General features: G+C 35.5%; 9 protein-coding genes across 19 annotated transcripts; 6 read left to right on the top strand and 3 right to left on the bottom strand.

Moving 5' to 3' along the window:
* Window positions 1-1,565: 1,565 nt before the first annotated feature.
* On the top strand, window positions 1,566-6,098 carry LOC18037309 (phosphatidylinositol 4-phosphate 5-kinase 2). The gene is made up of 8 exons (XM_006426377.2): window positions 1,566-2,837; window positions 2,976-3,140; window positions 3,313-3,478; window positions 3,699-3,809; window positions 3,902-4,095; window positions 4,250-4,383; window positions 4,473-4,554; window positions 5,461-6,098. The coding sequence occupies exons 1-8, from the start codon at window positions 1,861-1,863 to the stop codon at window positions 5,771-5,773; spliced, it is 2,142 nt and encodes a 713-aa protein (XP_006426440.2). The 5' UTR covers window positions 1,566-1,860; the 3' UTR covers window positions 5,774-6,098.
* A 4,372-nt stretch (window positions 6,099-10,470) lies between these two features.
* Window positions 10,471-15,818, top strand: LOC18037372. Of its 2 annotated transcripts, XM_006426375.2 has the most exons (8): window positions 10,471-10,828; window positions 11,265-11,356; window positions 12,381-12,528; window positions 12,871-13,002; window positions 13,133-13,282; window positions 13,467-15,119; window positions 15,211-15,374; window positions 15,490-15,818. In XM_006426375.2, the coding sequence occupies exons 1-8, from the start codon at window positions 10,727-10,729 to the stop codon at window positions 15,629-15,631; spliced, it is 2,583 nt and encodes an 860-aa protein (XP_006426438.1). In that variant the 5' UTR covers window positions 10,471-10,726; the 3' UTR covers window positions 15,632-15,818. The 2 variants fall into 2 exon arrangements, with proteins under 2 accessions (XP_006426438.1, XP_006426439.1); XM_006426376.2 differs by lacking the exon at window positions 11,265-11,356.
* A 1,280-nt stretch (window positions 15,819-17,098) lies between these two features.
* Window positions 17,099-28,989, top strand: LOC18036624 (translation factor GUF1 homolog, chloroplastic). Of its 2 annotated transcripts, XM_006426374.2 has the most exons (22): window positions 17,100-17,419; window positions 17,517-17,693; window positions 18,429-18,515; window positions 18,672-18,728; window positions 18,989-19,054; window positions 19,719-19,781; window positions 20,476-20,520; window positions 20,659-20,759; window positions 21,181-21,277; window positions 21,577-21,648; window positions 22,152-22,306; window positions 22,410-22,467; window positions 23,221-23,301; window positions 23,396-23,482; window positions 24,378-24,449; window positions 24,568-24,702; window positions 24,837-24,910; window positions 25,604-25,691; window positions 26,377-26,454; window positions 27,055-27,130; window positions 28,117-28,157; window positions 28,836-28,989. In XM_006426374.2, exons 1-22 carry the CDS (start codon window positions 17,183-17,185, stop codon window positions 28,929-28,931), a joined length of 2,043 nt encoding a protein of 680 aa, XP_006426437.1. In that variant the 5' UTR covers window positions 17,100-17,182; the 3' UTR covers window positions 28,932-28,989. The 2 variants fall into 2 exon arrangements, with proteins under 2 accessions (XP_024036764.1, XP_006426437.1); XM_024180996.1 differs by lacking the exons at window positions 20,476-20,520; window positions 20,659-20,759 and having other exon boundaries at window positions 17,099-17,419; window positions 19,719-19,813.
* Window positions 28,990-29,813: 824 nt separating this feature from the next.
* LOC18037241 lies at window positions 29,814-36,401 on the bottom strand. 3 transcript variants are annotated; one of them, XM_006426373.2, is made up of 13 exons: window positions 36,053-36,401; window positions 35,671-35,955; window positions 34,679-35,001; window positions 34,467-34,559; window positions 34,274-34,364; window positions 33,462-33,555; window positions 32,519-32,616; window positions 32,197-32,266; window positions 31,518-31,621; window positions 31,216-31,332; window positions 30,937-31,013; window positions 30,761-30,805; window positions 29,814-30,639 (listed from the first exon to the last, which is right to left on the bottom strand). In XM_006426373.2, exons 2-13 carry the CDS (start codon window positions 35,923-35,925, stop codon window positions 30,132-30,134), a joined length of 1,875 nt encoding a protein of 624 aa, XP_006426436.1. In that variant the 5' UTR covers window positions 35,926-35,955; window positions 36,053-36,401; the 3' UTR covers window positions 29,814-30,131. The 3 variants fall into 3 exon arrangements, with proteins under 3 accessions (XP_006426436.1, XP_024036050.1, XP_024036051.1); XM_024180282.1 differs by having other exon boundaries at window positions 36,188-36,401; XM_024180283.1 differs by lacking the exon at window positions 36,053-36,401 and having other exon boundaries at window positions 34,679-35,032; window positions 35,671-35,759.
* A 1,539-nt stretch (window positions 36,402-37,940) lies between these two features.
* Window positions 37,941-42,384, top strand: LOC18036144 (probable magnesium transporter NIPA7). 5 transcript variants are annotated; one of them, XM_006426371.2, is made up of 9 exons: window positions 37,941-38,503; window positions 38,607-38,663; window positions 38,750-38,840; window positions 38,943-39,103; window positions 39,209-39,336; window positions 39,497-39,634; window positions 41,155-41,247; window positions 41,351-41,468; window positions 41,875-42,384. In XM_006426371.2, exons 1-9 carry the CDS (start codon window positions 38,383-38,385, stop codon window positions 41,997-41,999), a joined length of 1,032 nt encoding a protein of 343 aa, XP_006426434.1. In that variant the 5' UTR covers window positions 37,941-38,382; the 3' UTR covers window positions 42,000-42,384. The 5 variants fall into 5 exon arrangements, with proteins under 5 accessions (XP_006426434.1, XP_024036094.1, XP_024036095.1 ...); XM_024180326.1 differs by lacking the exon at window positions 41,155-41,247; XM_024180327.1 differs by lacking the exons at window positions 41,351-41,468; window positions 41,875-42,384 and having other exon boundaries at window positions 41,068-41,241.
* Window positions 42,385-49,746: 7,362 nt separating this feature from the next.
* Window positions 49,747-52,184, top strand: LOC18036813 (ammonium transporter 3 member 1). Its single transcript, XM_006426370.2, has 3 exons — window positions 49,747-50,415; window positions 50,528-50,813; window positions 51,652-52,184. Exons 1-3 carry the CDS (start codon window positions 49,747-49,749, stop codon window positions 52,182-52,184), a joined length of 1,488 nt encoding a protein of 495 aa, XP_006426433.1.
* Window positions 52,185-53,410: 1,226 nt separating this feature from the next.
* Window positions 53,411-59,707, top strand: LOC18037038 (DDT domain-containing protein DDB_G0282237). Of its 2 annotated transcripts, XM_024180048.1 has the most exons (11): window positions 53,411-53,579; window positions 54,365-54,516; window positions 54,785-54,957; window positions 55,834-56,252; window positions 56,352-56,412; window positions 56,627-56,967; window positions 57,144-57,568; window positions 58,119-58,281; window positions 58,379-58,540; window positions 58,614-58,702; window positions 59,272-59,707. In XM_024180048.1, the coding sequence occupies exons 2-11, from the start codon at window positions 54,404-54,406 to the stop codon at window positions 59,420-59,422; spliced, it is 2,097 nt and encodes a 698-aa protein (XP_024035816.1). In that variant the 5' UTR covers window positions 53,411-53,579; window positions 54,365-54,403; the 3' UTR covers window positions 59,423-59,707. The 2 variants fall into 2 exon arrangements, with proteins under 2 accessions (XP_024035816.1, XP_024035817.1); XM_024180049.1 differs by lacking the exons at window positions 53,411-53,579; window positions 54,365-54,516 and having other exon boundaries at window positions 54,878-54,957; window positions 55,823-56,252.
* Window positions 59,708-59,990: 283 nt separating this feature from the next.
* LOC18036592 (alcohol dehydrogenase) lies at window positions 59,991-64,052 on the bottom strand. Of its 2 annotated transcripts, XM_024180050.1 has the most exons (9): window positions 63,583-64,052; window positions 63,341-63,476; window positions 63,177-63,246; window positions 62,950-63,043; window positions 62,385-62,598; window positions 62,053-62,194; window positions 61,188-61,358; window positions 60,194-60,350; window positions 59,991-60,153 (listed from the first exon to the last, which is right to left on the bottom strand). In XM_024180050.1, exons 1-9 carry the CDS (start codon window positions 63,878-63,880, stop codon window positions 60,119-60,121), a joined length of 1,317 nt encoding a protein of 438 aa, XP_024035818.1. In that variant the 5' UTR covers window positions 63,881-64,052; the 3' UTR covers window positions 59,991-60,118. The 2 variants fall into 2 exon arrangements, with proteins under 2 accessions (XP_024035818.1, XP_006426431.1); XM_006426368.2 differs by having other exon boundaries at window positions 59,991-60,350.
* A 104-nt stretch (window positions 64,053-64,156) lies between these two features.
* On the bottom strand, window positions 64,157-67,078 carry LOC18035864 (AAA-ATPase At3g50940). The gene is made up of 3 exons (XM_006426365.2): window positions 66,027-67,078; window positions 65,004-65,345; window positions 64,157-64,873 (listed from the first exon to the last, which is right to left on the bottom strand). Exons 1-3 carry the CDS (start codon window positions 66,936-66,938, stop codon window positions 64,325-64,327), a joined length of 1,803 nt encoding a protein of 600 aa, XP_006426428.1. The 5' UTR covers window positions 66,939-67,078; the 3' UTR covers window positions 64,157-64,324.
* Window positions 67,079-67,550: the final 472 nt, after the last annotated feature.

Here is a 67,550-nt window from a genome sequence, read left to right as displayed (position 1 = left end):
TTATATATTTTTTTAAATACAAATATTTTTTAAACTGAATTCTACTTAAAAGTTATATTTTGTTTCACTAATTCATTTCCGTTTGCACATAATTAAGATAACCAACAAAAAATTGAATAAATATAACATTATAATTTTATCCTAAATAAATGTAAAAAAAAATCGGATTTAATATTGTAGTTTCAGTTTTCATCTTTCTCCAAAAAAATTAATTCCTCTGAGCTGATTGTTCCCCAATCTATATGAGGGAACGGCCTTTTAATTTATTCACAAATGTTTTCACTTAACATCCTTCAGTGTTTTCTTCAGTTTCTAGGATTTCTATGAAATTACATGCCACACACCACCAAAGCTGTCGCCGTAAACCACAACCCTCCGATAACATTCACGGCCAAAATCGTCATCATGCAAATCCCTCCTGTCAACGACGACGTCAAGAACACCATCCCCACAGTACCCATGAAGCAAAACTACCACATCACCACATTGCCGATAATTGTCAAGCAATAAACCGCCGGCCCTTTGTCATAAACCATCCGTCCCTCTCTTTTCATCTCCGAATACCCGCAATCTGAAGCCATCTCGACGGTGGACAATGCCGTGGCGACAATCTCCATCACCATTGAGTAGCAGTAAACTTTCTTGTAAATCATCTCTATGACTGCCAATTGCGAAGTGAATAACAAGCCAGCACCATGTAACATATTCAAGATTCTCAATTTGTTGCATAGGTCCAAAAGCTCGATGTATTTGAACAGGTAGCGAGGGAGGAAGATTGGTGGGAGGAGTAGAGGAAAGCCGGGCATTGAACCAAAGTGGAAGAAAATGTAACCCTTTGCTGTGTTGGATAAATGAAAATTTTACACTGATGATGTGATCAAGATTATAACGGCACGTAACGAAAGTAGACTGATGAAAGAAAATATAATTTCAGGTGAAATTTAATAAAAAAAAAAAATTTTTTAAAAAAATATAAAAAAACAGGTGGTCCATATATAATTATTCAAAAAGAAATTATATGCATTAAACTGCTAAGTGCAAAACAAAATATCAGACTTAACAGTAAAAAAAGGATTGATTATCTTAGAATCAAATCTAATATAAATACTTTGGGGAATGAGAGCAAGAAAATATCAGATTGTCGTGATGAGCAATTCTCCGCTGATTCACCTGATCAAGCGTTAGCGCGGTTGCCCGCGAGAATAGGAAACTCTGGAGAGTCAGACTTGAAAAGTTTGGTATGGTTTCTTCGTGGTGGGCGTGGGTGGCATGTCCTTACAAATTTGAAAAAAATTTAAAACTAAAAAAAATAAAAAAAAACTGCTGGTTTTGGGATATTTTTGTATTCTTCTTTCTGGCAATGCATCGCCAGGATCAAGCAAGATCAGCCGTACCGAACAATGTATGGTCAGCTCAGCTGGGAATACAGCCGTAATAGCGACAGAGATTTGACAAATCAAAACAAAGGAACAAAGAGACTAAGGGCATTTCAGTCATTGAAAAAGAGTTCACAAAGAAATAACAAAGGAAGGAAAGAAAGAAAAGCAACAAGCACGAAAATAAAGCCGGCCCATAGACACCACCCCCAACAACACATTACGCACACTCTCTCTCTCTCTCTCTCTCTTTAGCACTTTCTTCTGTTTGTAGGATTCCATTTACCTTCCTCCCTCCCTCCCTCCCTCCCACCACCACCTTTCACTCCATTATTCAAAGCAAACACCCCCCCAAAAAAAAACACCAGCATTCACTTCTAATAATGCTGCCTCGTGTTCGTTTTCCGGTGATCATGATGAATTCGTAAGTTTAATATAATACAAGAATCCCCGCACAGAACAGAACAGAACAAAACAAAACAAAATGCAAGAGACTGTTCAACTGATAGTCCCACCACCAACACAAGCACAGCAGCACCAACACCAACACCAGCACCAGCACCAGCACCAGCACCCGAAACCCAACTCCAGGCGCGTAACCCCCACGCGCGACACCGGTGGCGGTGTCGTGGTGGAGAAGATCCTCCCCAACGGCGACCTCTACACCGGCGCCGTTTCCGGCAATGCGCCTCACGGGGTTGGCAAGTACGTGTGGTCCGACCGTTGCATGTACGAGGGCGAATGGAGAAAAGGCAGAGCTTCCGGCAAGGGCAAGTTCTCGTGGCCATCTGGTGCCACGTACGAGGGTGGCTTCAAGTCCGGTCGCATGGACGGTGAAGGTACCTTCGTTGGCGTTGAGGGGGACACTTACAGAGGTTCCTGGAGCAACGACCGTAAGCATGGCTACGGCGAGAAGCGTTACGCTAATGGGGATGTGTATCGGGGTTCATGGAGGTTCAATTTGATGGATGGTTACGGGAAATATGCATGGAGTGACGGGAATGTGTACGAGGGCGAGTGGAAAAACGGGGTGATTTTTGGTAAAGGAACGTTGAGTTGGAATAATGGGAATAGATATGAAGGTTGTTGGGATAATGGGCTGCCTAAAGGTAAAGGCGTGTTTACATGGTCAAATCATGAGAATATGAAGAACGATGAAAGAGACAATTTTGAGGTAATGGGTGCTCGAAAGAGGTCATCCTCGGCTGATCCCGCTCGTCCTCGTATATATATATGGGAATTGGATGGCGAGGCCGGTGATATCACTTGTGATATTGTTGATAAAGCTGAGGCTGCGTCAATGTTGTACAAGAACCAGTTCGGTGGACCTCCAAATGGAATTGGGCAGTTTCAGAAAAGTCCTTGCAGCTCCGCTGATGGTGAGGTTAAGAAACCTGGTCATACCATTTCCAAGGGTCATAAGAACTATGATTTGATGCTTAATCTCCAACTGGGTATCCGGTAAATTTTCTTCTTTGTTCCTTTTTTTCGTTTTAATTTGTGTTTCTTTGGTCTTCTTCTTCTTCTTTTTTTAAAAAATTATTATTATTACTACTACTCCTACTGCAACGACAATGATGATTCATGTTTTGTTGGTAGGCATTCTGTTGGTAAACATGCTTCTGTAATGCGAGAACTTAGGCAGAGTGATTTTGAGCCAAAGGAGAAGTTTTGGACGAGGTTCCCACCAGAGGGATCAAAGTTTACTCCTCCACATCAGTCAATGGACTTTAGATGGAAGGATTATTGTCCTATGGTGTTCAGGTAGTTGTCAAATATCAATGCACAGCTGAGTTTGGAATTTGGTAGTTTTTTGTTTTATTGTCTTTCATCTGCTTGTTTCTTATGTGTTTATTAATTATTAGAATATCATGTGTTGATATATACGTGGGAATTTTCTAAATTTATGGTGGTGGCTACTTTGTTTGCTATTTAGACATTTGAGGGAATTGTTTGCAATAGATCCAGCGGATTACATGCTAGCTATTTGTGGAGATGATGCACTTAGGGAACTTTCTTCACCTGGAAAGAGTGGAAGCTTCTTTTACCTAACTCAGGATGATCGTTTTATGATAAAAACCGTGAAGAAATCTGAAGTCAAGGTTAGTTGTCAATCCCTCTTAACTAAATTCATTAAACTAACTCATAATGGAAAATGTGCCAAAAAAGAGGTTAAAATTGGAAAAGTAAATGTCACTCTAATAGCTGTTGGGAATAAGATTGTGGTATTTAATCTAGTTTCTGGCATTTACATTTCAAGTGTAATGCATATCTTTCATTGCGTGGTCGATTGACTCATCAGGGATTGCTAACCATGTTCAGGTGCTTATTAGGATGCTCCCAAGTTACTACCAGCATGTTTGTCAGTACAAAAATACCTTGGTAACAAAGTTCTTTGGTGTACATTGCGTTAAACCAGTGGGAGGTCAAAAGGTATAATTTGATAGTAAAAATTTGGAATTTAAAGGCATTATTTAAGAGATTGTTTGTTAAATTTGATTAATATTTGCTATGAATGAAACCAGACTCGGTTTATTGTGATGGGCAATCTGTTCTGTTCGGAGTACCGTATTCACAGGCGATTTGACCTGAAAGGCTCTTCTTATGGCCGCATAACTGACAAGCCTGAGGAGGAAATTGATGAGACAACTACGTTAAAGGACCTTGATCTTGATTTTGTATTTCGCCTGGATCGCTCATGGTTTCAAGAACTTATCCGGTAAAATTCAGATAGTTGTGATGTCATTTTCTTTTGTTACATTAATTCAGACGAATGACTCTCTCTCTCTCTTCCACACATAAACCTTTGCACACTCCCCCAACCCTCTGATGCTATTTTGCCTTGATCATAACTGATTTCCTATCCTCTTCAGACAAATAGATAGAGATTGCGAGTTCTTGGAAGCAGAAAGAATAATGGATTACAGTCTTTTGATTGGTCTTCACTTTCGTGATGATTACTCGGGTGATGAGATGAAGATGTCGCCAAATGATAAGCACTGTCTTGGTAAATTATTATGGCCCTTAAGACTTTTAATATGATTAAGTTTTAGTACATTACTATTAGAACATAAATATGTTGTATGCTTTGATCAGACAAAAGAGATTCGGATATTGTTGGTACATTTATGCGAGGATATCACTTGCTGCCAGATATGGACTGGGTTATGGAAGGCCGGTATGTGGTTTACTTTTCATAAATGTCCATTATTCTATTAATTGTAAAAGCAATGAGTTCCTCACAGCTTAAAACAAAAATTGGGTGAGAGATGAAGATTGTAAACTGCATCATATTTCCATTTGTAGACTATGGATTTTACCAGTGAAAATGTTGGTGGGAATCGGGTGATCCAACATTAAAGTAATCATACTTAATATTTGTTGCTTTGAAATTCTCACAATCTGGGGCCTTGCTGGTCATCTTCTATACCTATGTGCCTATGCTACATGTACATCTTTGTTGCTGGTGGACCCAGGGTTTAGTTTAGACAAATAGAAATCTATGAGTGCATCAAACAAATATCAACTTTCATGTGGACATAGCCAAGAGAATGCGATCAGAGTTCTCCAAAAAATGAACCAATTTTTTGTGGTTGCATGATTTGTTTTTTTCTTAAAATAATTTCCTTCTCCCACATCATAGTTTAGATGCTCATTTCTTCCTTTGAAGGTCAATCATTGAAAATTGGATTGAAAATTGCTCAAGAGTTATGGAAAAATTGTGGGTGATTCTGTTGACAATAGGTTCATGTGGGGTATTCTTGTTTTTTTTAGAGAGCTGTCTGTTTGGTCTAGTTCCGTTCACTGATTGAACATTTGAAAAATGTTTTTATTGTTAACAATCTGAAGTATTAAATGAAGTTTTATGTGGTTAAATTAATGGTTTATATATTTAACACTCATAACTGCCTTTGACTAGAGATGATATATTAGTAAAGTTCAAGACCTGAGTTCCAAAGTTGCAGCTGTATTTATATAATGATTATGCATATGATTTTGAACGATGGATTTGTTTTGGGTGATAATTTTTACTGAATTCAGGATTTGTGTAATAATTTTTTGTCTTCACCTTCTAATATTGCAGGGGGCCACACCTTCGGTTAGGGGCAAACACGCCAGCACGAGCACAGCGGGTATCGAAGATTGAAATAGATCAGTTTATGGGAAGTGGAAGCAACCATTCAACCCCTTCCCAGAGTGGTGGTGAGGTATTTGACGTGGTCCTGTATTTCGGTATCATAGACATTCTCCAGGATTATGATATTAGCAAAAAGCTGGAACATGCGTACAAGTCCTTACAAGTGGATCCCTCTTCCATCTCAGCAGTGGATCCTAAGCTATACTCTAAAAGATTCCGGGATTTCATACACAGAATCTTTAGAGAGGACAAGAGATGAAGGAAATGGCTATTATAGGTTGAAGAATTGAAGGGTGTATAGGCATTTGTGTGTTTATTTAAGAGAGAGAGAGAGAGACAATTCTGTGTGCTAATCGGCAATGACTATGATTTTGTGACAAAGGAATTGCAGGGTATGGTGTTACGCAATTTTGTACGTCTTAGACAAATGGTGGGACAGCGCAAAACGTTGAATCTCTGGAGCAGATAATAGTGAAATGAGAAATTGGAAAATGGGGGTGGGGGGGATGGAATAATAACCACTAACCAACTGTACAGTCAAAAGAAAATGGGGATAATGTAATTGGGGTTGAATGAATTATGATTTTGACCTTTTTATTTATTTATTTATTTTCCTTTATATGACATGCTGCTTTAAAAATTATGAAAAGATGGTTATAGCCTGGTGAGCAAGGAAAGAAAGAAAGAAAAGTGACACCCCATCACGGTGGATTCAAATGGGATTGTGATGCTTTTGCAGCGAGTAAACATGAAAAGAAGAGAAAAGCACATAAAAGATGTGGGGGGCTGTTCCCCTTAGGCTCGGCTCTTGGTTCTTTCTTTGTCTCTCTCTCTCTCTCTGTTGAAAGTTTGAAAAAGCGCAGGAACAATAATGCAATTGTGTTTGTGTAAGCAGCCTCTTTCTTTTTGCTGCTTCTTTTGAACTATACCAAGAAGAAAAGAAGCAGCAGCCAGTATAAGCAACTGCACAAACAAGGAAAATTTGATGATTGATATCTCACCCTGTGGGTGTGGGGGACGGACGGATGCCTAGGAAAATGTTTTTGAGAGGGACATGCTGCAACGCTTTTTCAACTATTTGCTAATTCAATAATTGCCTAAATTATGATGTTAACATACGGAGGCCAGGGCTTCATTATTAAATCGCGAAATTTATTTAGAAATTATTCATCAATTCAGCTGACACTGTCTCATGCTGTCTCTTGACTCTCTGTGAAACAAGCATTTTAAGACAACACTCCGGCACGTTGTTCTCTGAGAAAACAACAAATGGAGAAAAAGAAAATGGTTGTGGCATTTTATATGGGATCAAAATACGAGTAGAGACGACAGTATACGTGAGTCGTGTAATTATGTCCCGTTGCATCTTTTTATATATTTAGTTCATAGTCGGCCGGATCATGCAAAATGAAAAATACTATTTTAAACAAATTTTAAAAATGAGCGAAAACAAATATTGTTTCTTTTAATATATTATATATAAAAGTAAAAAATTGACAATGAGGTGATTAAGACCTATATATATATATATATTTTACTTTTATATATTATAAATTAAAAGAAACTATTTGTTTTCGATCATTTTTTAATTTGTTTAAAATAGTATTTACACACACACATATATATATAGGAAATGAGGTCACAAGTGAGCTCATTTCCGGAACCTGAAAGCTAGTTTTCGTGTATATACATATTCGTAGCAAGTCGTAAATTGTTGAAAAAAAAAAAGTGTCAAATTAAGATTTACATGGGAACCCCTTAGATTCTGTTTTTGGGGCAGTCGATGTTATTCTTTTGCCCTTTTTATTCAATACACTCCACTCTATTGCTTGGGAACTTACAGAACTGAGCCCAAAGGGAATGGCACAGTCCTACATGATCCGGGTTTGACTAAACCGGCCCACACAATTTGAAAATATAAGGTTACAAGCTGAGCATGGGTTAGTGATCAAGGCCCCAACCCACGCATTTAATTGCAATACTCTTAAACATTCAAATGAATCCAAGTATCCAACCGCCTGTCTGGGTCCGGGCATTCGGTATGGCTCGGACAATAAAAACCAAATGAATCAAATATTATAAACCGACCTTTTTTAGTTCAATAGCGATATGCTCACAAATATGCGCACAAAGGTTTTGTGCAACCTTTAAAAGGCTCCTCGTAATTCCACAAGACACACGCACCAAACAAGACACACGCACCAAACAAGACACACGCACATTACGTTTCGTTCTCCTTTCACTGCAACTGTGCAACAGCTCGTTTTTTTTTGGAAAGATGATTTAATGAATATTTGAACTTGGAATTTCTCTCAAAGAATATTTTGTTTGATTTATTTATGGTTCATTGAAGTTGATGTTGTTGATATTACAAAAGTGGGTTGTTTGCAGCCACTGCAAGAGTATTGTTAGTCTATGCGATTTTTGTCAAGTTGAATGAAATCTGAGAAAACCCAGTTGCTTGGTCTGTTCATGTGGCTTAGAGATTTGTGAGTGATTATGCAGTGCATTTGCAACATGGTTTTGCAGCTGAAAATGGTTTGGTTGAGGTTCCCTGTCCATTGAAATTAGTTCAAACTTTTTCTTGTAAACCGAAAGCTATACACAATTTAATGCAAAGTTACAAATAACATAAAATAATATTTCAACCATAAACATAATTTTCATTGCAAATAGATGAAACTGAGATCGAGAGATTGAGGGAGAGATTGAGGCAGATCAGAACCGAGACAGTGAGGGAAATGGAGCCACCGAGAATGAGGGTGATCGGAGGCGGAGCCGAGAGAGTGTGGCAAAACAGATCCAGCGAGAATGAGGGAGTACAGAGCCGAGAGCGAGGGAGAATGGTGTCTAGAGAATGAGGAAGCTTCTGGGTTTTTGTTGCAGTGAAAGGAGGTAGTGGTTTTTTGTTGTAGTGAAAGGAGGCATACGCGAGTGGGAGGAGCTCGGAAGAGTGTGTGTGTTGTTGTGCACATACGAAGAGCCTTTTAAAGGTGCACAAAACGCACCGTTTTGTGCAAACGTTTGTGTGCGAATGTGTGAGAACATCATTTTCCTTTTTAGTTTGAACCGAATCGAGAATCTGATCAGTTCATAATAACATAAAAATTATTGATACAATAATATTTATTTATTAAAATTATTTTATTTAGTACTTTTGTGTAAAACATGAATAATTAGTTGTTACAATTGAGTTGCACTGAAAAAATGATCAAATTAAGGTGATTAATCTTAAATTAGTTTATAAAAAAAAGGAAATATTAAATATTAAACTAAATAATGTAAAATCGAACCAAATTGAACTATTCGATTCTGTTCAGTTCAACAATTCAATTCTCATTCAGTTCTAATTTTTTTGGAACCAATTGATTCTGGTTTGGTTCCGTTTTGGGCCCCAACCGAATGGGATATTGACCAGCCCTAGCATCACTCGAATTGGTGTCATGATTGAAAATTGAATGGATGTTGCGTGGCTAAAATTTTTAAAGGCCCAAACAAATTGTACGTAAATTTGTGATGAATAATAAAGTCTTTAATTAGCTCCAGCTAATACTTAATTTCCACTCATAATTAAGGGCGGACATTCAGTTCGGTTTGTATAGTAAAAGTCAAATGGTTAATAAATCTCTAAACCAATTGGTTTTTGTTTGACTAAAAAACCAAACAATTTTGATAAAAAAAATTAGAAAATTTTTTTAAATTAAAACTTAAAAATAGATTTTATAACATACGAGTGATTATTCATGTGATAGTATGACTTTATTTTAATTTGTTTAACCGTTGATACTTGGATCACTTTGAGAAATAATGTATGTATGGTGGACGTGGATGTGCACGTGTGTTGATAATTTTATGTTAAAAGACATGTTGAAGAATCATAAAGTGGTGAATGTTTTGGCAATGGAACTTTAAAATTTCATTTGTATGTGATTTTGTGTTATTGCTTTCTTGTTTTATTTATTATTGTAGATTTATAATTTATAGTGGATTTCTAAACTGTCATGTAAGTTTGTTTAGTGTTGAACTTTATTAAGTTAATTTATTTGACTTTGTTATGTTAATTTGTAGACTCAAGATTGTTATTGTAATAACACTATATTTTTATTATGTTTTTTTTAAAAAATTAAATATACATGATAAAATTATTCGAATCAAACAAAATAAAACCAATTCAAACTATGGAATTGAACCGAATGGAACTAAATTGATTTGGTTCGGTTTGATCCTATTATAGTTTCTATTACTTGATCCGGTTTTGGGCGGGAACCGAACTAAATGGGATAAATGCCCGGCCCTACGAGCAAAGTTCGTTTTACCCCGAGTTTGGTGAACTGAAATCCGTCATTTCTCTCTCCTATTGGTGCTGTTGAAACACGCCCCTTTTCCCTTACGAGATTGAGACATAATGCCACGCGTACAAGAGAAGCCGCATCTTAAAACGACATGAGCTGCCACACCGACGACAAATGTTTGAAAATTGTAATTAACCTTCGATATTTAAAAACCTCGAAGTGTATAGTATTGATAGCTGTTAACCTCCGTTACGACTGAGTAGGGTGAGATATTAATTGAAGCACGACGACGAAGTCAACAAGAATGGGCAGGGGCCGCAGGGCTCTCCTTGATTTGAGTGGCCACCCCAATTTTTTAATTCGAATGGTCATAAGAACAAATGGATGAATCGAGGCGAAATGTGATTTGTGTCAGTGAATGGAGAGAGCGAAGGAAATTTGGCGACCGGCAGATGTTATCTGGTTAACGTCCTTGTAACGTGTCTATCCTGCAATCTAGTAAAATTTTTTTTAATAATAAACAAAGCATATAATATTATAACATATCTGTGACTAATCTATCTCCCGTAGGAAAGCTTGTGTCTTAAAATACTCGAAACTAAATGCCAACGCCAGAGTCTAGGAAACAGACAAGACAGTCGACAGACAGTAGTAATGACTGAATAGTGTAATTAATAATAATAATAATATTAATAATAATAAGTGGAGTAAAGCATGGAGAGAGGGCGAACATAAAAGTTAAAAATGAAAAATGGAAACGCGCAGAAAGTGCACTGCAGGATCCACGGCACCACTTGCTAGCAGCTCCGTCTCTTTTTGCTTTTTGTTTTTTTTTTCTTTTTTCGTTTTATTTTGGCTCACGTTGATTCCATAAACTCACCGGAGGAGTTTCGTCTGTTTTGTTTGTTTTTGGCGGGAAAATGGTAATAATGGAAGAAGGCCACTCCTCCTCCTCCTCTTCTTCTTCTTCTCCGTTTGCGGCTGAATCCAACTTTCGTGAGCTCGATGACGCCTTCTTGCAGGTCCATCTAATCTCTCTTTCTCTGTTCTCAACTTTCTTTTTTCTTTTTTTAATTTAAATTTAATCTGTTGAATGTATTAACTTAGTCACTGTTTGCTCAAGTTTATTTCTTTATTTATATTGAATTGTTTATCGTGATTTAGTGAGTTTGATACTCGCTAAATACTGTTACATACTCTAGTTATTAAAAAAAAAAAATCTAAACTGGTAGCATAAAATCAATTAAATATTTTCCTCTCTATTACTAGATGAATATTCCTTTTATAGATTCAAAGATTACGTGGTATTTCCGCTCTCATGTGAGAAAATGATTTTCCGGCAAAGATGTATGATTAATTGTTTGATTATGAATTCGTAAGCCTTGAGACGGACGTTAGTTTAGTGTGTTCATTTCTTTTATATTTAAGTAAATATTATTTCCCTTTTCCTACTTACAGACTCAAGCAAGAATATGGCTAGGAGAGGTCCTCCAGACAAGATTAGATGACAACGTGAATATGTCTGATTTATTAGCTGATGGAGAGTTGCTGTAGGTTCTCTTCTTTTGATTTTTTTTTTTTTGGAATATTATCATTTTATTACTAAAGTTATTCTGGCATATCATATCAGTACTATGGTTTGCCGAAAAGTGTATTTTATTACCAAACGTTTGTGCCGTTATCAATTCACTATTATTCCGTTAAGAAAGTTAAAAATTTATTGATGTCTTGATGATGTCATAAGGGGATGAAAGACATTTCCAGTTATAATAACATTAAAGACATTTCAGGTTGAAGCCTAAACGCTGCGTTTTAGGGAAATAATTAAAGATTAAAGAATTAGTAAATTAAATCCTAAAATCGTTATTGTTGACTTCTTCTTTTTTAATGCTTAAATTACAAAGGGTAATATTAATAGTCTTTTAAACTCTTAAGGGTAAAATCGACTTTTAATTTAATTTCGGTTAAACATTAAAGTTTTCTTAACGGAATAGTAGTGAATTGATAACGGCGCAAACGTTTGGTAGTAAAATACGCTTTTCGGCAAACCATGAAACTGACATGATGTGTCAGAATAATTTTGGTAGTAAAATCATTTTTTTTTTTCTCCTTATGGATTATGGATTTGGCTTGTTCTTAAGCCATTTAACTTATCTTTTATTTATTGTTCGTTGCCGTATCATGCATGACCTGCTGTGTTCTGATTCAATCTTTGTGCTAATTCTGAACAATCTTAATTTGTTAAGAGCACAAGTGCCAAAGGTTTTCATGACCATAGTAAACACTTCTTTATAGTACTACTGTACCAGTATTACTGGCGTTATTCTCAAAGAATTTCTATTGATGATATATAGTGATACTCTGTAAAATTGAGAAGATATGTAAAATAAAAGGGAAATTTGGATTTAAAAGAAGAATTCTGCACTGAAATCTGAATTAAGGATGCGGAAAAGAAGTATTTAAAGAAAAATGAAGTAATTCGTTCAAAACATCAATACTTGTTTTTGTTGCTTTTCTTAAAACTTTCTTTAAGCAATTTCTCTGCTGTTTTTTCTGGTTTTGTTTCATTTGCAGCTTTGAAATATCAGGAGAAGTATGGAGAATGTTGTTGGCGAGGTATAAGGAACTAAGACACATAGAAGCATACAAGTATGAGCTATTTGCCCCTAGGAAGAGTAGCAGGAGCTACATGCCTTATTCTAATGTGGATTCATTTTTGAAGGTAAGCTTCGCCATCTTGCCTGTCCTTTCATGTGGGGATTTGGAGTATAGCACGTTATGGTCCAACCTCAACGCAATTCTCTGGAAAGGACAGTGTGCACATTGGTGCTCTATATACCGTGCAAAACCACAATCAATAGTTTGAAATCCAAGAATTCACAAACTTAGCTTTGCATTAATGGTGTTCAGTCCAAATTTTGGATTGTTTGATTATCATTAGAGGGCTAAAAGTCTAAAACCAGTCATTCCAAGACTCAAAAGGAATAAATTGGTTATGGCACTCCTAACATATATATATTTGGTTGTATACAACTAACGATTGTTTTGTTTCTTCTAAATCCAGATTTGCAAAATCCTGGGATTAACTGGAATTGATCTTTTCTCGCCATCTGATGTTGTTGAGAAAAAAAATACTCGAAAAGTTTGTATGTGTATACGATCCCTTTCAAAGAAAGCAAGGTCAAGGCAATTAAATGTAAGATTTGTAGAATCACTCTATCCATTTGCCTCAGAAGCATGTATTCTTACACATGCATCACTACATATGAAGATTGTTCTCTAGTCAATTTGAAATACAAGCTGAGTACTGACAAGTTTTGTCACAGGTTCCAGATTTTGATAAGGTCACTTGTACGGTTGCTATGCCTACAGATAATGTTGGATGCATCCGGAGAAGGTTGGAGCAGTCGCAACGCAGATTTTTGAGTAATGCTAATCTCAACTCAGACCGAGTTTTAACGGCAGATCTCAAGAAGGTAAAGAGTTTTAGCTTTTTCCTTAAATCGAAGAAGTTTTTTTTTTTACTTCTCTTGGTGTCTGCTTTAAGGGAACGACTATTTTTGAGTTCAGCATCTAAGATTGGTTGTAAGAGATTTTATTTTTGTTTTCTTTGTGAATCTGCTTTATTGTGTTTCTGACATTTTACATCATCCTTTGTAGAAAAACTCTGTTGCGGCCTCTAACAAAAAGTTTGATACATGCTCTGAAGAGTCTGTTGATGATTCAGACTGCAATTCTATGATTCAAGCCGATGGCTCCACAACAACTTGCTCTTATGGTGCTTTATCCCAGATAAATTCTAATTTAATAGATTCTCCTGGAGTGTCTTCAGTGGTTGAAAAATATGCTCCAACTCAGCAGTTTTCTCCATCAGAAAAATATGGTCATCATATGGAATTTCTGTTTTCGAATGAATCATCTGAATCTTCTTGCTTACTGCTTGGGGAAGATGATTATCAGCAGGATGGTGTTTCATCTTCTTCGCATGTTGATTCGTTGATCCATTTAAGTGGTAGGACTTCTCCTGCGAGAACTATCAAGCATAGAAATGAAACTGGTGTAACGTACTTTAGTGATCTTGACCTGGAAAATGATGTTTTAGAGGGTTGTACGGGTGGCAGCACACAAGAAAGGAGTGATCTTACCGATCAGTTATCAATTTCAGATATGATTTTCCAGGAAACTGGTACCAGCAGCCCTATTCAGCTTGATGGAAATGACAGTTGTTCTGGAGAATACAGAAGTCCCAGTTCTCATGGGTCAAATTCAACACCGAGGACCATCGAAAATGGATTTCGAAGCAAGCATTTTGACATAAATGATGTGGAAGTATCTTCAGCTGTTGGAATTAAGCCTATTTCAGATGTACTGGAATTGGATTTTGATGATCAACTAGATGCACCATATGATATCAAAGTAGTTTCGTCACCTGAATTTCTAGATTGCAGGGCTCACCTTATGAATAATAATGTGTCCCAGAACATGTTCAAGTATAAGACACTAGCGCATCATTCAACATCTATCACTGACAAGCCAGCTATTGACACGGAAGTAAACAACGTTGGCTCCTCTACCAAGCATTTCCTATCATTTTCAGGTGCTCATTCATGTTCCACAAACAATCCAGATTACAATGTTTCAAATGACGAAAGGACCTGCATGTCTGTAGAATCAAAGGTGGAAAATGATGAGGGCAAATGGTCTCAAATAGAATCAAATGCTTTGAAAGACGAACATTGCAATCAATGCTTAGAGCTGCTGTCGGGTCAGTCTTATTCGCTGCTTGACTTTCATCTGTGGGATCAGAAAGGCAAATGTGCAGTTGGTATGATAGCTGATGACAATTATGGAAATAATAGTCATGGAACTTCGCCCCAGTCTGTTTCACAAGAGGGTTTACACGTGGAGAATGCTTCTTGTAATCTGGCTAAACCTATGGCAGATACCTTAGTGCCGGACATGAAATCAAATTTTTCTAACTGTGACAAAGAGGTATGTAATGCTACAATTTCAGAATCAGATCAGCCAGCACCTAAGAGCGCAGATGAAGAGTGTGCTTCCCAGCATTGGGATAGAATGATTCAAAGTAACACTGACCAAAATAGAAGTAGACTAGATACAGTCTCCGAAAATCATCCTTTAGTCCACCAGGATGCTGCCTGTCCTCCCGACACAATTGAATCAATACTTGATGAAGATTCCTGCTCAACGACTGAATGTCTAGAAAAATTGGGTCGTTGCAGTTCTCAAGTGTGCATAGATAACAAAAATGATTCTTGCTGTGCAAGAGATACATGTGACACGCAGAACCAGGTTTGTTGCTTCATTTAATATTTTGGCTTTGGGTCTCTTTTCAGAACTCGTGATCTGAATTGCTTTTGGGCTTATATATCCTGTTGAACAGGATAACCAAGAACATGAAGAGGTGAATATTCTTCAAGATGAAAATCCTGATAGAACAGATGATCTGAGTGCAGCTACACACAAGCCTTATGGAAGGATAGTGCTGAAGTCTGTTGTAAGGGGAACTGCAGTTTTTGGTGCGCTGTTTCTTTTCCTTCAACTCAGGTTTGATCTTATATTTGTTTCTTGAGATTAATCTAAGACAAATTAGCTCACCAAGTAAGCAGTTCACATTTTATATGGTATCTTATCCTTTCATTTATCAATTCTTGCTTGACAGGAAAACATGGAGAGATGAATCAAAAAGGGAACCTAGCAAGACAAAAGAGGAAAATGGTGTGAAGCTCTCAAGGCAGAAGCAGCATAAAGAAAGCGGAGTAAATGGGGTCTATCCAGCTAGTAAGCTTGGATTTGGTGTTTAGATTTTAGCAAAAGATGATGTATACAATGGGGGCTAGTTAGTCTACTATTAAGTTTATTACTGAAAGTACATTTTGAATTTAAAAGGATAAATCAAGGAAAAAAGCCTTAAGTAAGAGCAACTCTTGTAGCTTTGAGAAAATAGTGAAAGTTCACTTCTAAGGATGAAATTGACTAAGCTGAATGATGCTTGCCACCTTCATGATATCATTTCTTAAATACTTTCCCGAAATTATTTACGGTCTACAAAAATAAAACTAATCTAATAACCATTAATTTCCAGATTAATTCAATATAATGGGATAATTACGCATTTTCTTTCTTCAAATTCGAACCAATTTAAACCGAATTTAAAAATGAATCGATCGATTGATTCAGTTCTGATTCCTGAACCATTCATCTTGTTTTAAAGGAGTTGTAACTATTAGTATTCGGTAAATCCAAGTGACGGAACAAACAGCAAGAGAATAAAAGCACGGACCTTAGGTCAACAATGAAGCTAAATACAATGAGGCCTAGGCCCATAAAAATAGGCCCACTTCTTTTTCGGGTTACTGGGTTTTCCTTTTCATTTAATTGTGGCTAAAATAAAAAGCAAGGACAGGTACCAATTGGGTAATTTTTTCGAGACCTCCCTCTAAAGTTTAGCATATTAATACTGTGATAGAAAGTATTAACGTAATTATAGAAAATCTCCCTTGACGTTAGTATGAGAATATGTATAACGTCATAATAAAAGGGTAAAAATCATAAAAACTCTTTTAAAATTTATAGAACATTAAAATGAAGTTGAATTAAGTCTAAGAATACATTAATATTCTAACATCACTCAATTAGGCAGCTTAATTCTTTAACCATTGGAGAAAAGTAAAATTAAATTTTCATTAGATCACGTTAACATGCTACTCGTTTCTGACACCAAATCCACAAGCTACAATATAGCCATTTTTAATTTTTTGCTCTTGAGAAAGCACCAAAAGATCAACACTTTGAATTGCAATTTGTGGTGGCCCAAACTTTCACCGATAATCGGATCAACCACGAATCCATGATTGGTATTGGAGTGAATACGTAGTTAGTTTCCAAATCACAGCTTACATTTGAAGGTTTAGTGATTTTAAACATGTTATTGATTTTTTTTTTTTGGCTAGGACTTAATTGATTATATTTGAAAATAGGTTTGTTCAATTTGATGAATATGCTACTGCATGTTGTTCTTTTGAGTGATAAAGTATAAATGGAAGTGTGATTTTACTTAATGTTTGGGGTATGTTAGAAATGATGGATTTTTTATTACCCAATAGTCCATCAGTTTTATCTAATAATTAAATATTTTGAAGCAAGGGTATTATCGAAATTTTGACAATCTATTAACAGTTAAGATAATAGAATACTAATATCAGGAAAGGTCTTTATAATTACAGTGATACTTTCCATCATGGTGTTAATACGCTAAACTTGAGGGGAGGTCCCATAAAAATTACCCGGTACCAATTTAAAGGCGCGCTTCAGAGAAAAACCAGTAGCTTTGCGTAGCGTTGTTTTGTTTCGAAATGGCCACAGAGCTCTCTTCTTCACCAGCGCCCGTCTTATCCATAAAACACCAAACGTTTGCAACACTAAAGAAGCCTCACATCTCATCACTCTCACATTTCCTTTCTAAATCTCACCGGCGCTGCAATTATTCTCTCTCTATCTCTAAACATAGCTGTGTCTTTCGAGTCTCTTGCCAGAGCCAGGCTACAGATGCCGAGTTGGCCACTCGAGTTGGACAGGACCGTCTCTTAAAGGTTTCATTTCTTTTTTTATTAATTAATTAATTCGTTAATTAGTTTAATGGAGATTAACTTAACTATATATTTGACTGCTGCAAATGTACATTTCCAGGTTCCTGCATCAAACATAAGGAACTTCAGCATAATAGCTCATATTGATCATGGGAAGTCGACTTTAGCGGACAAATTGTTGCAAATGACTGGCACTGTACAGAAGCGAGATATGAAGGAGCAGTTTCTCGATAACATGGATTTGGAGAGAGAACGAGGCATCACTATCAAACTACAGGTTTTTTTTTTTTTAATAAATTTTTTAAGCTTCATAATCAATTGTTGCTTGGTTAGCATGTCTATTGTTGTTGCTTAAATTATCTTTTTTGTTGTGATATTTCTTTTCAAGCAATAGGAGTTGGTGATGGCCTTTCATGGCTATGGAAATTTGATTCTCTAAGAAGCTGCTGACTCAGCATTCTTGTGTTTCCATAATTTTAGAGTACTTTTGTGTATTTGGGGTGGTAAAATGGCAACCGTGTGGTGGAATTTATAAAAATAAAAAATTTAGTTTTGTGCTGATTGAAATGATGTAGTGGAAAATAATTGAATTTCCGTAACCTCTGCATGTTGTGTTATCATTCATGTCTCCCTGGATATACTTGTGTCTTGTTTTTGAACAGTTCAAAATTTCCAAGTAAATAAGACCTTTTTAAGTTAATTTTTAATCGTTTTGATGTAAGAATAAATATGTGCTACTTGTTAAATGCTAAAGTCATGCAAATATGAGTAGATGTTAGAGATATTAATTGGGGATCAGTTCCTCAGATTTTCTGTAAGAAGATCTGTGGTGAACTTCTAATTGTAAGATGCAAATTGAAAATAGCTGATTTGATGTCATTATGACTTTCCCTGTATAGTTTTATTTTCTGGTAATATATTAGTGGGATTTATGTCTTTCTTTATTTTGTTCACATATATGTCTTTATGAGTTTTGATGTTACAACTTATTTTGGTCAAATTTTTGTGGCAGGCAGCTCGAATGCGTTATGTATTCGAAAATGAACCGTTTTGCTTGAATCTTATTGACACGCCAGGGCATGTGGACTTCTCGTATGAGGTAATTAAATGGAATATATCAGGGGATGAAAGTATTTTGACGAGGCCCTAGACATTGCCATCGTCTACTTCTGTGTCGAAACATGACACTTTGTCTATTTCTACAACTTCTGAGGATTGAGATTTGACATCCTTTTCTCATTTCATTTGTGTGTAGGTTTCTCGTTCTCTTGCTGCATGTGAGGGTGCTCTCCTTGTTGTAGATGCTTCTCAGGTAACTTTTATCTACTCTGTACTTAGCATATCATTTTATTTAACTACTTATACCATTTAACACAGAAAATTGTTTAGACATTCTTGTCCTGGTTCTGTTGATATAATTAAACTTTTATGTCCGATAGCTCACTGAAATTTGTTAACTGACCTGTTGCCAAATGCATGTATTCTTCTGTACCACTGAGACCACCACCACTGCCATTAATATTACTGCATTCATTATCACTATTAACTGCATATATCTTTCTTATTTTGCAGGGAGTGGAAGCCCAAACACTGGCTAATGTCTATTTGGCTTTGGAAAACAATCTTGAAATTATCCCAGTAAGTAAGCCATCATTCTTTGTCTCGTCAATACTTTTATGTTTACTCGTTGATTTATTTATTTATTTATTTTTCCTTTCAAATATTTTGTCTTTGGCCTGAGTACTCAAATAGCGATACATGAAATATACCATACTTTTAGCTTGAAACTGAATTTAGGAAAATGCTGATAATGGAGATAATTTGAGAAATGTTAGGAAATACATTTTCCATGAATAAAATCATCTATTTCCTTTTTCTTTTCTTTCTTTTGAAAGGGAGCTGAGGGGGTAGAAGAGCTGGAGTTGGATGGTGTTTAGGGCTTATATATGTAAAATTGTTGATTAAATACAGTGGTGGAGATAAATTATTGCCTTGATAATGTCATTGTGGCAGACATATGATCACTGAAAAATTGTTTTTGACTATGCTCATGAAATGCATTGAAGCTCCTAGAAATTCTTGTATGGTTGCACTTAGAACACATGTCATGTAAGCCGAGAGGAAAGGTTATGTTTGATTAATTATCTCTAACCTGTTTAAGTCTTGTGATTAGCATTTTACAATTAAAATATTCAAAATATTAGGATTTTATTTACTTACACTCATGACTGTATGTTGATTCATAAATCTCTGCTTATGTTATTAAAAGTCAATTGAGATAGAGCATTGGCACCTGTTTCAGGTGTTGAACAAAATAGATCTTCCTGGTGCTGAACCGAGTCGTGTTGCTAGGGAAATTGAAGAGGTTGGTTTGCAAAAAGCAGGTTCTTTTAATGGGTGTGTAGTTCATGTTGGACCATTGCTGTTTTTCAGATGTCACAGATATTGCCAAAGCTAGTGTAAATTTTTCGTCTTAGGCACATGAAAAAATTTGGGTTTGATAGTGATAAGCTATAACATATTTACTTCCATTGGCTTTAGCTTTTGGTATTTATGAGTATTCAATAGTATCATTGTGTTTAACTAGGATTTCATTTTATTGACTAAATTACAGCATAGGCAAGATGGGCCTGTGTTTGGATACATTTGTCACACCGCTAACTAAATTTGGCCTTGCATGTGAAGGGATATGTAAGGGCTTCAATACTCTTTTTGTCTTTACAAAAGAAATTTATGATTTTATAAGATGAAGAAAAATCAAGTGGTACATTTGTGATGTGTACCAGTTGTCATCAAAGTTGTCAATGAAACTGAAGTAGAAACTGACAATGATGCAAAAAGTGTGCAATGATTTACAATGAATTCCTGACAAGATGGAATTGTTACGCATTTATGCATTCTCATTGCATCTTTCTGCCCTTTCTTAAGTTCAGTTACACCAACTTAATTATATATACTATTGATTGTCTTGCTCTGAGTACAAAAATCGGCTGAAAATAGGATTTTGGTGCGGACATTTGTTAGAAAGTAGTGCTAAAGGTCGCACATTTTCTGTGTAGGTTATTGGGCTAGATTGTACCAATGCAATTCTCTGCTCTGCAAAGGTTAGTTGCATGACATTTGGCTCCACTGTTGGCCTGTGGCTTTTTTTTTTGGGGGGTGGGGGAGGGTACTCAGTGAAATTAGATTATTAAAGAATTCACTAGTTTTAAATATTTTATGCTTCTTTGGATGCTATGTAGGAGGGCATTGGTATAAATGAAATTCTGAATGCAATTGTTAAAAGGATTCCTCCACCCTCCAATACTGCTGGATGTCCTTTTAGGGCTTTAATATTTGATAGGTATGCTTTTTACTTGTCTTTCTTCCTTGACATTGAAACTCATGTTTCTGTTTGTTTAATTATTGTTTTTAAAATTCTAATACCGGGGCATACTTTATTCAAGTTATTCACCTTCAGGCATTTGATTGTTTAGATTTCTGATTGATTAATCATGCGAAGATGGATTATGAAAGTCTGTCATATAGAGGATTATCTAAGCAAGTCTTCATGATTGAAACAAGTGCTTTTCATTCTTCATAAAATTACTAACATGTGCATGCTTGAGTTGACGCTTCCTACAGAGAATTCTCAATTTCTTTTACATATTTTTCCAGAGAATCAGTAACCCTAATACTTGCTGTTGCTGTTCATCTTAATAAAGTTCTTGAAAATATTTTATTGTTTTCACTTTTTTTTTTAAATTTATTTTATGATTATGCAGTTATTACGATCCATATCGGGGAGTGATCGTATATTTTCGAGTCATTGATGGGACTATAAAGAAAGGTGACAGAATTTACTTTATGGCCAGTGGGAAGGTGAACTACTTTTTCAACTTTTAAGTCTTTTCTATACCTTTAATTTGAAGATTTGTGGGATAACCTTATCAAAAAATAACTTTACATACATGTGTTTGCATTCGGTCTATCTGTTTTGTTGCAAGTTATTATAATGGTCATTTAGGTCTTTTCCAAATTTCACTCTGTGAGGAAAGCTGCTAATGTATTTTGAAAAGTGTAATGAGTGATGATAATTAACTATAGGTTTTGTTCTGTGATAATCTGGAAGCAGTTTCAAACTTTGTGACAACTTTGTAATAACTTAGTCTAAACTTCAGGATTATTATGCTGATGAAATTGGAGTGTTATCCCCCAATCAAATGCAAGTGGAAGAACTTCAAGCAGGTGAGGTAAAATGATTCTTATCCATTAGCATCCTTCTCAGTATGACGTGTTGTTTCATGTTTTCATAGTATCTTTTTATTTTTTTGGTGGCTGCTGTCTTCCTCTCTCTCTCTCTCTCACACACACACACTCTCTCTCTCTGTGAGACAGAGGGATAGAGAGTACGAAATAGAGAAGGTTATCTTTATTGTCTATTGCTGAAGTAAAAGTACAAGACATACAGTGTTAAGACATAGGGAAGATACCTCAAGAGACAATACACAACTTATATGCACTTTACACTCAGTAGCACACAATGGTATAGATGTAAAGTCAATGTATAGCATTTATTGTCGCCAACTCAGTAACACTATACCATTGGACAAATAGGATGAATGGTTGGAGGTTGTTTCAAAAATTTAAAATATAAGTTAAAAGATCTCTATCCCTTATGTGTATGGATATATTGCAAGCTTCTATGCAGTTTTCTAGCTAACCCTTCTCCCAGTTATCTGGGCCTTTATTGTAGGTTGGCTACCTTTCAGCTTCTATAAGATCTGTAGCAGATGCTAGAGTGGGTGACACTATCACGCACTTCAATAGAAAGGCAGATAACTTGCTACCTGGATATGAGGAAGCCACTCCAATGGTATTCTGTGGCCTGTTTCCAGTTGATGCTGACCAGTATAATTCTCCAGCTTGTTCTTTTTGGCTTTCTGGTACGATAGAATGTAACTTTGTTGACGTCTATGCCTACACCATCATTTGTTGTCCATTTTGTTGGCAGGTTTCCGGAACTGCGTGATGCATTGGAAAAACTGCAACTTAATGATGCTGCCTTGAAGGTAGTGAAATTGCTAATATGCCATATACAAGGGTTGTCTGTTTTAAGAATATTCCTATTGAACACATCCTTAATACTACACTAGAAACACCATTTCAGGAGTTGAAATTGTGAAGTTCATTATCCTTCTAACAGTTTCTGACTCTTGAAGTGATTTAAGAGATGTGGTGACTAATGAAAGAGAGACTCAGAACTAATTATAAAAAGTTCCCTTAAAATGAGGAGGATTTGAATATTGGAGTTGTTTATTTAATTATTTATTTGCATTTTAGTATTTTATCTGGTCCCCTAATACAACTTATGAAAGGAAACCAAGTTTAAGCGATTTCAGCTTTCGTTCTGTTAATTATCTTGTGAAACACCCAAAAAAGCTCTCGTATTTTGAAGTTCCAAATAGGGTATTACATTAGTCTTAGTTGAAACTAAATCTAGGTTTCTTTTTAGGTTACTTGTCCATTGAAAAGATTCTGTTGTTTGGTAATGCTTCTTGAATTGTTTTACTTATATTATTATCCTTTGTTTAGGAAGTAGTCTCAGGGGATTTTTTTATCTGAGATGCTTGTGATAGCAGCCTTACAGCATAAGCTGCACTTGCTCTCTATAATATGTCTCTTTCTTAAAGTGATTGGAGTTTTAAGGGTTCATGAACATTTTCATTTATGTTTGCTGTAAATGCAAGATGTGTACCCGCTTATTTTTTAAATAATACTATTAAGAAGCAGTGCTTCATCTTGTTATGATGCTTTCTTTGCAGTTTGAGCCTGAGACTTCAAGTGCCATGGGTTTTGGCTTTAGATGTGGGTTTTTGGGTTTGCTTCACATGGAAATTGTCCAGGTTTATTCTCTTTTCAACTTTGCTAGTATTATTGACTTGTAAGTTGGGGAGAATTTGGAAAGTTGGTATTGACCCTTGGAAAATTTTCTTGCAGGAAAGGCTCGAGCGAGAATACAATTTGAGCCTGATAACTACTGCCCCAAGTGTCGTGTACAGAGTGAATTGCGTTAATGGTCAAACTGTAATTTTTTAATCCTGAACTTCCTGTATCTGGTCTGGTTTTTTTGCATCTTCATAAGCATGTGGATTTTGATGTTGAAAGTATGGCTGCCACATCTATGCATAGCATCTCCAGGATGTAGGAAAAAGCTTGAAAATTCAGATTACATAGAACCAATTCTGCATGCTTATGCTTTTCATTTATCTAAATAAATAAAATGATTTAAAGGGTTGAAGGCTGGTTAAATGCCTCTATCTTGGAACCATAGATTGTTTTTATGAGTGGGCATTGCTGTGAAGGAGTCTCATATCTGATACTCGTACTTGCTGCTAATGCAATTACTTGTCATGCCTTTTTCTGTCATTTTGACTTTGGATTTAGTTGCAACTCAATTTTGTCACTTGCTTATTTTACTGGTACTAATCTCTTTCTTCACTCTTCATCACCATTTCCCTGCTCACTTGCTTGAAGGCTTACTTGTAACAATCGTTTCATCCACACTCTGTTTCTTCTTCACCTTCCTTTATGTTACTGTCTGCTTCATCAGCATTTTGCTGGTTTCTTACACCCAGTCCAGACAAAAATATCAACTTTAAATCCTATTCTCCGAGTATTGTACTTGTTATTTTCTGTTTTGTCGGCAAAAGTAGTATTTGAAATGGAAACAAATGGGTCCTAAGTTGTGTCCTCCTTTTTTTTTTTTTTAATTCCCTAATTTTTTTCATCCTGGATAGGTGAGATTTGGGTTGAATAATTTTGTTGCAAGTCAATGCACAAGAAGTTTTAGTGGATAGAAAAAGTGTGATGATGTAATTTTCCCCAGATAAAAGTTCTTGCATTTAATATATATTACATGTGGGTGTATCGTGTAATCTCGTATTTCTTATTGGTATACCTTATAACAACATTCTTGAAGGTTGAGTGCTCAAATCCTTCTTTACTTCCTGAACCTGGACAAAGGAGGTCAATTGAAGAGCCGTTTGTTAAGGTTACATCTTTCATCTTTAGATACTTGTTACTTCTTCTGCTGTTCAACTCCAAATTAAATCATTCTTATGGAGCTTTAAAAATTAATAAGTTACTTTAATTTGATATTTTCCCTTCAGATTGAGTTGCTTACCCCAAAAGAGTATATTGGTTCACTTATGGAGCTGGCTCAAGATAGAAGGGGAGAGTTTAAGGAAATGAAATATTTTACTGAGAGCAGAGCATCTTTAATCTATGAATTACCCCTTGCTGAGGTAACATTCGGCTGCTTGTTTCCCTTTTGCATTGATCTGGTTACTTGAAGCCACTTCTTACTATTTTGGGCTTCCCTTGTTTAATTTTTCATATTTTGTTTTTTTCCTTATAATTTCTGTATATTTGTTTGCAGATGGTGGGTGATTTCTTTGACCAGTTAAAATCTAGAACTAAGGGCTATGCTAGCATGGAATACACATTTCTTGGGTAATCATTTTTAGTGTTTTCCTTTGTGAAACTTCTGTGCATGTTATAGAAATAATCATTATTCATTAATTTTCAGCTTCTTAATGTTCCCTCATGGGAAACTTTAGCTTGAGTGTGTCATAAATAACTTTAAGAGGAGTAAAATGAGGAAGCTGATGATACTGTTGGGCTGCTGAATCAATGGGTTTAATATTGTTCAAAAGCAGGATAAAAGTAAATTAACTCTGCTATGTGAAAGGAGTAATAAATTGCATCTTTTACCTATGAGATATTACAAGTCCCCATCTAAGCTAGTGCTAAAAAGAAAACTCCAGTGGCCCATTGTACATTTGAGCTCTAACAACCATATGTACATATTTATCATTAAAGCCATTTAGAAGGCTTTCACAGTCTAGTTTTCCTTCATTAAATACAAAAAGGTAAATCTCATTTATCTGAAAAACAAGAATATTCTTATCCTTGTTTGTACAGAAGCTACATTTTCTTAAGGTGAGTACCAGCCTTAAGAAAATACAAAAAGGTAAATCTCGTTTATCTGAAAAACAAGAATTATTATTATTTCCTATATGCATCCGGAATTTGGATTTTGAGTCGTATAACTGTGTATCACATACATCTGTTTAACATCTCTCTTTTTACGGGTTGGGTTTGTACTTGCAATATTGCATAATTTCTTCTCAATCTAACTGTCAGGTACAAGGAAAGCCAATTAATAAAGCTGGACATATTAATTAATGGCGATTGTGTCGAACCATTGGCAACTATTGTGCACAAGGATAAGGTTAGTTAACTTTGGCTCATCAGGATATAATTTGTGGATATTAATCTTAAGGAAAACTTCATGGAATACGAAAATGCTGCAAACCTTGAAAAAGGAAATGCTTAAGACAGGCAGACGAATCTTCATCATGCACACAACTTTGGGCTTTCTTTTATTTGGAGTGATTACCAAATACAGAACCATGAAAACTATAAGAATTTCTTTTTATTCTTTCTTATTTTTGCAATAGAAAGTTATGGAAATTTACATAAGTAGCTAATTTTTGTTAATTTTGTTAATACATGTAAATTTTGAATGGAAATGGCATTGATGTATGGAATGTCACCAGCCATGGCTAATATTTGTCCAAGAGATGGCTGATTTTACCTAATAATCTATATTTGCTCCACCCTCTCCTTTAATTTCAGTACGTTAAGGACTTACTTGTTGCTTGTTGTTAGTCGTTTTAGGATTAATTTTAGTATGTTAAGGACTTACCTGTTGCCTGATATTCGTCGTTTTAGGATTATCAGTTTGAAGAAGTGATTTTCATAGATGGCCTCACCTGTGGGCTCTAAATTTATATTTTCTTTATATGAGTTATAGGGTAAAGGCTGCTGTAAAGTTTGAGCTGGAACCTTTCGAGAGTTAAATTTTTTTCCTTAGACAAAATTGTTTTGAGATCCAAGCAAACTCTGTTTTTCAGGCATATGCTGTTGGCCGGGCTTTGACTCAAAAGTTGAAGGAGCTTATTCCACGACAAATGTTTAAAGTACCAATCCAAGTAAGATTTGTAAATCCTTTCAGTATGCCTAATGGCAATTCATCCTCTCCCCTACCCAAGTGAGAAAGGTTAGAACCCCCAATCTCTTGTACTACCCCAAGAGGCTTTACCAGCTAAGCAAACTAGCCCCCAATTTCCTCCCCTTCTATGCATCTATATTTGAATGCATGTTAAGGGTCAAGGAGTGTGACTTAAATTGGGACATAAAATTCTCAATCGCTGTCTCTTTAACCCAATGGTACATGTATATATTTGTGCGTATAATGATACTACATATTTTTATGTCAACGAGCTTGTATCATGCCAACTACTTGTAGTGCTGGTGTCTGTGTATCATAAATACAGATGCTGCTTGACACAGAAACTTACGTAGTAATGCACATAATGGTGTTGATTTTTGCATTCCAGAGCATTCTGGTTAGAATCTCTTTTTTTTTTGGGGGGGGGGGGGGGGGGTTGCTGGTGATATTCCATTCTAAAACTTCATATGTTGAGACAGAGATACAAGTGGCTGATTCTGGAACATACTCTTTTTATTTTATTTTTATTTTTAATTATACACTAATTTGGTTAAATGTTTATGTAATATGACATTGACAGGCATGCATAGGTTCAAAAGTGATTGCCAGTGAAGCTTTGTCAGCAATTAGGAAGGATGTATTGGCCAAATGCTATGGTTAGCCTCTTAAGGAACCTGTACATTTCTTAACGATAAATATTCTGTAAATATACAATATTTTTGCATTAATTTTGTGTTACTTGAGGTTAGCAGCAGAAACTATGCATTCAACTATTTCATACGGACTCACGTTTTATCAATATGGATGTTTGTTGTCATGTGTGGCCTCTAATCGTTATCCAACATAACTGTAGTTCAATTTATTGTCAATAATTATGTTAAAAGTGAAAATCGCTGGTGGAAATTCTCTCACTTTCTTTGTTCAATTTGTTATATTTCTACTCAACAGATGAAAAAAAATAAAAATAGTCCTTGAAATTGACAATTCCAACCTAACATCTCAAGAATATGCTATTCAGTTAGGAAAGTATCAATGTTCACTTGTATACACTCTTTGAAACAAAAAAGGAAAAATGCACACATATTTGTTCTAATTTAAGTAAACAGAGATGGTAGTATCTGTTTAGGTTTTTTCAAAAGGGTTGAATTGGAGTGCAGAACTGATATTTGAGGGTGTTGGGATGATTGGAAAAATCCATGTGTAGTTATAAAATTTAATACGTCTTATTAATCACAACTTATTGCTGCTTGATGTTTTATTTAATGTCCAAATATTTTTCTTTTATCATTCCAAACATGGTTATATTGATGATAGATGAGGGATCATATTTTTAATTTTCAGAAAGATTTCAGCTTTGGAAATGCTGAACCTTTTATTAGTTGAAAGCAAAGTTTAGTTTATCTCTCCCTTTCCTCTCATTCATCACTTTCTACAGATTAATTTCTTCTCCGTCCAAGACCAAAGTGTTTCTTATATTTTACATCTGTCAAGAGCAGTAAAGATACAGTTTTATTTGGCTTTTTCCATGCTAATTGTTTCCAGCTTGTTGTCTTCTGTGTAGTCATTTGCGGAAGAACTTCTCAATTGGGTTTGCTATGTTTCTGAACTGAATGTTTTCTGTATTTTTGCTTTATTATTTAAGGTGGGGACATTTCAAGGAAAAAGAAATTGCTCAAGAAACAGGTATTATATCTTGCCAAAATATTATATTTCCATTTTTCGTATGTCCTCATTCCTCTCACTGATGTTTTAATGTTTCAAGTTTCAACAGTGGGAGGTTGAGCTTGTCATATTCGGTTCTAGTCTTACAATTAAAGAAATTAGTAGTTATCTTTCCCCCATCTATGCTTCTTGTCACTTTGACCTAAATTACTTGCAATTAAAAGCTTGGTTGCATTGAATCACATTTCTTACAATCAATTACTACAGAGCCGTGTTTGGCAGAAGTCTAAAGCACGGTGCGTTAGTGCTTATAGGCAATATGCACATTAGAACGTTGAATATAGGAAAGCACTATGCTCACATGTTTAGGTTGAAATTATAGATGTAACTTTTTCTCGTTGTTAATGACATGTAAATTAGGTGCAACATTTTATTACGTCGCTCAGTTTTTCATTGCAACCCGGGGAAATGGCAACTAACTGGATTTCACAGTTCAATAACACAGTTCTAGTAGTGTAAATATTTTCAGCATGCTATTACTCCTGTACTGGATGGAGATTTTAACTAAACTGCTGAATAATTTTGGTTTATCTCTTGATCGAGCAAATTGTAGGAAACAGACTATATACTATGATTAGCCAGATTAGGCTGTGCTTATACATTATTAACTGATTTTGCATCTATTTTGGTTGTTGCCAGGCTGAAGGGAAGAAACGAATGAAGGCAATAGGCAAAGTTGATGTGCCCCAAGAAGCCTTCATGGCTGTGTTAAAACTTGAAAAGGAGGTGTTATGATCGTGTTAAGTTGTTGCTTGTAACATAATAGTCAATGAAATAACAAAATTTAAATTTACTGCCAAAAGCAGAATCTTTCTGCAGTTAATTAAGAATCTCTCTCTAGGCAGAAACCAGAAAGCAGTGGATTCGTGCAATTTGTTTCTGTTTTGCTTGTGCACGCGCGACGGGCGCTTAAATATTTCAGGGTCTAGTCTTCCTTTAAAGGAAAAATAAAAATCAAAATAAAAAATCTAGGCTGCTACTTATTGACTCATGTATTGTACGGACACAAGGATTTAAATTTTGCCAAAATTGGCCAAATAGTCCATTAAAAGTCGATTGATTTGAGTTGAGAACGATCTGTTGAAATCTTTGGTTCACGAAGGTTGAAGGGCCTGTGTGTTGGTGATTTATATCCAAGTCATTACATGAATATTGCTTTACGTCAGTACATAAAAATAGGAAGTCTTCTCATGACTCATGAGTTTGATATTTGTCTAAATTTATGTCTTTGGACCCTTCAAATTATTTACCGTCATTTATCCTTATTGGTTATATTTTAACACTTCTGCTTTCGTATGCACGAATCACGATGAAGTGCAAAACAAAGAATTGCATGCATAAAAGAATGTAACAGAAGGACCTTGTATGTATGACTGTGTAAGAAAGAGACTTGTAAACAAATTTGAATTGAAGAATTTAATGTATAATAAAAGATACTTTATCTTTTTTACACTGATAATAAGAGGTTCAAAGATTCAAGAGCTCAAAAAGATCCTCCCAGCCCAAAAAATACGAAAATGATTTTAAGGAAAAATTTCGGGAAAAAAAGACGAAATGGATAACATAAACTACGAATGCAATAGAAACTCCAAACGAGAAACAAAGGCAAATAGGCAATTGAAGAAAAACGATCTTGCACTTTGTACACAATCGACACGCCCGTTCATTAACTCGATACATCATCTCTTGTAAATCCAACCCAACGATTCTCAGCATAAGGCCAAATCTTTTAGCATAACGTCGAGACAGCCCTGTACCACCACTAGGTGCTTCTTCACAAATATGGAATGCCCGAAGAAGGGAGGACTTTGGTCTCGAGACATACCCTCATTTCGAAGGTCAACATATATCTCAAGTAACATGCATGACAAGGCCTCTTTTATAAGGTATTACTCTCAATCACTCCAATAATGATTGTATATATCATTCCGCAAATTATCTAAGAACATCAACCCGGTCGATAACATCTAGTGCCTTCTCCTTTTCTATACCAAAACCAATTATGGGAACATGAGAAGGAAGCCTCTTAGTTGCTGCTAATTCCTTGCTTCCCCTTTGTGGGGATTGCCCGCTACTCTTGCTCAGCCTATCATACCGTTTCAATCTGATCTTGTCAAAGTCCAGGCTTTTACTAATTCCTGGGACTCGATTTCTCTTCGCTACCTTCTGCAAGAGCTCCTGTTCTTCTGAGGTTAGTGGTGGAAACGTAGATGGCTCAGGTTTCGTGTGTTTATTTGTCTTTTGAATGGATGTGCCAACTGGATATTTGATGGCTGACTTCATGCCACCACTGATGACCCCAAACCTGGCCTTGTTGACTAGCTGATGAAGCCAGAGCAGTAAATCAAGAATATAGGCTTCTGTTTTCTCCTTATCAGCATGGTAAAGTGTCTCAAGACGAATCACATCAGTTGGGCCAGCTGGTTTTCGGTTTAGGTCGGACCTTATTCATGAATAATACAGAGTTTAATTTTTGCATATGTTTTTATTTCCATAATGAAATCACTTTCAAGGGGGAAAGGAAAAATAAAACTAAAGGACAGAAGAAGAGAATTGTCACTCACCCTAAGTTAGCCCACTCACCAACCCAACCAAAACCATGATGGGCTCTGCATCAAATTATTGGCAACCAAAAACAACATGAATATTAGATCAAAGAGAAGGAAATGATTTAAGGATATGAATACATGTTAGAAAGAAATGGAAAAATATATATTTGCAGAATAGGTGGCCATCTTACTTGGCTGTGTTAGTAGCAATTGGAACAAGCCACTGCAAAGTCTTCTCCATCTCATCTTTTATTTGTGCAACAGTGAACTGCAGAGAGAAATGACAGCCACAACAGTGAATGAGTACAAGGACTTTAAAATGATCAAGCAATTCTCTTGTTGCTGAAAGTGAAAGAGACTCGGTAGAGGAAGAACTCCGGTTTAGTTCTTCTTTTATCAACTTCCCCTGTGCAGTGAAATAGTACGTATCATCTGAACTGTAACACTCACGTTATTGAAACATGAAATACCTCTTCTTTGACATGAAAAGATTGTAATTTGGAACGTAGTGCTGATTTTATGCTTGGTGGTAAACTCTGGTATAAAGCATCTCTTGTACTTGGAGGCATGGAACTTGATCGGGCAACCTGATGGCAGAAGCTTACCAAATTGAAATCTTGAAGACGTAATTTAGAAAGAAACCGACATTGAAGGTATGCATATAAGAATAAGATGCAGATTACTTTTATATTTTTGTGCAGATTAACGGAAACAATGGCTTTCTATTCAGTTGAAAAAGAATAAAGACAATGAACAGAATTAATAAACTCACTAGAGAATCAATTTGCAAAATAATGTTTGCATAGTGCAAGGCCAGGCCAGCAGGTCCCAGTCTTTGATGATTGCTCATGGATCCTTTAAATGGGAAATGATCATCTGTAGGAAGCCAAAGGAGAACACAACTTATATTAATCCACAAATATTATGTTTCAGAAAACGTCTTGGCTTAATATAAAAAAGCACAAGTGTATAAAAAGAAAAAAGAACCATACATTTACTTTCTAGGCAAGATAGCATATAGGCTGCCATGTACAGAGGAGAGGGACTAAAGGTCAACTAAGAAAAGGACAAGAAATCCCAAAGACCAAAAGCTACAAAGAAGAATCTCTAGCCAGTAAAAGAAAACAAAAGAACCCCCAAAGATGCAGTCATAATCCCCACAATTTATCAAGCCATATAAATTGCAATAAAATTTAAATTAAAGATAAAAGCTTTAGAGATTTTGAGAAAAACTGAGTGAACAAGAAAACATAGAAGGCCACTAAGGCAACTATATCTAAACCAAGATTCATTGGCCAGTATTTCACCCATCTGAGTAGATATCAAAATTATGTTAATACTTTTGACTCCTTAAAACAAAAGAAAACACAAACTGAACCAGCAAACAGAAACTACAACAGTCAAACCTAATTAAGCAACTAGAAAAATCCTAATGAAATATAAATACGTACCAGTACTGCCAAAGGCATCATGCATCTCTAGTAGTAAAAAAGTGACAATATCTACAAGCTTCTCCATCACCTGCAATCCAAAATGACACTTACACTCTTAGCTAATTAAATTTTGTTTTTTTATGTGTTGACATTTTTATACTTTAAGAAAGCACCAATAATTAACACCAAAACAAAAATTATATTAAGAAACATTATTTTGACCAGCGATGTCTTCTTTTTGTTAGGTTTTGACCCGTCTTGAATCAACAATATAAAACACACAAACACATTGCATGCTTCTTCAAACCTCCCAATAAATCTAAGCAGTTTATATAGTTACCTCTTCCAAACTTCTGGACCAAAGAGACTTTTTCCTCAAAATTTTCACTTGCTTTCTTTGGCTCTTTAATTCTGCCCTCAATATTGCGAAGCTCTCACCTAGACATAAAATATTGAACAAGCTGGATAAAGATTTTTACTAGAGAGCAATTATGACTTTTTCTTAAGTATCTGCAGAAGCATAATTAGTACAAACAATTACCGTGCAAATAATTTTCAAACATATACACTGGTAGTAAATAAAGGGCAGATTCTTCACTCAAAGTCATGTGAAAAAGGCAAGTTCTACCCAAAACTCCAAAATTATCTGGTTCATGCCCAACTGTCAAGTGCACTAAATATGCGATATTCGTATGCCCACCATAGGTAGTTTTATCAGACTGTATTCATGTATAACAGAATGGAATAAAGTTCTTAACTATGTTAGAACATGAAAAATTGTATTTGGAATATCAATGCAAGTTTCACTAATTTAATACTTGATTAGACAGATTTGGTTATATATTTTGTTTTCTTGAAGTTGGTTTATTGTATAGATTATAGATGATTTAGAAAAGGTATAAAACTTTTAAATACTTGGTTTTACGGCAAAAGGGAATTCTGATTTTTTTTTTCCCTTGAGAAATATACACCAAAGTTTAATATTATTCAATGGTTATCTTGCGCACAATTGGAATTCAATTTTAATTTTTCTTATTGTGTTTTTTTCACTTCAAATGCAAAATTCATCATGTTCCTTGTGTATGTTCTTCCTTTCTTTCTTTTCTCATTGAATTAACTTTTTAGTACTACAAATATTCTGTAAAAAGTTTCTCTATAGAATATAATACTTTTGAGTAAGCACTCTATTGAAGTTTCCAAAAAGAATAGTTTATCACGGCGTAGAAAAATATCTGCACCACATCAATGTATAAAGTGCATAAAGAGAAGAATAAGCAAATTACCTTTTTGGCTGCCAACTGGATTATCCTCCTCTTGACGCTTATGCTGACAATCTTGTTCAAATCTATCCAATATTTGCAATTCGTTGTATAATTCCTGTGAACCCCAGAAAATTAGTATTTTTTTTTTCTAACCCCCACTTTTCATGTAATTTTACAAAAAATGTGATAAATCAATGATCAGCAGTTAGATATTCACAAGAAAAGGTAATTTTAGTTTACAGTTTGCTTGTGTTACTCCAGTGTTATACAACAAGAAACCAATGCGCACAAATAAACGAAGCAGAGCCCATGGATTAGACTTTGATTTCTTATATTGTTTAGCAATACAGAAAGAGAGGTGAAATTTTATACAATAATGTTGATTAGAATTTTGTGGATTTCCTGCTTGGAGGTAAGAGATTGGCTAGAGATAAAGGAATCAGTTGCAGGCTATTTAGAATAACGAATTCCCCGGTCATGACAAATGGTCACCTGAGAGGCAAAATTTATACCTCCATGGGTCTAAGGCAAGGAGACCTACTTTCATCTTTCTTATTTGATTTGGTGATCTTGAGTTAGGTTACAGAGCAAAATAGGGAAGGTAATTTGTCTTCTGATGGAATTTCCCGCTAGTAAACAAATCCCTCCCATTAACATAGCTCATCCATGCATCCTAACAATGCAGTATTAACTACTGCTACCCATGACAAGAATCATACTGGTTAGTTTAAAACTTCTGCATTTACATTTTTGCCCTTTCATGTACAGAAGGGTCCACACATTCAATAATTCAAGGTTCTTGCATACATAAGAGAACAAAGGATGAGACTCACAGCTGTATGCTGAACTAAAGTCATCAATTGCTCCATCAACAATTCTGCCTCTTGCTTCAGTTGCTTTTGTGGGATGAGTTCTCTGCTAATCCTGCAAAATAAAATAAGACACTTCGTAAGAAATATGATGGTGCAAATCATGACGTACATAGTGAACTAGACAGCCAAAGTGGATAGAGTTTATCCATATTACTTCTCAAAATATCGGCCCAAGTTGTGCCACTGAGGATCTTTAGAGCGATTTCCAAAACGAACAACTTCCCCAGTAAAAATTTTCAAATCATCCCTGCAAACATAAGTCAGTCTTAAGATACTAACTCAAAGAAGCATCAGCAAGGTGATTAGCAATCAAAGCAAGCTCATCCAAGGAGAAGGAATTGTCATGCCCATTTTGTGCAGTTTTACCTCTTGTCAGCTGCAAAAATCTTCAGGAGTTCGTCCATATCTTTTGAAACTAAATTTTGCACGCCTTCTGCAGGAAGCACAACTTCTTTCAACTGTCTGACACTGCTTTCAGAAATGGATAGCATAAGATTGGAACCCTTGACTATCGTGTTTGCAACCTCAAAAGCTAATATTGAGAGTTCATTGCTTTTAGTTCCCACTCCAGAAAATCCATTATTAGGGTTTAAATTTGTCATGCTACTCCCAAGTGTATCCAAGACATCCACTGCCTTTCCTAGTCCAACAGTACCTGCTCTTCCTAAACGTGCACTTACCTCCGAAACCTGCCTCACAGGAGCACTTTGTTACTGCTTTCTGTACATCATAAGCAAGTGAAGCAGTGAAAGCTAATCACATGATTAATTGCAGAACTTCAAGTTCAGCAATCTTTTAACTTCAAATAACATAAAGAGGATAAGTTGCTGATTATTTGTAAAAGCTTTTCAAATGACTTTCAATTATTATTTTTGCTTCTGATTTTTAATTCACACTCAAACCCTTAAAAAGTGTGAGTTATTCTCTCCCATAAAAACTCCCTAGGATCAGAGTTGTGTGATGTGGGTAGTATTTTGAACTTTTCTATCCTGTTTACTTAAAATTTTAGCAATCACAGGCATCTGAACTAATTCCCATTCTGTATAGCTGAAAAATCACCTACTCCCAACTACAAAATTTTTTAAAATTTGACTTCACCCAACAAGATGGAGGGTGAATTTCTCACAAATCACTTGGCTAGAAGACTCCATTAAGTTAGTTGGCAACAAGTAATTCTAAATCATTTCCTCATTTGGTAATGGCCATCGACCAATTCATGCATTGGTCCCATCAGAAGCCAACAAAAGACAGAGTCAATTTCAGTTTCAACAAGTAGAATATAATAACCACATATGTTTTGATCAACCGTAATTGACAGAGGGCCGGAGAAATTAGAACTGAAAACTGGAAAAGCAAACCTTTGCAACAGCAGCCTGAGTAGACCTGACAGACTTAGATTTCTGGGAAAGCCCCCCATCGAACCGCGGAATGCCATCATAAAAATCATCAGATTGAGGCTTAGGTAAGGAAGAAAATCCCTTGTGCTGCTGCTCCAGCGGTGATGGCGATGGGTTCAGTTTATGATTCTGTAACCCATTTGACTTGAGAGAAATCGAACGCCTTGTATTGTTTTTGTCGGCTTTAGAGGAACCCTTTGAGCACTGCCCTCCCATTCTCACACCATCAAACAAAGACTCGATTTTCTGCACAAACACGGTAAATTAATTAAATAATTGAAACAATAAATAAGGGAATAATTAGACTTACAATAAAGAAGAAGAAGAAGAAGAGATGAAATACGTGGATCTACGAAATGGGATTTCAAAACGAACAGAAAGAAAGAAGTTCGAAGTTGTTTCAGTCCAATCAAACGAACATTAAGAAGAGCGATGGGTAAGAACAGAGAAGAGAAGAAGGAAGTAGCAAAAGTCCAACCAATTGACATCGCCCGCCAAGCCCCAACAATGATATTATTAAATTGGAAAATAAAACACACTCGCATTCACACTCGTCAGCCTCGGCCCTCAGGTCAGCCGGTCAGGTGCATTATTATCATGATAATAATTATTACTATTATTATTATTTTAATTCTAGAACGACACGAGGAGACGAGAGACGCGCAGTGGCAGATGACCGGCTTGGACTTGGAATAACTGGTCAAACAATCAGACATATCGTTCTGCTGACTCTATTATTATTATTATTATTATTATTATTATTATTATACGGATTCGGTTACGATACAATTCACATATAATAAGATCTGAATTTCAACTACACAGGTAAAGTAATAAATAATAAATTATAATAATTTATTTATTATTATTATTTTATGTATATAATTAAAATTTATATTTCACTATAAGTGTACTTCAATATAGCCATAACTTTATTATATTCTTCATCATCCCCCAATTCGTTGATGCTCCCTCTTGTCTTCTTCTTCCATTTTATTTCAATTTCATGTCTTTTCTTCCTTTTTTTTTTCAGATTTTTTTAATGCAAAAAAAAATCACTTTTGTTTCCTTTTTGCTGATGCAAGATCGACATATAAAGCTTACATGTGTAATGTCATCACTGTAGCGGTGATGATTCCTTAATTTTGTTATCTTACCGAGACAGTGTAATCTGTATAAGAACTGAGTGCTTGTCATGTCTACTTTTGAAAAAACGAGAGAGCTCCATCATCGAGAAAGTTTTAAGGAGAAAATCACAAAGAAAAAAAATAGTGAAAAATACTGATAAATGTATGATTATTGAATTACTGAGGGCATGATAGTGAACTGTGTAAATGAAGATATGCACAGTGAGAGATTTACACGAGAAAACTAAATGAAGATATGCCACTGGGGTGGGGGCTTCATTTTGATGGGTGGCATTGGCGAAGGCGATTGGCTCCAGCCTCAAAGTAAGGTAGTGTTTTGATGGGCTTGCCCATGTGGTTCTCTTGCACCGTGCATTCATGTTCGTTGTCTTTTCATACGTGATCCCTTGATGCAGAATTTATAATGGGTTTTTTTAAGCAGATTTTAACTAGGTGGCGCAGAGTGGTTGGCAGAATTGGAAACCGACAAACTCTTAAGAATTATCTTTTTGTCTTTTCTAAGAATAATGTTGTTACACTCCTCAATTAATAATATCTCAATCCCGCTTATGGCTCGTAGTTTATTGGCAACTATGTGTTGTGTTGTATTGTATGTATGAGTTCGAGTCTTAGTAATAATTATTCAGAAAAATCTCGATTATTATTTAATTGTAATCATACTAAGATAGTGAATTAACACCTGAGATAAGTATATTGATATAATTTTTTAATCTCAAATAATGACGGTGGCATCCTGAGATACATATTACATAATTTTTATCACACCATATTGCCCCTTTGTCATTTTGTTTTGCGCTTTTTTTTAATTGAAACAGCCACATTTTTTGGCTTAAAAGAAAATTATAATATTTGAAAAGTGTAATAGTTTTTTTAAAATAAAAAATTTGAGATATATGTAATAAATATTTAGAAAAACTGCAATTCACATAAATATAGACCTAAAAAATAGAAGAAAAAAATCTGATAACTTATGTATGCAATCGAAAATAAATAATGAAAATAATTTTAATCCGTAGAGTAATGAAAATAATTAAGAAAATATAATTAGAGCTGGTAGTAAGTAATACGCGAGAGAGGAGAGGGGAGAGGAGAGAGGATGAGAGATATTAAGGCGAGAATTGAGACAAAAGTGCACAAGTGGAGGGCGGGCAGGTGAGATGAGTTGTGAGAAATTACGTTCCTTAACGACCTTCTCCTCGTCTCGCACTCGACGCGCTCGGTTGAGGAAGGAAGGAGACAGACAAATTAGTAAAAAAATATGAACCAAAATCAAACCAAATCACTCTGACTGTGTAGTGTGTATCCTTTGAACGGAGCGGTCAACGTTCCTCAAAATCACAGCAGAAGCTGCTGCTATTGCGTCTTGGAATCAATTTGTCGATAATCAATCATCAAAATCAATTATTGGAGTTATTAGTTAATAGCATCGGGTCGGTTGGTCAATCACTCGCTGACGTGATGTGATGAGTGCCGTTCGATTTCAATTACGTCGTCTGCTGCGGTCGTAACAAGAAGAAATAGATAGATGTTCTCGAGTAATTTGATAGGCTTCATTTTGGCTGTGGTCTCAAGTGCCTTCATTGGCTCCAGCTTTATCATCAAGAAGAAGGGCCTCCGCAAGGCCGGCGCCAACGGCGCTCGTGCTGGTATACCCTTCTTCCTTTACTATTATTCTTCTTCTCTTATTTGCTCTCTTTTTTTTCTCCCCCTATTTATTTATAACTGTTCATTCTTGTTATTTTTTTTCAGGTTCTGGGGGTTATGGTTATTTGTTAGAGCCGCTATGGTGGGTTGGAATGTTTACGAGTAAGTTTTCGAAGATAATTTATCATTTCTTGATTCAATTTTGCTTGTTGCCCAGAATGATGATTTGGCTCTTTATTATTTAACAGTGATAGTTGGAGAGATTGCCAATTTTGTAGCATACATTTACGCCCCTGCAGTCCTGGTGACTCCACTTGGTGCATTGAGTATCATCGTTAGGTGAACTTGATTTCTAATTTCTCTTTTAAGTACTTCTCATAATACTAGGGTGTTCAAACAAGTTTATCTGATGAATTATGAACTGTGTTTGCAAACGGGCAGTGCTGTTTTGGCACATTTCATGTTGAATGAGAAATTACAGAAAATGGGAATGTTGGGTTGTCTTTTATGCGTAGTGGGCTCTACAATGATTGTGCTTCATGCTCCTCTAGAGGAGTCTCTTAATTCGGTTCAAGAAATCTGGGTGTTAGCGACGCAACCCGGTATGCTGCTGATACCTTTGTTTATTTCAGTTATTGAACGCTCACTTTTTTGGTTCTTACCTTCTTCTTTTTTTTTTTAATTTCCTTCGGTGATTTTGTCTCCAGCATTTCTTTTGTATGTGGGCTCAGTGGTAGCCGTGGCACTAGTGTTGATATTGTATTGTGCTCCTCGATATGGCCAAACCAACATATTGATCTATATAGGAATTTGCTCTGTGATTGGCTCATTGACAGTTAGTACTTTTCATGGCTCTTGTTCTTCTCTTTCTGCTCTCTCCAAATTTTGGTTCATTCCTTTATTCTTGAAGATTGATATATTTTCTGGAAAAGGCATTTTTATATTGTTTATCTATTGACAATGACCAAGTGTTTTTTAATGTGTATTTCTTTCAGGTTATGAGTGTAAAAGCCATTGGCATTGCAATAAAGCTGACACTAGAGGGCTTGAACCAAGCCAAGTGCATTGAGACATGGATTTTTGCGATGGTTGCACTTACCTGTGTTATCACTCAATTAAATTATCTAAACATGGTTAGTGTCTTATGATACACTTACCTCTTGTTGTGGAAATTTTTTGTTCATAATAGAGCGGCATAAGCAATATTTTAGTGCTCCTATCAAGAAAAACACAGTATTCTAGTGTCACTGCTTGATAGTTAAATTGTCCATTTTATTCTACGTAATGCCTGTAATGAGGGGAGAGCACTATTTGTGCACAGAACATGTCAACTTCTTATCTTTTCTGTTTGGGTCAGTCAATTAGGAGCATTTCCTGTACCGTTTTGTGGGCTCTGTTTTTCTATTTTACTGTTTAGAAATGCTTGATCAGTATTTTTCCATGAAAACTTAGCCAAAAATGCTAAAAATTATTTGCTTTTTAATAATTTTGATATTCTATTATCTAATAAGCACAAAACAAACTTTTCTTATTACTCTGATCTCAACCAATGACATGTTTTTCTCGTTTATACCATTAATGAATGCAGCTATAGTTAGATTTTAATTGATGATAGCTTAGCCATTTGGGTCTGCAGGGCAAGAGTTAGTGAGCACATCTTTTATTTAGGCCAATTAACAGTGGGAACTCGTGCATTGAGCTTAGTCTTCTCCTGCATGGTCTTCGAGAGAGTCTTTAGAGGTATCTTGAAGGAGACTGTGTACATGAGTTTCTTAATTTGTTGGCTGATTAAGGGAGCCTGGAAGAGGCAAATATCGTAGATCTTACTTTTCAGTTATCTGGGTTATTTTCATTAAGTTGCTAGATCCACTTCTCTCTGTTCTTTCTTTGACTGATGAAGGTGTGTCAAAGTATGCATTCTTTGTAAGCATTTGCTTTCTCTCCTCTTTTCCTAATAAATGGAACTACACGAAATGGTGTCTCTGTTGAACAGGTCAAAATCAGTAAGTATTCATTCAACACAGTAATGAATTGAAAGGTGAAGAATTTTCTTCACTCCAATTTGGACACTTGTAAAATTGCATGGAGTATAATTTTGAACTTTAATCCTAGCAAATCAAATTCCAATCCAATTCTGAATATTTGTATGATTAATGGCTTTTAAACAATGCTCTTAAATCCAAAGTTTGCTTTATACACCCATGCTACTAGTGTCTGAGTTTTCTACTAGGGTGAAAAGGGACGGATTGGAACTGCATCCTATCTTTCCCCATTAATATGAATGTTCAAAGATTTAGATATAAATCCAGGGTGATCATCTTAACAACGTGTATTTGATATCACTAGAAATAAGATCCAGTTAGTTAAATAATTGCCTTGATCCAGTATCACCGATGTTTCTTTTAAGTGTATTTGCATTGGTTTTGGAGATTTTTTTTTTTAAAAAAAAAGAACCCTATGTTCAATTTCTGATCTTAGTTTCCTCGGAGTTGTTAAGGTGTTTTACAATTCAGCATTGCTCAACAGTATTCTGAGGAATTGAAATAGCTGACATGTTTCTTTGAAGTTCAAGGTCAACCGGGAACAAATTATTGTTTGGATTTCATCTTTTCTGGCACAAACATCATCTGGTAACATTTTGGCATGATTTCAGGCATTGGATACTTTCAACACAGCAGTTGTTTCTCCTATCTATTATGCCATGTTCACATCTTTTACTATTTTTGCCAGTGCAATAATGTTTAAGGTAACACTGCTATCACACAGTCATATAGATATTATAATATTTCGACAACTGTCCCTCATTATCTGTATCACAATGTTTTTGATATCATGTTTGATATCCATAGGATTATTCTGGTCAAAGTGCAAGCAGCATAGCGTCAGAGCTCTGTGGTTTTATCACCGTTTTATCTGGAACTTCTGTTTTGCACAGCACAAGAGAGCCAGATACACCCTTGATTACAGGTATATATATCTCCTGAGATTTTATGGACAAATCTTTGCTATGAAATCTTAGTGCTTTATATTTGCTTTAAAGCTTAATGAATTTGCCCTCTTAGTACTTTTAAAACACAAATACAAAGAAAATCCAGATTGAACTAAGGCTATTAATGACAATATATTTTGAAAAAAAAAAATTAGGTTATTCATCTTGACCCCACTCCCTTATTTGTGATTTTCAGCATCAGGTATATATCTACGATGTGTGACTAGCCTTGTAACCTCCATTTGATGGTTTTTCACAAATTTTTTTGTGTGGTGCCTTTGTATTGAAATCCTACATAGATTCCTATTAGCAACTACAGACTCTCTGTAAATGATAAAGAAAGAATGCAAAGTAAAGTTCACATTTGTTTTCCCAATCATGCAGATCTCTATACCCCGTTATCTCCCAAAGTATCATGGTACATTCAAGGCAATGGGGAGCTTTGGAAGAAGGATGAAGATGGGTCACATCCTAATATGATCACGATACGACCAGACTATTTCAAGTAAATTAAATATGTTTGAGATTTTGAGCATCAAAATTTTGAGTGTTGCACCCATCTCAAAAATTCGGGTTGCGAGTCCTTGTACACTTGTGCAGGTGAAAAGGCATGGTAAATTTTTGTCCACATTTTTTAATCCTTTTTTTTCCCTTCATCACTGTGTTAGATTAGATTATGTTACGGCCATTCGGTGCAAGGTCTTGTGGCCCATAACGACTGATTTGCTCATCTTGCCTTTGCATATATCTTTGTTATCCTTGTCTAAACATCCCTCCCTCTGTTTCCCCACAATTTAGCTGCATGTTTACTCTGTAAAAACAAAGTTCAATCTTAAAGCAAACCAATCCATGTAGGTCAGTTTATGTATCTTAATTCTTACATCTCTTCTTGAAGATTGGTAAAGTTTGTTGCTTTCAACTCCTGGTACAATATATCAGACGCTTTATTCTTGAATATTATTGACAGCCAGGTGAACATAATTCTTCAAAGGCGATCTCACTGCTAGTGCATGAATGTATAGTTGTGAAGAAATTGTAATCGCAGTTTATAGGCTACTAGTTTATGTAGGAGCCACGGTTATGAGATATTGAGATGGCTTTAGAATACGAGCCAGATTAGGATCTCTCTCTCTCTCTCTCTTTTTTTTTTTTTTTTTTGAATTTCATCTTACTTCAATTTATCGTTTAAAAATATGAAAATTTCAATTTACTCTTAAAATATTGTTATTTTTATTGACGTTGACTTAGAAAAATATGAGAATGCTCATAATCCTAACTAACCAACAATTTTGTGTGGTTAAGAAGGATAATTTTATTTTGGCCCTTAAGATATGACATATTTCAAGTTAGATGACAAAAATAAATTTATTAATCAAAGCCCCCATAAAGAAAAAAAGAAGTAAAGATGTTTAAAAATTAAATCAATTTTTACTTATATTTTTATTGAATGCCATTTTAGTATTTTTTTCCCCAAACGTGGAGCTAAGGGATAAAATAGTAAAATAACTAATAATTTATAAATATTTAAGTATATCCAATATTTATCATTTTCTTAGAATAATATTTATCATTTGAATTCATTATTCTTATAAATAACTCCTTTTTAATTTATGATTAAAATGTTAAAAACGAAAAGTTATAATCTTTTAAAATAAACTTTGAAAAAAATTATTCCTGATTTGGGCTTTGAAATCTAATAAATTACCAACCATGCCATCCACTACGATTCATCCTTAATTAAAATTTAAAATTGCAGTTCAATTTCTTCTTCTTCTTTTTTGTTATCCAAGTTCTTTTTTTTTTATTCTTCATCTTCTTTTCCTTTTTTTTCTCTTGTTTGTCTTCTTTTTGCCTTTTCTTCTTATTTCTTCATTTTGTATACTTTTTCTTTGGTTTGTTTTTGTTTCGTTATCTTATTCTTTGTTCTTATGCTTCTTTCTTCTTCTTCTTCTTTACATCTATCTAATAAGGGGTAAAATGAAATTAATTCTTTATTCTTTATTTTTTATTTTCGGGTTAATTCTTTCACCTTCTTCTGTATATTTTTTCCTTTTTTTCATTTCCTACTTTCTTCTTCATCTTCTCCATGTTTCATTTTCTCCAAGCATCATAAAGCCACAGTAGCCACAGCAGCAACACACGGTGAAGATTCAGCGCCGCGTGATGGTGCACCAACGCCGCTATTCCAAATCTTGGGCCATCTTCTCCATTAAACAAACCTTATCTTCTTCCTAACTTCACAAGTAAAGCTAAAACCAAATTAATCATTGAAATCATCAACACCCATTTGCTTGAATTATCGTATGCTTGGCATGGCGGTGCACGACCATGGGCTTGCTTGGAATGGTCGGGCACGGCCATGGGTTTTGCTAGGCAATGAGCATGGTTTGAATGATATGTATTGTTAATTTGAGTGGGTTTTGCTTATTAAGGTTTCGATTGGAGTATTATGATGAAGACAGAGTCTTTCTCTAAGAATGAAATGAAGATTAGGTGTGCTAATTTTGGTTAAAATTCGTTTATTCGAGTTTGGATTTGAAAAAAAAAATTGATTCGTTTAATAAATAGGTGGATTCAATTCGTTTAAAAATTAATCGAATACGACTTTGAGGACATTGATTCATTTATTTATTTAGAATTCGTTCAATAAATAGGTTATAAATGAATCGAATACAATCCATTCATTTAAAATTCTATTATTGTTCGTTTAATTAAATTTCTTATTTATCCATAAATATTTATGGAAAAAATTTAAAGTTTAAAGGTTATTGTAGTAATTATAAAAGATAATAAGTTTGTATATTATAAGATGTTAAATTTGTGGTCTTTTTATATTTTATTTTGCTTAATTTTTTTATTAATAATAATGTTTTTATACAAATTCATATTTGATTCGATTCGTTTATTAACTCTACTAAACAAATTAAACGAATCAAATCGAATATTCATTTAATAAACAAATCAAATCAAAATCCTGAGATTTCAATTTGTTTAATAAATGAATCAAAGCCAAATCAGTAAAATTTTGACCTAATTCATTTACGATTCGATTCTAATACGATTCATTTATTTGTTTTGCCACCCCTAAATTGAAGACTATGATTATTGGACTTTGATTTGTAGAAATTAAGTTCCATTTTTAAATAGTAGATTCAAAGTGAGATTATAAAAAACAGATTTCAAAGTGGTTGTGGAGTTGTTAAAGTGTGTGAAAGAGGGGGTAAAGAAAAAATGAAAAAGAGGCGAAGAAGAAGATTAACAAAGAAGGGAACTATGAAGATGAAGAAGAAAGAAGGGAGAAAAAAAAATCTCCTTTTTTATAGTTTTTGAGATTTTGGTTTTTTGATTGTGTTATAGTCTCTAATTTTGATTATAATAACCTTGATTGATGTAGAGAATTATTTGATTTGATACAGAGAAGAAGAAGAAGAAAGAAGTAGAAGAACAAAAAATAAGAAAAAGAAACAAAGGTGAATGGAAGAAACGAAAAAAAAGGAGTACAAGATGAAGAAAAAGAAGACCAAGAATAAAAGAAAAAAGACTTTGGAAAAAAATTTTAATTAAGGATAAATTATAGTGGATGGCAGTTGGTACTTTATTAGATTTCGAAGCCCAAATTAGGAATAATTTTTTTTTCCAATAACTCGTTTCAAATTTTATTTTAAAAGATTATAATTTTTCATTTTTAACATTTTAATCATAAGTTAAAAAGGGTTTACTGTTCAAGATTCCTAAGAATAATGAATAAAAATGATAAATATTATTCTAGGAAAATGATAAATATTGGACATACTTAAATATTTATAAATTGTTAATTAATTTACTATTTTACCCCTTAGCTTCATGTTTGGGAAGAAAATATACTAAAATGGCTTTCAATAAAAAATTATTATTATTAAAAGTAAGTAAGATTAAAATTTATAACAAATGATATTAATAAAAAAGAAACCAATAAAAATTTGGGATTAGGATTAGAGGTTAAGGCTTCGGTCTTTGAATTTCTCTAAACTTTATATATTTTTTATTTTTTACTCCATTGAATTTATATTAGTAATGGAATGTCAATAAATTTTGTCTTTTGGATACTTTGAAGGGTAAAATGGTATTTTGGATGGTAAAAGTCAACTAATTGGTTAATGATTTATATTCCCAGAATATTTAAATTCAAGATAATAGTAAAAATTATTTTTTATTTTCATTATGGTGTTATTGTAAATAAAAATTTGTGATTATCATTTTTTATAAATTAAAATATAAGTAAAAAATTTTTTACTATTTTTTTCTATAGGGAGTTTTATTAATAAATTTATTTTTGTCATCTAAGTTGAAATAGGTTAGACCTTAAGGGGCGAAATAAAATTATCCTTATTAATCCTACAAAATTGTTAGTTAGTTAGGGTCAGGGGCATTCTTGTATTTTTTTAAATCAACATCAGTCAACCGTTGAAAATATTCTCGTATTTAGGGATAAATTAAAATTTTCATACTTTTCGAGGGTAAATTGAAGTATGTCAATCTAGTAGGAGTAGGATGAAATTTATCCTTTTTTAACCCTCTCTTCAACCTTTTTTTCCTTCATGAACTTTTTATATTTCAACGAAAACGATAACAACACCCCCTTTCACTAACAAAAAATTAAACTCGATCGTTGATTCAACAGTTAAAAGTATGCGGCTATTTGAACTCACTAAATTCTCTTTACATTTATTTTAAAAAATAAATTCATTATTAAATACGTACTTTACAATTGCACATTCTCTTTCTATTCTTACATTCTACAAACTAATTTGCTCTCTTTTGAATTCAATTTTTTAGTATTTCTTACTATATCGTGATCTCTATTTGATGCTTTCTATAAATGAGATTTTTTTTTTTATATTCATTAGGTTTTGTGTTTAGTAAAAATTAATTTCTTGATATTTATTAATTTCATGGCTTACAAAAATATGTTGATGTTCATTTTTAAATCGTAGGTTTTGCTCCTCTTATTAGTGATACTAGTTATATGCAACTAAAAATATATATTTGAATGAGTTTACAAGTATTTATGAAATTGAGAAGTAAAAGAGAAGAAATGGTTAATTAAGTAATTTTTGAAAAAATATTTAAATAATAAAATTCTTAATTCAAAAGAAGGTATAAAGAGAAAATTAGTGGGTTCAAGTAGCCCCACCCTAAAAATACACATTAAAACTTTAAATGACAATTTTAACCCTGACCTTGGATGAATCCATGTCTTATAAAGATTCATCTGCCCATTAAAACTTTGGGTAATTGTGTGTAAAACGAGAACAAGGAGTATTAAGGACTGTTTTGAACTCTTGATAGGCTCTCCTCGGACATATCCATGGTTAACTATAGCTAATGGGCCGTGTCGGCCCACCAACTATCGGCCCACAAGGGCTCGTGGGCCGTGCCGTGCCGTGCCTACCTTTTTTTCGGTTGAGCCCAGCACGGCCCACGGCACGAGCCCGCTCGTGTCGTGCCCAAAAAAAGCCTGCCAATTTTTTTTTTTAATGTGCTTAAAAAAGTCCACGTGTCTGACGTGCTTTATTCAAGCCCACGTTTGGTGGGCCGTACCGTGTCATGCCTATCTTTTTTTCAGTTGAGCCCAGCACGGTCCACGGCACGAGCCCGCTCGTGCCATGCCCAAAAAAAGCTAGCCAACTTTTTTTTTTTAACGTGCTTAAAAAAGCCCATGTGTCTGACGTGCTTTTTAAAGCCCACCAACAACAACAACAACATAATAATAATAATAATAATAATAATAATAATAATAATATTCATAATCATAATCATATTAATTTTTATTAAAAGAGCAATTAACATTTTATTATTAGTTTATCACAATTTCACAACTATATATTTTATTTCACAATAATCAATCATAATTCATAACACAACAATACATAAATTTAATTAAATTTAATTCCATAGATCATAATAATAATTAATTAAAATTAAAAATACAATCCTCGAATAATCATTACAATAATTCATAACTACGAAATATTAATATAACAAATCATAGGTCACAACTTACAAGTTACAACTACGAAACGCGAACTACGACCAATTGACAAATAACAAGCACGAAAAATTATAAACATAAATAAATAATTAAATAAATATCATAAATAAAATTAAATATCATAAATAACATTATTCATTTATTAAATATCATAAATAACATTATTCATTTAATAAATATCATAAATAAAATTATGATATTTATAATTTTATTTATTAAAATCATGATATTTACTTATTCATTTAATAAATTATAAACATAAAAATTAGAATATTTATTTAAACTAAGATTTAATGATTTAAATTAATTTTTAAAAGTCTATGCTAAAAAATATATTAAAACATTTAATTTCAAGATATTTTACTTTAATTTCATAACATTTTATATTTATTTTTTGTTAAAAAAATTTACTTAGATATATTTTGGCCCACGTGCTATTGATGGCCCACGGGCCGCGTGCTAGCCCACCAATTAACCGTGTTTATTACGTGCTTTTTCGCGTGCCGTGCTTTGGCCCATCTCTAATTGTGCCGTGCTTTGGCTCATCTCTAATCGTGCCGTGCTTTAAGGCCTGCGTGCTTAAAATTCTAGGCCTGGCACGGCCCACGTGCGTGCCGTGCCGTGCCTCGTGCGTCACCGAAACGTGCTCGTGCTGTGCCGTGCCGTACGGACACGTGCTCGTGCTGCCGTGCCACGTGCCGCCCGGCCCATTGGCCATCTTTATCCATGGTTACGAAGCATTGTCATGATCTCATCCCAGCGGCTTGCTAATTGCTGTTGCGACAGGTTTTTATACTCAAATAAAACTTGACACGTGTCCACCTACGTGTTATTATATTCCAACAGTGATATCAAAACCTACGACGCAGTGACGTGATAAAATAGCAAGCATTCATTTTCTAAAGCGAATATAGGCACCCCAATTCTTTTACAACAAGACAATAGTTGACAAATGATAGTGATGGAGGGATCTAGTAAGCCAGCAATGAAGTGTTTCACCTTCAAGAAGAATTGAATCGGTCACCCCCTTTAGCTGGAATGAGAGAGAATGTTTCATCGTTATTTGCTAAATGTCAAATGAAATCTGAGAAACTTTGGCATGGCAACTTGCATATTTAATTCGGAGCTCATTTCCATAGATAATTTCAACTTCAATTAGGTCGCCCTCACTCCTCCATCAAAAGAAAAGACAAAATTAATTAATTATTAACCCTCCCTTCAATTATTTAATTATATACACATATTACTGCTATTATTTTTATTCGTTTAATTCTTTTTACTTTTTTGGGTCTTCTCCTCTCATGTGGTCACCTTATTCCGTTTCTCCGAAGACGTAGAAAATTAAGCCTTAAAAAATCGAATGTCAATTTATGAGAGGGTGCAAGTCTCTCTCTCCCACTCCCTCTCTCCTCCTTCAATATTTTAGATAAAAATGGTTCTCATTTTGCCCCTAATATTATTTACCAGTGATGGATATAGATAGATCGTTCGAAATTGCCATAAAAAGGAGCAACAACGCTAGCTATTACAGCTAATAATCAACTAATACAAAAAAAGAAAGCAACTAATACAAAATGAAATTAATCCAGTTTTGCCTTTTTTTCAGCACCAATTATCTTACCTTCAGAAATGCAATCGGTATGGTTATTCAAAATGCAAATGTGCCGTGATATTCGAGTCACTTGTAACACCCCAGACCAAAACAACAGTTTCGATCAATTTATTTTATTATGATAAGATGGTAGTTAAGCGTGGTATTACTCTTAATTGAAGTTAGGATTAAATCAGATTATATTCAGTGAATTGATTTATATCTTCTCATAAATAAAATCCCCTGTTAAACAATTAAGTACGGAATATTCCAATTGAGTTCCTCAGCTGCCTAACCCTAATTTTGTGAGATCCGGTTCTCACTCACATAAATGATGCTGGATTCATTCTATTATGTGGAATCTAAAAAGATTCATGTGGTGCCAGTTGTCTCATCTAGTCAGTCAACTTAGCTAGTTAATAACTCAAATAAACCGCCCATCAGAGTCTTATTCCCTTCCCTCGTTAAAGCCTAAACCTTTCATCTCCTGACAGCCATTTGATACTAGATACAGTAAATCACTGATCCATAACCATAACCACACAAGTTTACAACTACATGCTCTCTATAACAGCCTGTACAAAAAGAGACAAAGTACAAGAGCAAGCAATAGTATATAATAAGTGCAATAGCAATGGCTGCTGCTGCTGTTCCCCCGAACCCGGTCCCAATCGCCTACCAAGGTGGCACCTCGGCAGCAGTACCGGACTGGCTAAACAAAGGCGACAACGCATGGCAGATGATCTCAGCAACACTCGTGGGTCTCCAAAGCGTCCCGGGGCTCGTGATCCTCTACGGCAGCATCGTCAAGAAGAAATGGGCAGTCAACTCAGCTTTCATGGCCCTTTACGCCTTCGCGGCCGTCGTCATTTGTTGGGCCACCTGGGCTTACAAAATGTCCTTCGGTGACAAACTCTTGCCCTTCTGGGGCAAAGCCGGACCTGCCTTGGGACAGAAGTTTCTCATCAAACAATCCGCCCTCCCCGAGACTACGCAGTTCCACGACGACGGTTCCGTTGAAACGGCAATGGTCTTGCCGTTTTATCCCATGGCTTCCATGGTTTGGTTCCAGTGCGTGTTTGCTGCCATTACGTTGGTTATACTGGCCGGGTCCGTGCTGGGGAGAATGAATATTAAGGCTTGGATGGCGTTTGTGCCGCTTTGGCTTACGTTTTCGTACACGGTTGGGGCGTTCAGCCTGTGGGGTGGTGGTTTCTTGTTTCACTGGGGCGTCATGGACTACTCCGGTGGCTACGTTATTCACCTCTCCTCTGGGATTGCCGGCTTCACTGCCGCTTACTGGGTTTGTTTGTTTGCTAAATTAATCTTGACTAATTAACGACTTGCAAATTAATTAATTGTGATTAATTATTTTGAAATGATGGAGATTACTGATGTGATGTGGGCATTGGCAGGTGGGGCCAAGATCAACAAAGGACAGAGAGAGATTTCCACCAAATAACGTAATAATGATGCTAGCAGGGGCGGGGTTGCTGTGGATGGGATGGGCTGGTTTCAACGGTGGAGATCCGTACACGGCGAATATCGACTCATCAATGGCCGTCCTTAACACCAACATTTGCGCGGCAACAAGTCTTCTTGTTTGGACTTGGCTCGATGTAATTTTCTTCAAGAAACCTTCTGTTATTGGCGCTGTTCAGGGCATGATCACTGGCCTCGTTTGCATTACACCTGGCGCAGGTCTACTTTGCCCTCCACTAGCCTGCATCTGCATACATCCTTATACAATATTTAGTCAATGAAATCTCAATTATTCTTTCTTAAAGCTCTAACCATATAAAATAATTGCGAAAGAAAAATGGGAAATAAATAGTCAAAACTTGGAAGCACTGCATAATCAACTTCCACATTCATTATTGCCAAAAATGTCCTCTAACATATGCATTAGATATCCAATAGAAAGTATCAATACTGAATAAAAATCCTCTCCTGATTTGAGTTCTCATGAGCTTTTAAAGATCTTGTACTATGTGTTTTTAGTGATAATGTATGTGTAAAATTTAACTTCTTTATTTTTTTATTTATTGACTAACAATCACTAACATATATTTTTACTCAGGAGGAGATCGGATCAGGAAAAAATCCTGATCCATCAATACTGCTCTTAATGCACTCATTTTTGTTCTTCTTGTTTATCTACATTTTAATATCCATTTTAATGATGTTGGAGTCTTTATTAACAAATGAGAAGTGAAAATGCTATGATACTGATGGAGTTGTCTTGTTTCGAGAGAAAAATTTTAGAACACTTTCTTTCCTTCAAGGTAATTAATTTTTTGTCGACTACGAATGTTTTTAGGCTAAAATTGATAATGACCCGCAATCTTTGGTTATTTGCTTAGTTCCAAAAAATTTGTGCTTTCAATAGTACATTTTTTTTTTCCAACTTATATTTTGAAATCATCCATTTATACAAGTTTTGCAAAGTAAAACATTATTTTATGTTCAAATGTATTCGGTTGGCTTGAGTTGCAAATCATATGATATTAATTAATTTATGTGAATTTTAATTAATCAGGTCTTGTTCAAGGATGGGCTGCTATAGTAATGGGAATTCTATCAGGGAGCGTGCCGTGGTTCACTATGATGTTCATACACAAAAGATGGACACTTCTCCAGAAAATCGACGACACACTCAGCGTGTTCCACACCCACGCCGTCGCCGGCCTCCTCGGCGGCGTCCTAACCGGCCTCTTCGCAGAACCAAAGCTATGCTCACTCTTCTTGCCCGTCACAAACTCAAGGGGAGGCGTCTACGGAGGCTCCGGAGGAATTCAAATCCTGAAACAATTAGCAGGCGCTGCCTTCATCATCGGTTGGAATGTAGTGGTCACATCAATCATCTGTGTCATTATAAACAAGGTGATCCCGTTGCGTATGACTGAGGAGCAGTTGTTGATCGGAGATGATGCTGTGCATGGCGAAGAGGCGTACGCATTGTGGGGTGATGGCGAGAAGTATGATTCCACCAAGCATGGCTTCTATTATGATGATACAACTCACCTTAATAAGACTACTACTTTAAGCAGTGGTGCTACCCAGGTGGTTTAATTAGTGACTTGAATATGTCTGTTGTATAATGTTGCCTTGGGAACGACGAAACTAAACTGATGAATTTATTTGTCTGGTGGATAGTTGTTTGAATACCGTGTGCTAATTAATCAATTTGCCTTATTTTACTTGACAGTATGTGAATTTACATAATTCTATTACAAAAAATATTTAAAAAAAAAGAAGAATCTCAAAGCTCTTTAGCTAATTCACTTCTTTCTTTCAGATTAACCAAACAGAATACTTTGAAATAAAATAAAAGAAACGCAACAGTGTTCTGTTTTTGGGGATCGCAGGACCCACGAAATTGAAATCAATTTGCCTTATTTTACTTGACAGTATGTAATAGAATCGATTAAGTTAAAGTCGTATGATATTTCTTTCGACTGCCAAATTTCTTTCTTGCAATTTGCAAAGTCAACAACCAATCATGCTGCATCGGGCTACTGAAGGCCTAAAATTTTTGGCCTCATGCCTTTTCTTTTTTTCACGTTAATATTATAATTAGATTATAACTCACATTATATGAAACTACTATTAATATTTATAAATCAAATTATTATTAAGACTGATTTACATTAAATCTTATGAAATATTATCTAAATTTTTTACTCTTTCTAATATTTAAAGAATGTCTACTTCATTCACATTTAATAAAGGAGAAGATTATATTTAGTCAATTATTTAATAATTAAGAAAAGACTAAATTTCCCTATAATACTATTATGGAGATCGAATAGTTGCTCTCATAGTGATCTAACGTTAAACTCAACCAATGGACCTTTGACCCAGTGGTAGAGCTCTTACACTTGCAATGTTGATTATATTATGGAGGTTAAGTTTCAGTCATTCCTCAATTATCAAAAATTGAATAGAGACAGTCTCTCACTCATGAAACGTGAGTGGAGCGAACACCCTTTTAATATTAGAAAGGATAAGAAGATCAATATATACGTTATGAGGAAGTTCCAATTGTATAATTTAATTATAAATATCAATTGTAATATTTGAAGTAATAATAGTAACGTCCTGTATAATAATATTAAAAGAAAAAAAGGTTAAACTCTGGCTCTAGGGTCCAGGCTATTTTTTGGAAGGGGTAATTTTGAAATTTTAGCAACAAAGTGGCCGGAGAACATTGTAATTAGCAGATATTATGAGGACTGAATGTAAATAGAGAATTTGTATCGGTTCTATATTAATTCGTTTTGCATCCCACAACGAGGGGACGAAAGAGAGAGGCGGGGAGAGAGAGAGAACGTGAGAACTTTCTACGTCGCAAGGGGAAAAAAAATAAAAATAAAAATCAACAAAGAACAGCTAGCTGTTTCTATTTTCGCCTCCACAAAACTCTCCATGCATTTCGCTTAACACACTTTGTTCTTCTTCTTCACTGTAAGATTTCTCTTTAATATGACCTTTACTTTGACTGCTTATTATTTCAATGCGGTTACAGGAAAAATATACATATGTTAATCGTGGCGGGAACCAATTTTTGGACACTAATGTCGGTAACTTTGATTTAATTTGTTGAATGCAATTGAAGGATCCTATAGCGTTCAATGTTCATTTCTTTGTTGTACGTATGTAGCATTGCTGGTGGACTGACTCGTCATTGATTGCTTGTTCATGTGACGATTTCAATTTCGTGGGTCCTGCGATCCCCAAAAACAGAACACTGTTGGGTTTCTTTTATTTTATTTCGAAGTATTCTGTTTGGTTAATCTGAAAGAAAGAAATGAAATAGCTAAAGAGCTTTGATTCTTCTTCTTTTTTTTAATATTTTTTGTATTTTGAATGAACAAGAAAAAAAGAGAGGTCTTTTGGTCGAGTCAAAGAGAAGGCAGGCATCTAGGGTTTCTGTTTTCTGCTACTTTTACTAAATCTGTTTAAATTCTGATTGCATTTGCATGGTTTAAATTGCACTTGGTAAAAAGTTAGCTACATTTTCGGAAACATCTTTATTTTGTAGCTATTGATTTTTGTTAACTGAAATTGGTTTTGTTGTTCATTCTTGTTTTGGGGTTTTTGTATTGACATATGCATTGCTTGTAATTCTTGAAGTTGACTTAAGCATTTGTTATAATTGCTGAATTATTCATGTGCATTTCTTGAACATGCTGTTGCTGTATTTGTTACAGGAATGTAATTGTTGATATTGGGTTTGCATCTATTTGTAGGTTTTTTTCTACAGGTGATTTCTTGGGTGGGTTTCTACCATGCCTTTGTTGAAAAGGAAGTCTTTTAGTTTGGTGGAACCCCCTCAAGATTTGGAGCCGCATGAGCTCGTATACCAAGTTCGCTTTACAAAAGAGATTTTTCGGAACTATCAGTATCCTTCTTCTGATATTCTTGATAGTTATTGTCAATTATTATTTGGAATTTGGCTGTTGATATGACTATTTTGACTTGATATGTTGATTTGATGTTCTGCTGTTTGTTCTCTAAGATAATTATATCATATCAAACTAAGTAATTATCATGGATTGTGTGGGTGGAGCCTTTTTGCTATAAGTGGTGAAAGTTCACTTTCTTTTGTGTTTATACAGCTTCGCTGAATGGAGCAATATCATTTGTTTGTTGTTCTTGACATGGACCAGCGAGTATTTGAACAGGGTAAATTTATATCGGAACAGGGTTTGGATGTGTAAATCTACCGGAAAAACTAATTTGACCTATGAAGAGGCCTTGGTGTCAGAAAAGCATGCATTGGAGAAGCTTCAAGAGCTTCCCAAAGAGCTAGTGGCACCTGCTCTGCGTATCATCCAATTTAGTAAGAATTTCCTCCCCATGTGATTGATGGATATCTAGGTTTGCTATATAACCTGTTATATTGAAGTTTTATTACAGTTTTTTGTTGCCACATTGAGTTACATAGTAGTCTGGGAATAAAGTACTGAGGTGAGATATCTGTTTGTTCTATAAACCTTGGATTTGAAAAGTCTATTTTCCCATTTTCAGTGGTTTATTTACCAGTTTAATAATGGTTTTTGGGCATTGGTTTATATAACCTTGGGCTTAGATTCAAAAGGAAAAAAAATTTAAAATTGGACTTGCTTATAGATTATGTTTGCAAGTAAGGCGCATCTAGATTGATGTACCTTTCTTCTTTCTTTGTAAAATTTCGTCTGAGTTATTGTTTGTATCGGTAATATTGATTGCAATGAACTGGTATATAAATCATATAACCTATGAGCGAGGTTTGTTATTGGTGGATCTTTTTGCTTCTTATAACTACTTTTTGATCCATATGAAATCCTTCACAGATATCATGGAATTGTATCACATTATGAGTGTGGAGGGTTTGAGGGATGGAAGAGAGTAACATCTATTTTTTGTAGTCCATAGGTCCAACGGGCCTTAAGTGTGCCCAAAACACACGCACAGAATAGACATAAAAGTTGTTTGGTGTTCAATGAAATTGTTTAACCAATCACAATGAAAAGGTGGGTTGGTGCAAAGCAATACCTTAGAAGAAAGTAGCTGTAGACATGATTGTTAAAATCTTATTGCCTTGTGGATTTTTGGACTTGTTGCTAAGTGTGTTGATTTTATGTATCATATCTCTCATAACTTTCAGGTTTCCAGTTCACTTGAAATTTCAATATGCAGGCATTTCTGTATAATTTATCAAATAGCTATCTGGCAGGTATGCTTTCCTTGAAAGATCTGGCTGATACAATCGCTACAAATTTAGAGGAACGCTTGTATGTCGGATCTGAATATTATGGAAGGAAGGATAGTGGTGTGCATCTATGCAAAATATTAAAAGTTGTGAAGGCAGATAACAAAATTACCAAATATGAGGTAGTTTGGCTTGACAAAAACAAGAAAACTACGGAAAATGGCTTGTTAGATGGAGAAAATCTCGTAAAGAAGAAGTTGCCTTTTAGTAGAAATATTTTGAAGTCTTTTATTCGGCAGTCCACTTACCGGAGTTTCCCTTGGGTGCTTCATGAGAAATTGGCACGAAAACATGATATCTCAATTGATCCCCCACAAGAGTTAAGGAGCAAAATTTCCTTCCAAAACGGACTAGTAGTCTGCAAGAAGCGAAAGAAAAATGAAGTAAGAAACAATATCAGTGTTACTTATATAGTTTCAATTTTGATTGCTAATGGATTAAGTTCATGAAATAATGTTTTGTCTTATGATTTTCAAATTTAGGAAATGAAAGAAGAATCTGGAAACTGTAAATGTAACAAAGTAGGAAGTGACAAACTGGAAGGTAAATCTATGGAAAAGAGTAATAAGGTTTCTTTTTGCTTCAGTATACAAATGATCTTTTTTATATTACTATTTAGTCAAATTGGTTGCTTGAAGCACATCTCTGTATTGGCATTTTCTTTCTGTCTAGAATACGTGGCTTTATAAGTTATAGTAGGTTGTGAGACTGTTAATTTCTAATTGAAGGCTCACTCTGTAACTCCCTTGATTTGTAGATGATGATCACCAGAGGGAAGAACCTATCAAATATCCAGTTGATGACCTGTTGGTGCAGCCTAGTGCAGACGATCCAGTTTTCAGTGATCGCCCCTTGCCTTCTAGGGACTTCAGTGTCCCAATGGAATGTGTTGGGGATCTTCTGATGGTCTGGGATTTTTGTACTTCTTTTAGTAGGACGCTGCACTTGTGGCCATTTTCTCTTGAAGACTTTGAAAATGTTGTCTGCCATAAAGAAAGTAATTTGGCTCTCATTGTGGAATCGCATTCAGCTCTTTTGCGGTTGCTCATAAAAGACAATCGTAAACATTTTTGGCATATGAAGAACAAAAAGCGAAAGGTAGGCCAAACTTTTCACTCGTCACGAAAGTGTATTTTGTTAAGATTTTCCTTTTGTGGTTCATTTTTCATTCTCATAATTGATATTGTTTCTTCTGATCCCTCATGGAAGTGTTCATGTGCTCGTAGTGATGCTTGATATAGTATGTCCTGATGATCTCTCTCTCCCTTTGTCAGATTACACTAGTCAATTGGGCGGAGTATCTGTGTGATTTCCTGGAGATTATCAAGATTCCTGAATTATGCTCGAATATGACAACCATTAAGCGGGGTCATTATGGTCTTTTAGATGCTAATATTAAATTGAGAATCTTAAAGGAATTGGTGAATCAAGCCTTTGAAACAGATGTTTTTAGGGATAAGATAGATGAGCATATCAATCAGCGACGAGCACTTGGAGCCACCAGAAGAGAAGAAGCATTGGAAGCAGCTAGAAAGGAAAGAGAAGCGAAGGAACAGTTGAAAATTCAGAATGGCCATACCTCGGAGAGTGCAAAAAGCAACATGCATGAATCTTCAGAGAATAATTATAGCGGAGAAAATGGGGAAATAGCAGAGAAGAGTATTGCAGAAATCATTGCATCTCAACCGAAGAATCTTCTGTAAGAAATATAGTAGTGCTAAATGAAACCAGCCTTCCTTCTGCCTTTAGTTCTTTAAGCACCCTTTTGTTATCTCAATATTATCTTTTATTGAAGTGACTAAAAGAGATAGAGGTTTAAGAACACTGACAGATGATCCTTTTTAAATGTCTAACCACCTAAACTCTCTCTGTTCTTCTAAAACCTAACTTGCCATAATGTTTTTGACAAATATAGACCTTTCAAAGTGATCTAAGATAAATGGTTGCATTCAACGTAACAACATTATGTCCAGAAGAGTAAGGACCAACAAGGCTGTTTCAGTCCACTACTCAATATTTTGAATATGTGTAGTTTTGACTTGCTGAATGGAGTTGTTTATTTGAAGACAAGTAAAAAGGAAAAACCAAGTAAAAGAAAAATTTATAAATGGTCTGAGTGTGCTTAATAATCAGTGAATATCGGGTGGTTAGAAAGTTAATGGAGAACATGTTGTACCACTCTTTTGTATGTTAGAATAACATTCTTAATGAAGACATAGTTTGACTTGAATCTTAAAATTTTGTGACAGCGAGAATAAGCATTTGGATGCCTCAAAGAAGATGGCCGAAAGGCAGAATGTGGATGTGGAAGTACAAGAAGTAAATGGAAAACAGTTATCCGGGAAGGAATTATTAAAACAGATGGGCGATGACAAAAAGGAAGCAACAGAACCGAGGAGTAAAGATCAGAGGGTTCAATTCTCTCTCTTTCTTATATGTGAAGTTTGTTTCTGTCTGTGTCTTTGTATTTCACTTCATTAATCTTTTGTTGACATTTTTAATGTATCAGAGAGAATATTTTGAACGGGAGATGGATAAACGGGTCATACGTACCAACCCTTTGGGTAAAGACAGGCATTATAATAGGTACTGGTGGTTTAGACGTGATGGGAGAATATTTGTAGAGAGCTCTGATTCCAAGCAGTGGGGTTACTATAGCTCCAAGGAAGAGGTAATAACAGCTGAATAGCTGCCATGTTGGTTTTCTTGATATTTACTAACTCCCTATTGACATCTGAAAACAGCTTGATGCATTGATGGGTTCTCTGAATTGCAAGGGTGAGAGAGAAAGGGCCCTTCATAAGCAACTAGGAAAGTTCTATGCCAAAATGAGGTGAGCTGGTTCATTTTAGCAATGATAGGGTTTGTCATGGAGTACCTTCACCTTCTTTTACATTTTCGAGCTCCATTTTCTTCTAGTTGAATATATATATGGCATTTGTTCGATGCAAGGGATATTAAGATTGTTGAACCTTTTATTGATTGGCAATTTTGTAATGGATAAATGATTTTAGCAGACCAAACACAATTTATACCGTTTAAGGTAGAATGATGCTTAAATGCAATGTAAGAAGGCAGATCTTTTCTCTATTGGTGTTTGTGTGGTAGGGTTGGGCCAGCCAATCAATTTCTGTGTGGCTGTTGGTACACCTTGAAAACGGCTGGTATAGTTTTCTGTCATCATTTTGATTCCTCTTTCAGTGAGTCAGAATTTTTATAAGTTTTCAAGTTGGTTTCAATCAATTGGTGAATATCATATGATTCATGCGTAAACTGATTATACAACTAGAACTATGATAACTTTTTTTCCTCAAGGGTAGTAGTTTTACTTTACTATTAATATTTGTTAAAACACTGTTAACATTTGTATTGGTGATGCTTTTCCTAAAAATGTTTCTACAGCTCTGAATTTGAAAAGAGATCAAAGAGCTTTGTTGGAAAGATTGCATCGGAGGAGGCTGTGCTCCGGAGATCTACACGGGTGCGGGCAACACCAGGGGTAAATCCTGCTAATGCTTTCCTCAGATATGTCAACAAGTGGAAGCAAGACTAAAATGGAGGCTGACTATTTGAGTTTGATGGTTAATTTCCATCTAATTTAGATTAGGTACCAAGTTAAGAAAAGAAATGCGTATTTTGTTGGTCTGAAAATCTGGAGTAGAGGGAGATTTGGGTGCCCAGATGGGGCAGTTTTTTTATATCCACTCGTCTGGAGGTTTGCAATCATGAGCTAGTGCTTCACCCCCGGGTTTTCATAGACGAACATATTTCACATTCTTTCATTGTTTTTCCGGATTGGTGGCAACACAGATATCAAATTTTACAATTTTTTGTTCTACCCCATGAGAAGATTGACTGTTGCCAATCTTTGGAAGAGATTTTTTTTCTAAAGATAAATTCTACCTTTGAATATGTATGCCTCCATATCCTCTTAAATGTAAGATTACATTGGAGAAACGATGAAAATATATCTCCTAGACATCTACCATATGTTCTGTTAAACAAGTTGATAAATCCATAAGCTGGCTTAAATTATAATGAAAGGATTTACTCAAGCATACTCTACTATAAGGGTAAAGCAGAAGGCTAGTCATCTGATTCTGGTGAAAGGTACAGCAACATAAAATGAGCAACAGTAAATTTCCACTTTCTTCAGAAATCAAAGTGCCATTAATATCAGTGGCTTCGCTCAATTCTATTAAAACAAAGATTTTGTTTTCCTGGAGTAGTCTGGCACAAAAGCGAAGAACTACATTATCTCAACAACAGCACGACTGAGAATATTTCCCTTACATTATCTCAACAACAGCACGACTGAGAATATTTCCCTTATTGAGATCTTCGTAAGCTTTGTTAGCGTCCTCGAATTTGTATTTTCTTGTAACGGCATTGGCGAGATTGAATATACCTGACTCTGCGAGTTTGACCAACTTGGGAAGATCTTGTCTTGCTCTTCCTCCATAGGATCCAATGACTTGTATCTGCACCAGGGGAGCATTGCTACAAAGGTCAGAGTTGCTAACATGGAACACGATAGTCATCCTAAAATTATGCGGAGCAAATTGTATAACATTTAATATGATATAAGCCAGACACAAATACTAAGTGGTTTAAATATGCAAAGCTACTCCGTCAAAGAAAGGTCATTAATGAAGGGTCAATATGAGATAACACTGAGTTCTAAGATGTATGTTAAGACTCACATCGCCAAGGTCTGATAAAGCTTATGCTTCTCTCACCTCAGCTCCTAACATACTTATGAAACAGAGAGAGAGAGAGTTCATTTCTGAAGACTCACATCGCCAAGGTCTGATAAAGCTTATGCTTCTCTCACCTCAGCTCCTAACATACTATGAAACAGAGAGAGAGAGAGTTCATTTCTTAAGATCTTCTAATTATACACCAGAAAGCTAAAAAAGTGTGAGCTTCATAAAAGAACAAAACTTAAAAAAAGAAAAAAATTCCAGAAGTGGTATTTTTGCCCTTCTATCCCTGCAGACTGCAATGGCTCCATCTCCATCTACACTGGAAGATAGAAGAAGGATATTACAGTTTTCATTTTCAATTCTTTACAACGTGCATAAGTATCGAACTTCACTTCAGTATAATGGTTCATTGAACAGATCAGCTTTATTTAATACATTTACTTTTATTCTATCTTTTAGTTTCTCAATGTTTTTCTTCCTACTATTCAAGTGAATCTTAATTCCCATACCTGGGGAAGGAAAAACTGAAACAAGATAATAGCTGTGGCTCAAAGAAATCAAAATATAGACTGTTGATTCTATCAAATTGCTTAATGACAACAAAATGTATACCTTTCTACGAACAAGACGATTTATATCCACCTCCCCAACTGCACCAGATTGTGCAAGTCCAATCATCACAGCTTTGCCTCCATCTTTCACACTCTGTACACACTGCAAAAATGTCTGAGGTTTTCCCAAGGCTTCCACAGCTATGTCTACACCCATTCCTCCGGTTATTTCCTACCCCCAAAAAAAAAAAAGGACAGAGACACTAAGTGAAAAGGCTTTTCTCTCAGTTAATTGCTCTAAACTTATGGCGAACAACCATTAATCCCAAAACCTTTTTAAAAGGAATAGGCAACAATAGTGTTCATCAGAATTATTATCATCTAAAAGAAACAATATTCTTAACAGTACAGAGAAAGAAGGAAGTCATTAACAGAAAAGGAGGAAAACTAAGACAAACATTATACAGAAACAATAATATCAAGTGTAAAAAATATATACTGTTGTTAAGGAGAGAGTGAGAACAGCTATAACTGTGGTGTTAAGAGCAGCAAGACCAGTATGACATAATAACAGTCCAATGGGGAAAATGAAGCTAATATCAACGATTCCCCTTTACAATGAACAAAATGGAACATAAATAGAATGAAATGTATGCAAGCAAGAGTTAAAGGCATAAGTGGTTGTTTGAAGTCCACTGGATAATTTCTAATAAATCTTGGAAACAGAGATATTTAACTAGTTTATTAAGAGAGAGTGAAAATGCATAAGCCTCCATGGGCCTAGATTTATGCAGTTCATCAGACAATTTTAAGTGAGATGCTTCAGAAAAGTGTACAAATGAGGCAAGTATGGTCATTTTTGAAAAGTGGTACTTTCTTATTTAATTAAAAACCTAAAAAGATGTAATAAGCACTGAAGCACATACCCTAATCTTTTCAATAGCATCTTCTTGAATAGCATTTACAGTGTGAGTGGCACCAAATGTCTTAGCCTTCTGCAGTTTTTCATCATGAACATCCACAGCAATAATATCAGACGCACCAAATGCTCTTGCTATCTGCAAACAACTGGAGCATATGATGTAGTCTAATTATGTTGGAGGTGGCCCAATTAAAACCCATCAAAAGATGAACTGAACTCCTGAAGTAACTATCCGTTCAATTTTGACAACTCTTCTACTCCAACATGTAAAATCAATTATAGTATGTGTGTATATATATATCTATATCTATATCTATATATATATATATTGTTTACCTTGACCCTACTCCGCCTACTCCAATCACAGCAACAGAATCACCTGCACGCACCTCTGCTGCGTGGGCCATAGCACCATAAGCAGTAAAAACAGCACATCCTAAAATTGCAGACTCTTTGTATGGTAACGAGTCTGGTAAAACAGACAACGCATTTGCTGGCACGACACAATATTCAGCCATGCCTCCCATACTATACATGAACACTGGTTTTCCTACAAGATGCGACATATCATTAACAATTCAACCTGGATGCGTATATTACAAAGACAATACCAGAGAGATGGATGATTTATCGGTGTAAACAAGGTAGAGGAACCACACGCACACACACACACCCTCTCTAGTATTTATAGAAAGTGAGTAGCAACTTGTGCATGGATGTTAGACAAAATGTTTGGTTTAAAGCGATCAAAGAAAAGGTTGGTTTTGCGTGCCCACATGTCAAATTATAGTCAAACAATCAGGAGTTCTAACAGTGTAAAACAAAGCATCGGCACAACTTATAAGCACATAACAGAAAAAAGAAATAATAATTTACAGAATTATTTTTTTCTCTTAAATACCACTATTGCGGAGGAACAGCCGAGTTTCACCATCATAAAGAGTTCCTTTAGCCCGGTTATAAGCAAAGAAATCTTCGCATAAATCATCATGGCCCTATTATTCAATGAAAAAGTCAATGCTATCAGCCCAATAGTTTGCTATCTATTCTCCCCCTACGAAAATGTCAAAAATTAAAAGCAATCCTAAAAAAATATTCATGATAACACATAGACTATCCAACCATCACCTTAGAACAGAAGGAACAGTTGCCGCAAGGCATGATAAAAGCTCCGACAACACGAGACCCAACCGGTAGTCTGAAAATACAAGTAGTAAATCTGAAGATTAATAATCAAAGAATATTGTTGGTCTTATTATAAGAAAAATAAAAAAGCTAAAAAATCTGAAAACCTTTGAATGGTTTTATTATCAGTGTGGGGACCGTGTTCAACAACCTCCCCGGTAATCTCATGACCCACGACGCATGGATTTGAAAACGGAATTTCGCCTTTAATTACATGAAGATCTGAGTGGCACACTCCACAAGCTGCAACCCAATTTCAAATATATAACTCAATCCAACTTATGATGCAAGAAGGAAAATGGGCATTTTAGGAAGAAGAAAAGGGGCAAAAAGAAAAAAAAAAGTACACCTTTGGTTTTGATGAGAATTTCACCCGCTTTGGGTCGAGGCATGTTGAATTCTTCGATGGTGAGGGGTTTATTAGTTTCCCAAAACACTAGTCCACGCATGGAGCCACCTGAGCTCACGTGATATGCAGCAGCTGCTGCTGCTGCTGCTGCTGATGATGATGATGGTGATCTTTTAATAACATCATTGTCACCCTTATTGATTTGATTATTGTTTCTGTTTAACAACCAAGAAGATGATAATACGGAGCCGTTTTTCTTTGAGGAGAAGAGCCTCTTGCAGCCACTGCGAATCATCATTGTGTTAAGAATACAAGAAATGTTAATCGATCAGTGAAAATTTCGTTAAATCCCGGCGATGCGCTTGTTTATCGGTGCTGACAAGTGACCAGGATCGGAGAGCCTTCATTATGTGTTCTCTCACTTCATTCCACGTCATCGTCCTCATCATCTGCAATTAAAAAATACAAAACAAACCCCTTTTTTTTTTTTTTTTACTTTTAAAATTTTAACACAGATTTAGAAATTGTGCCGTAACAAGAATTTTTAATTTTTTATAACTTTTTAGTCCCGTTTTTGTGAGGAAATGATAAACAATTGCTCGTTCATTTTTTCATTTTCAATCAATCATATATAATAAAGGATGACAAATTACACATACTCTAAACTTAAGAGCCCAAAGGATAAGTACTTACAATTTAGTCACATGCATACTAGTTCAAATTTTAATATAAAGATATTGCCTCAAATCAGGCCCTCTACCAATGATTTATTGTAGATACAGTTCAATTTGACCTCAGTGCTAAAGATAGTATCAGAAAGCTTCTCAGACACAGCTATCAGCTCAAAGAGTCGCATTGCCTCTACAATCTCATCCAATCTCTTATGCAGCCAGCCCACTTCCAGCCTCATTGATTCGAGATCTTGAAGCTCAGACAGCATGGACTTGAGCTCAGTTTCTTTCAAATCTTTTAATTTTGCTTTTTGCAATTTTTGGATGATTCTACAAACAATCTCCAGCAGAGACGAACGGCATTGCTTGGACTGCAAGCAACTGTTGGCGGCAATGTCTCCATGCTTCGAAAAAATAGCTTTAATGATATTTGCAAATTCTGCCTTAACTGAATACCCACCAACATTTCCCATATCAGCTGCCTCAGTCTCGGTATGGGAAGATTGGTCTTGAACCCCACTTTTAGAAATATTATTGCCATTCTCTTGTGGTTCTGGCCTGTTACCATCTACATTTGATGCCAACGGAGGAGCAGTTGAGGATTTTTCTTCTTGTGATTCCTAACAAATTGAAGAGTCCGTTAGTATACAACAGACCTATCACATCAAAATTTCATTAGCACAGATACAGAAGGGACCTCCCCGGGTGAAAAAACAACAACAACAACAACAACAAATCTTATTAACTTACCTTGCTCTCCAAATAGGTGATGAAGTCCTCAAGGGAGGTCTTTGAACCTTTGGCCTTCATGAGTTCACCGGCAACCTCAGCAGGGGAAACTTTGACCTTTTCCATAAGTTTTTCAATGTGACAATAAAGATCATGATCATTAATATCCAAGTAGTTGGCTGCCAGCTGCTTGAAGGTGGAGAATGTACAATAGGAGAGGTTTATGTGCCTGTCCATACGCCCTGCTCGCAGTAATGCAGGGTCGATTCTATCTTTGTAGTTAGTAGTGAAGATAGTGATCTTTTCGTCTCCACAGCAGCAGAGCAGACCATCAATGGCATTCAGTAGTCCAGCAAGAGTCACCTATTTGGATTAAATCATAGTTAATATAAACATAATGTTCAGACGATGAGGTTTAAGCCGCAAGTGCAATTCTGCAAATTGATAAAGATCCAACTAACTCCGTGTTACCCTCATTACCAACCTAGTGTAGTCAAACACTGTGGATCTAACAATGAAAGCACAGAAAGGGAGCCCTAAAGTATATTTGGTCACATTGTGTTTGGTAAGCTCTATTGAAGCAGTTCAGTTCTTCGAGTTTTAGAAGTCTCTTTCATCATTTACATTAAAACCCAGAAATCCTTGCATGTCACATAACAAATACTCAATTACTGAATCGAAGAAGTTAATAGACCACAATCTTAAGAGCCTACAAACTCATCAGCCCACAGATGCTAGGACAATAATTTCAAAAACAAAAAGAAACATCCACCAAAACCTCAGTGCAAATAGTGAAACAAATTGCTTGAACCACTCTGTTCATAATTTAGGCTAAAGTAACTTTCAACAAATATTCAAATTGCTATTTCTCTATGCAATCCTACGAGCAATAGACAAACAAAATCATTCATCAGAAAGAAAATCTTATCCCAAACACTCACAAATGAACCCTGCTCAGAAAACCACAAAAAAGAGGCCTAAAAAAATAATAAAAAAGTGCAATTAGTAACTAAAGCACGCAGTGTCAAAATAAATTATTGATACCTGAGGTCCCCGATAGGAATCAGCTGGTTCATCCCCCTTCTGAGACTCGCGATTCTGTAGTTTGATAGAACAGTCGATATCCTCGACAACAAGAATTGAACGGTTAGGCACATGGAGCAGCAAGTACTCAAGTGAAGAATCGGAAGTGACAACCGATAAGTTCAAGTTGTAAATATCATAATTCATATAATTAGCCATAGCAGCAATCAAACTGGACTTGCCGGTTCCCGGTGGCCCGTACAACAAGTAACCTCTCTTCCAAACTTTACCGATCTTCCTGTAATACTCCTTCCCTCTTCTGAAACAATCAAGATCGTTCAGCACAGTCTCTTTCAAGTCGCCGTCCATAACCAACGTACCAAAGGTCATCGGATGGTCGAGATTCACTCCACTGGAGCTCCAGCGGTCATGCCTTATAGTGTGGAACCTCACTATACGATTCCGATCCTTGAACATCTTAGCCATTTCAAGAACATGGACAAGATACTTCTTCTTGACCAACTCAGCGTGCATTTTGTGAAACTTGAGCTCGTACCACCTCGTCTCGAAGTGGCTGGTTGAGTTGATGTCAGAATTGAACTTCCACTTCATGGTCACGCCTTGGAAAACGTCGACGATCTCGGAGTTGCGCTCGAGGCCGTAGGTAAAGTTTCTGACGTTCTCGTTCTTGCCGACGGTGAGGCGTTTGGGGAGGACGGAGTTGGAGAGAGCGTGGCCGTCGAGGTAAGTGACGACGGCTTTGAAGAGACGGTTAGTTGAGCCGTCGTGGGATTCTTTAATGACCATGGTGATCTCCGTTGAGAAGCGGCGAGTGATGCTCCAAATATAGCCGCGTACTTCATCCGGAATCATTTCGTTGAATGTGCTCCGAAGTATGGCCACTGAGGCCACCACTGAGAAAGCTGATCCCATCTCGCCTTGCCTCTTGCCTTGCCTTGCCTTGGCCTACTCAATCAATCAACTTCACAATATTAATAATCGTTCTTACACACAAACATATATACACACACACACACACACAAACACACATAAGTCAAGTACTTTAATTTAAAGAAATAGTACATGTAATGTATTACTAGGAAATAAGTTGTAAATTATCCCAAGGGTCAAGGGAGGAGTCCCAGTGCATGAATTTATGTGATGTATAAAATGTGGTGGGGACACAGAAGTTGAAAGAAAGTTTCCTCCTTTTGGACTTGTAATTTCTAAATCCAACTTTCCACGCCTGTGGAGAAAGGGAAAGAGCACTTGTCTTCTTCATATAAATGATAGAGATTCGAATGTCTTGATCGAAGGTTTTGTTCTGGTGCGTTTTTTACTAGCGGCGGACGGTGCATCTATCCTTTTTAGTCGGCCACTACTTCGATTGAAATAAATAAACTCTTATCTTCTGCGCTTTGCGTGGACTGGTTTGGTGATGATACAATCACTTGCAGACTAACTGATGTCATTCATCATACGTTTTATTATTATTGAATGGTGATGTCATTATGTGTAAAACAGCGAGGGAGAACAACCCTTCAA

This window comes from Citrus clementina, unplaced genomic scaffold (assembly GCF_000493195.1).
Source record: "Citrus clementina cultivar Clemenules unplaced genomic scaffold, Citrus_clementina_v1.0 scaffold_7, whole genome shotgun sequence".
Classification (NCBI taxonomy): Eukaryota; Viridiplantae; Streptophyta; class Magnoliopsida; order Sapindales; family Rutaceae; genus Citrus; species Citrus x clementina.
This window is presented reverse-complemented; position numbering and strand designations above follow the sequence as displayed.

Excerpts from the sequence above, each read along its gene's own strand:
- LOC18037309 (XM_006426377.2), top strand. The coding sequence starts at position 1,861 with ATGCAAGAGACTGTTCAACTGATAGTCCCACCACCAACACAAGCACAG. Across the intron at positions 3,141-3,312 it reads TATTGTCCTATGGTGTTCAG|ACATTTGAGGGAATTGTTTG; the intron begins GTAGTTGTCAAA and ends TTTGCTATTTAG. Across the intron at positions 4,384-4,472 it reads AAATGATAAGCACTGTCTTG|ACAAAAGAGATTCGGATATT; the intron begins GTAAATTATTAT and ends TGCTTTGATCAG.
- LOC18037372 (XM_006426375.2), top strand. The coding sequence starts at position 10,727 with ATGGTAATAATGGAAGAAGGCCACTCCTCCTCCTCCTCTTCTTCTTCT. Across the intron at positions 13,283-13,466 it reads TAACGGCAGATCTCAAGAAG|AAAAACTCTGTTGCGGCCTC; the intron begins GTAAAGAGTTTT and ends CATCCTTTGTAG. Across the intron at positions 15,120-15,210 it reads CATGTGACACGCAGAACCAG|GATAACCAAGAACATGAAGA; the intron begins GTTTGTTGCTTC and ends CCTGTTGAACAG.
- LOC18036624 (XM_006426374.2), top strand. The coding sequence starts at position 17,183 with ATGGCCACAGAGCTCTCTTCTTCACCAGCGCCCGTCTTATCCATAAAA. Across the intron at positions 24,911-25,603 it reads ATGGAATACACATTTCTTGG|GTACAAGGAAAGCCAATTAA; the intron begins GTAATCATTTTT and ends TCTAACTGTCAG. Across the intron at positions 27,131-28,116 it reads TGTATTGGCCAAATGCTATG|GTGGGGACATTTCAAGGAAA; the intron begins GTTAGCCTCTTA and ends TTATTATTTAAG.
- LOC18037241 (XM_006426373.2), bottom strand. The coding sequence starts at position 35,925 with ATGGGAGGGCAGTGCTCAAAGGGTTCCTCTAAAGCCGACAAAAACAAT. Across the intron at positions 34,365-34,466 it reads TTGGGCCGATATTTTGAGAA|GATTAGCAGAGAACTCATCC; the intron begins GTAATATGGATA and ends TTTATTTTGCAG. Across the intron at positions 31,622-32,196 it reads TGATGCCTTTGGCAGTACTG|ATGATCATTTCCCATTTAAA; the intron begins GTACGTATTTAT and ends GGCTTCCTACAG.
- LOC18036144 (XM_006426371.2), top strand. The coding sequence starts at position 38,383 with ATGTTCTCGAGTAATTTGATAGGCTTCATTTTGGCTGTGGTCTCAAGT. Across the intron at positions 38,841-38,942 it reads GCATTGAGTATCATCGTTAG|TGCTGTTTTGGCACATTTCA; the intron begins GTGAACTTGATT and ends GCAAACGGGCAG. Across the intron at positions 39,104-39,208 it reads GGTGTTAGCGACGCAACCCG|CATTTCTTTTGTATGTGGGC; the intron begins GTATGCTGCTGA and ends TTTTGTCTCCAG.
- LOC18036813 (XM_006426370.2), top strand. The coding sequence starts at position 49,747 with ATGGCTGCTGCTGCTGTTCCCCCGAACCCGGTCCCAATCGCCTACCAA. Across the intron at positions 50,416-50,527 it reads GCTTCACTGCCGCTTACTGG|GTGGGGCCAAGATCAACAAA; the intron begins GTTTGTTTGTTT and ends GGGCATTGGCAG. Across the intron at positions 50,814-51,651 it reads TTGCATTACACCTGGCGCAG|GTCTTGTTCAAGGATGGGCT; the intron begins GTCTACTTTGCC and ends TTAATTAATCAG.
- LOC18037038 (XM_024180048.1), top strand. The coding sequence starts at position 54,404 with ATGCCTTTGTTGAAAAGGAAGTCTTTTAGTTTGGTGGAACCCCCTCAA. Across the intron at positions 54,517-54,784 it reads GAGATTTTTCGGAACTATCA|CGAGTATTTGAACAGGGTAA; the intron begins GTATCCTTCTTC and ends GACATGGACCAG. Across the intron at positions 58,541-58,613 it reads ACTATAGCTCCAAGGAAGAG|CTTGATGCATTGATGGGTTC; the intron begins GTAATAACAGCT and ends ATCTGAAAACAG.
- LOC18036592 (XM_006426368.2), bottom strand. The coding sequence starts at position 63,880 with ATGATGATTCGCAGTGGCTGCAAGAGGCTCTTCTCCTCAAAGAAAAAC. Across the intron at positions 63,044-63,176 it reads ACTGTTCCTTCTGTTCTAAG|GGCCATGATGATTTATGCGA; the intron begins GTGATGGTTGGA and ends ATTGAATAATAG. Across the intron at positions 62,599-62,949 it reads GCTGTTCCTCCGCAATAGTG|GAAAACCAGTGTTCATGTAT; the intron begins GTATTTAAGAGA and ends CGCATCTTGTAG.
- LOC18035864 (XM_006426365.2), bottom strand. The coding sequence starts at position 66,938 with ATGGGATCAGCTTTCTCAGTGGTGGCCTCAGTGGCCATACTTCGGAGC. Across the intron at positions 65,346-66,026 it reads ATTCCTATCGGGGACCTCAG|GTGACTCTTGCTGGACTACT; the intron begins GTATCAATAATT and ends TAATCCAAATAG. Across the intron at positions 64,874-65,003 it reads TCACCTATTTGGAGAGCAAG|GAATCACAAGAAGAAAAATC; the intron begins GTAAGTTAATAA and ends TCAATTTGTTAG.